Below are 72,089 nucleotides of genomic sequence, written 5' to 3'. Positions count from 1 at the left end.
CATAAACTCCATTATAATCTTCTTGTTTGATCTACATCAACATCAAACTATAGTCGCCAAATTCCAACTCCTTGAAATTTGACTATCTCAACAGAAACACAAAATCCGATACTTGTATGATCCTCAATGGTTCAGGGATACAGCTAGCAGTGGGTTCATATCTCCATGTGATTCAGAATAAAATTTATTCTTATTCGAGTTTACCCTAGTTAACCCAATTCTTTTCATCAACTCCTTGATCAAGAATGACAGAACTCATTTCTGATTGCACCCATCAGATCATGGTAAGAGCGTCTAGTATCATCGCCCCATGATCCTCTAGGTGTCACTTATAGTACCTGCAAGAACCTTTAGTCATGGTTATCATACAATACGGTCCCTTCAACACATATATCTCGATCGAATCTGCAACCATTGGTATATCGAGAGTTGCATATGAATTCGATAACGATGATATTTATCTTTGAGTACTAATAGTGGCATGGTATGTGCAACTAGGAAAACACCTTTCCCTAAAGCACATTTCTTGCTCTGGCCAGATACTCCTTGCACTATTAACTAATCAGATCACCTAAGATATCTTCACCCATAAGCGCACGGTGAATCCCCGACTACAATACATTTGATCCTACGTATTTCGAAACTGCACCCAACCTCGCCATGATGACCCTCGATAGACTCGATAAACGGATCAAAGTACATGATACTACGTATAGCCCCTACATTGTCCCGGGTCAAAAGACTAATGGTGTACAACCATAACTGCGGAATATTCCACTCGATAAGTGAGAACCACTTGGACAGTCCGAGGGAGGGTTGTTCAGTACATCATCACATGATCACCCATCTGTGTGAATGGACATCTCCATGCCCTTGTTAATGAAACATGGTGTTTACACCACAGATTCTAGTCTCAAGCTCGAACGACTTTTATCCTTGTTTTAGGAAAATGATTAGACTAGAACCTGTTTAGAATATACGACACCCTTTCTAATGAGTTTCGTGATCTTACGTCGCGACGCAGACCTCATGGTACCTATTGTATATTCAAGGACTTTATCTATGCAGCTTGTATTGGTATACAGATAAAGTATAATGTCATAATCGAATAAAATCGTAAAATATTATTAAAATAAAGATTATTTTACATTAGAGTCAATAAAGCCCGAGCCACAAGTTGGCTTGCCGGACATCTACTCTAACATGGGGGTGGGGGTTGGGGTGGGGGTTGGGGTGGGGGTGGGGATGATTCAAATTGATTGGCGAGTTGCTTCAACTAAATTGGAAAGCCAGTAAAACTCTTCTTGTATTTGTTGACGTACCATTTTCTAGCATGTTAGGAGTAACAAAAATTTTATAAAAAAAATTGTTTTGACGTTCAAAACACTCATTGGACATTGTATGATGTAAACCATTAATAAGATGTTTTAAAATAATTTATCTTTGTGTATATAACATCGGTTCCAAATATTCTGGATTTTAAGTGGAGATATCTCTTGTTATAAATCTTTACGAACGGGTCTTTCTCCTTGTTCAATCATCTAATCAAGTCAACGATCATAAACTGGATTTCTCGTATAAATTGCACTGGAGATCTAAACGAAAATGTTGAGGATCGATATAGAGTTTAGAGGGGGGTGAATAAACTCGTTCCTTTGTTGGACGTTTTTGCAAAGGGTGCTAGAATCCTGTTAGAGATTAAAGATTATCTTGTTCGAATGTATAACCATCCGATCACAATAATAAGTGCGGAAACAATCTGATGGTTTGTGGGTGAAAACAATAAAACAGTAGACAGTAGAACAGTGGTTGTTTCTGGAAGTTCGAAGATAAAATCTTCTACGTCTCCCCTTCTTCTGTTTCCAGAAGGTATCACTAAAAGACTGGTTATTACAGTACAACACTTGTACACACCCACTTCAGTAAGGCTTATCCTTTGCTTACTGAAACTCTTAGTATCACACAACACAAAGTAATTATTATAGCAAAGTTCTGGTAAAGACTCTTTTTCAGATTACAAACTCTTCTCAATAAGATATAATATAGTGTTTAGCTTGAAGAGACTATGAAACAGCAGCACAATATGATCTCAAAAGATCGGATATTTAGAATAATGTGTGTGCTGTTTTTCTGTATGTTGAGTTTGAAGATAAGTAATAGTTGATGATAGCTCAAACTCACGTTGGAATAATCGTTGCGTTGATAAAGATAATAACGTTGTTTTTCTATAAAGGATTTGACCATTATATATAGAAAGCTTTTGAGTCCAACGTCTATAATCAAAAACGGCTTCTGTGACTTTTGAGTAAAATTAGCTTTATCACCTAAAAAGGGTCATGCAGAAAGCTTCATAGTAATCAGTCTTGTTTCATACCAAAACTAGTAAGGAGCGTTAAATGTCTTTGTTCAGTATTAATGGTGTAATAAATGCTTAGTACTAGGTAAAGTAACGGTAACATTTAAGACTATAACGATCAAGTAAAAGACGTTAAGTTCTATTAAGTTATGCTTCTGCTTTTCTAAGTTCTGATTCTGCTCTTATAAGTCTAGTTCTGCTTCTGTCAATTTATAAGCCGAGTTCTGCTTCAGCTAATACGACATACTGGTTTTGACTCTTATCGCCACAATAAAATTAAGTCTAACAATTTCCCCTTTGTGGTGATGCCAAAACCTAGATGTTAGTTAATTATCAGCAATTATAACAACAAGCAGATATCAATCAATAGCAAAATAATCGATAAGTAAATAGTATTTAATCATCAGTGCCGATGTCTCTGAACATTGTTCCCTCATCCTGAGGATCTTGATTTCTGATGGAGGATTCTACATGATGTCCTCCATTTCTGCCTTCTTCATTCCTGCCTTCTGCTTCCCCCTTTTTGGCATCACTGGCCTGAATACGAGACAGTAAATCATCCATCCGGCCAGTAAGACAAATAATCCCATGATTCAGCATCTCCAGCACCGGTGCCTGATTCGAGACTCGTTCATTAAGATCAAGAATAGATTGAGATTGAGACTCAATCTTATCATCGATGGTTTCAAGCCTCGAATCCATAGCTTCAACTTTGGTGGAGATTGAGCGAATGGTTGGATCATGATCAGAGACATTCTTAATTATATCATCTTGTCCAATCAGGATGTTCCCCTGACTTGGGAGAACATTTTGTCGAAAGATACTGGTTTCTACTTGTAGCTTGACCAATGATTCTGCCGTACGAGTGGCCTCTTTGGAGATGCGGTCACGGAAGAATTTTGTGGCACTAACTTCACCAGCATGTTCGAAGGACAGCTGTTTAACAATCTCTGACATATAGTTCATATTTCTTTGGAGAAAGTCTATTTGAAACTCAAGATCAAATTGCTCTTCTAGGGATGGAGTTCCTTCGAGCATACGCTGTCTAATCTCTGCAAGATGAGCGATGTGAGCAGGAGAATTAGCAGGAGGAACAATCAAAGCAGTAGAGGCATATTTTGGTGGAGCAGTAGTTGGTTCAGCGGAATTTCCTTCAGCAGCGGTAGGTAGTTCAGGAGCTGCACTCTCTTCTGGTTGGGCAGCTTCAGAGGCTTCCAGTGTCTCAACACCTGGAATGGATTCAGATTGATTATTCAATAGAGCTTTCATTTATGCTTGATGTTCAACATAAAATATCTCAAGATTTGGCAGTGATTGGGATGGAGCAGCACGTCAGCAGGATGATGTGCTTTTGGTGCAGCAGCATAGAGGACAATTGATTGAATAACTTCATCAACTGATGCCAACTCATGAACAGAAACCAGAGATGAGGATTTGGTAGGCAATGTCGACGATGCAGGAGTACTGGAGACCTTAGCTTCTGAAGGAGCTGTGGTCCTTTTCTCAACTAGCTTATTCTTAAGAAAGTCTGGGACATCACCTACTCGGTATTGCAACGGTTCTCCAAAGGCCTGTTCGTGAGCAAGAAGTTTCTCATTCATCACTCCCAAACAATCAGTCAAAATTTGAATCACATTCTGATCCTGAGCAGTAGTAGGAATCATAGAGTCAAAATTAGAATTAAGAGTCTTTAAAGCAGATTCCAACTTCTGTCGTTTCAACTGCTCGAGGATATAGCTTCTTCTGTTCATTACCTCGATCACATTGTTGGTATTAGCAAAATGAAAGACCTTCTTTTCATTCTTCACCATTTTTGCGTAGGCACCTGGTTCTTTTAGATATGTGATTGGGTGGAAAACTCTAACCTTAAGCCAATAATCAAAGAAAGTCATGTCTTCATTGGCAGATTTTTCAATCTCTTCCACGTGAAGATCAATAGCAGTTATAACAGATGACTTGGCGCCATGAACTTCCGGTTCTTTAACGAGTTTTTCTTTTCCTTTATCTGATGATGATGCAGGCAGGACAGGTCTAAAGGCAGAAGACCCTGCATTATATTCTTTAATAACGACTCCAGAAGCGGTTCTGAGAGTCTGAAAAGAAGTAGAGGTAGAAGTAGTGGCTGCGGGTTTTGAAGAGGGGATAGATTCTGGTTTGGATGAGGTTGCTTCTGGAAACACTTGTCTCAGAGGGACATTGTCAATATTAGCAAGGGCTGTTGTCTTCTTGAGACGAATGGTAGTTCTGGATTTCTTTTTGCTGGGGGTGGCTTGGAGTAAGGCTTGGGTTGGAGCAGTAGACTCTTCCGAAATGTTTTTGTCTGAGTCAGTCAAAACAACTACTCTCTTCCTCTTGATTTTCTTTTGAGGAGCCAAAACCTCAGTCTGAGTGTCGCCGATCTCCTTTTTCAGGGCAACAAATTCAGCCACAGTTGGCTTAGGCCTTAAAGCAAGTACATTATCAGCATCGGCCATAGTAACAGATGAACCATTCTGTTCAGAAGTAAGTGGAAAACCAGCATCCTTCAAATACATGCTTATCTGAACAGCAAAACCAGTACCCTTCCTCACAATCATATCCTTCATGATTCTGAACAAAAATCGACTCCAGACCACTTTAATATCAGAAGTGATAGCTACCATCACTTGAACTTTTTCCTTGGTCAGCTTATCAAACATACCAGCTTTGACCGGAAGTACCTTTGCCATAATATCGACAAGCACTTGGTATTCCATCTTCAGAAGCTTCTTGAAGCGAGAGGGAGAGAGTTCCTCTCCAGAAGCTGAGAAGGAGATAAGGGCAGTGGACATCTCCTCCTTAGAAATAACTGAAAAATCAGAAGTACCTGAGAACGGGAGAAGGAAAGTCGATCCCGGTAGTGCAGCATCGATGGAGATGGATGCATCTCCCTGGGAGTAAATGATCTTCTCATCCTCAATGGTCGCTTTAGCATAGAAGTCCAAGCGGGTAGTCTTGTAGATGATTGCATGGACATCCAGAAATCTCCTAAGACCAGATTTTTCGATGGCTTTGAACATCTTAACAAGGTTCTCATCCTTGATGGTCAGAACTGATGCAAAGTTGACTTGATAAGCATTGAGAGTATAAGCTCTAGCCATTTCTGCATATAAGATGAATTCGAAGTAGATTCTGTAGTAGAGATGAATGCGAGAGAAAGTTGTACCTAGTATGCAATAGTCTGAAATCGTAAAAGTTGAAATGAGAGAGAGAAGGCGGTTAATAAAATGTACTGCCGTCAGTGAAAACATAAGGCCACGTGTCAATATGTTTGCGGTTGAGTTTTTGAAAAGTTAAAATATGAGTGTCATATAATCCAAAGATTTAAAATATTTTGAAAGAATGAAAAGGCGGGCTGTCCTCAACGGTTACTAAAAAAATCAGAAGATGATTTGTCATCTTATGATATATCTACTAGAAGTCATAAGGTACTGAAATATATCCATCATTTTTATAAAAACCAGTAGACATATTGTTTTATCGAAAAGACAAATCTCCTTCTGCTTATGACAGGGCACGGAAATATCAGACACAATAAAATTATTTCCCCTGAATAAATGCAAGAAAATAAAAGTAAGGGTAAGAAAACTTAGTCTGGATCAGTTAAGCTATTAGATAACTGATGACTCTTCGTTTTTCTCCTGTCTCTTCAATAGCTGACTATAAATGAGACTGTTTGTTATTTGAAAATAATACTTTGAACTTTTATGGATAAGGATTGTAAAAGCAGTACGCACGTCCCTCATCCTTCATGGACGCCTCATCGTTTTCAAAGATTTAAGAAGGCTGTTGAAGAATACGTCTTTTCAGAGGTTTTGTCCATTTGGACTACAGCTCATGACCTTCAATCGATCAACACTGGTGAATTTTCTGCTTCTGCTATGCAGAGATCACTTGCAAGGAAATTTAAGAGACTTGCTCAAGTCAATCATATATATGAGCTTGTCAAGGATGATGAGCTGATCGATACGATGCTGTGGAAGGAGTGGCACTTGCTTGAAAGTATTTCTAATACCGAAATCTTCAGGAATATTAGGAGTCAAGATTTGAATAATTGGTTGATTGTGTGGCAAGATGCCACTGCAGAACATATGGATCGTTTAACTGCTCTTTGATTCTATCATCAATAAAATTTCAGTTTCGATTTATTGTTGTTCCTTTACTTTTCTGCAAACAAACCGATGTTAATAAAAAATCACTAACTGATAACAATTGACTGAAATTATAATTAATAAGATGACAACAAAAATGATATAATCAAGTTAAGTCAATTAAACCAAGTATATTGCAAAAATAAGAAAACTTATTCTCAGGCAGAGGTTTTGTAAAGATGTATGCTGCTTGTTGATCGGTAGGAACATATTCCAGACGAATGTCCTTCTTCTGCACATGATCTCTAATAAAATGATGTCTGATTTCAATGTGCTTCGTTCTGGAATGAAGTACTGTATTGTGTGTAATTGCTATAGTACTGGTATTGTCACATAATATAGGTGATTCAAAGGCTTGAATTCCATAATCCTTAAGTTGTTGCATCCACAGTATTTGAGAGCAGCAGCTTCCAGCAGCAAGGTATTCAGCTTCTGCAGTAGACGTGGCTATGAAAGTCTGTTTTTTACTGAACCAGGAGATCAACCTATCACCAAGAAATTGACAAAAACCACTTGTGCTTTTTCTATCCAATTTGCAACCTGCATATTCAGCATCTGAATATCCAATAAGATTGAAAGAAAAATCATTGGGATATCATAGGCCGACATTTTGAGTACCCTTTAAGTATTTCAGAATACGTGTAGGAGTAATGTGATTTCTTAGGGTTAGATTGAAATCTTGTACTGATGTGATCTCGTTAAAATGGGTGAGCCGGGTACGGGGCTCCAACGGACCAAATCAATAATTTATAATGTTTGGGAATTTGAGTGAAGATAATGGCTTGGATCAACACCTGTAAACAAGAAAGTAACTCGTGAATGGGCGCCGGAGGGATGTCCGGCGTGGCCACTCCGATGCTTAAGTCAGCAGGCTTTTTAATGAACACAAGCAATATTTGAGAGGAAATATGTAAGTGCTTTTAGTTCAAAGATTTCAGAATCATTAAATGACTTTAATACCTGCTATTTATAGTGGAAGAATGGGTAGTTACCTTGATTACCACACCACCTACTAAGTCGGTTTATCATACTAGCTTCTGATGACTTCTCGGACACTCCAAACCCAAGTGGTTCTGACGGATTAGACTGTCTTTATCGATCACACTCGAGTGTGGTGCAATTCTCGAGGTGGCCTAGTTAGTTGGTTACCTGGGTACCTGTATGAGAAACCGGGTGGAGAAGAAGTGCCCGGGCAGTTGGCTTCTGATCTGGGCTATTCAATCGATAACCCGGGTCATCATTAACCCGGAAATGGGTCACCATTAACCCGAACCTTTACAGGGGTATCTCCACACATCCTAAAAATAGTCGGGCTAGAGCTTGACTCGGTGTCCCGATCATTCATGCATGTTTACTCCAAAACATATCCCAGAGTGAATAAGAGCCTTGGGTCTCTAAATATCCTGCAGAAGTGATGAGGTGTCAGGCTTCCATATCTCTCAGGTTTTGAACATTCATCGTTTAGTACTCTCGGGAAATCCAATGAATGTCATTATGCTGCATGCGTTAGCAGTGACACCGTCGAAAATTGTTCGTATTCCGAGGTAATAATGAGCCTGTTTCCTCGATACCCGTACACGTCTTTTCATCTGCCTGCTCAATTTCCTAGATTCCCTCTGATCGTTCGATTGGATTCGGATCGACGATGGAGACTGATTCCTTCCTATATATATATACAGTAACCTGCTTACCTATTCTCCAACATTCCATCAATTCAGTCCTCAAGAAGTGCAATGGCGGGTTCCAGTGGTTCAAAAGCTCCCGACATGGCAGCAGAGTTTATGCAAGCAGCTTTTGAGAAACGGAAATCTGAATTGGAAGATGAAGTCTTCCAAAAGATCCTCCATTACTGGGAGGAGCTGCAAGGACTTCAGCTTCTTCACGAGTGGGAGGAGGCTATCACTCCTGAACTGGTGGCCAAGCTTGCAAAGTATCGGGAACGCTTGCAGATTTCTGATACGGAGGACCTCTTTGAGGACGACTTTATCCTCCAACTATTGCTTCATAAAGAGAGGAGGACGCTGCAGAAGATTGCCGACTCCGCTAGCTTTATGAAGGCGTTCACTGGTAGCTCTGTAAAGAGTTTTGTGATTAAGTGGATAGCCTCTGTAGAAGAGGAATTTTTTAATGTAACGGGTAAAGAATTCCCGGAATAATAATAATAATAATAATAAATGCTTATCTAGTTACTCTTATTGTCCGTATTTCATTGACACCGCATGATATATGTACCATAAAATGAATCAGAATAAATATCCAGAACTGATAAGTGATCAACTGAAAAAACCGGGCCCTAAAATTCCCAGGGCTCAAAATGAAGTACCAGGGCCTTACTTTTCCCGGGATTAAGATAAGATGCCGGGGCCTCAGACCTCCCGGGCTTAAGATGAGATCCTGGGTAACCCACGGAGTGCCATGATAACGCGTGCCCTTTCTATCAACGTTCAGGAATGTTTCGTATTTCGAGGAGCCGATAAGTCTGACATTTTTAATTATTGCGTGTGTCCCGTCGTAAGCCTGGTACAATTTTCTAGGCAAATCGTGGTCGTCCACGCGTGCTTTTTAAATAAACGGCTGAGATCTTCCCCCACCGCCTATATATACTAAATAACAGGTTTTTCAAAAATTACTCTCAAATTTGAGATTGCAGCGAAGCTCTTGCGAATTCTCTTCTCGAGACTCTATTTGTGCGAAATCATTTCCGGCAACCTTCCACCGCATATATCATCGTAAGTTTTCTTCTTTTAAAATTTCTCACTCCACTTCTTCCACCTCAGGAGCGAATGCGCGAGGCTCTCCTAGCGCTGAGACTTCCGCACTTCATTCCGATTCTCCTCCCTCTCCCCCACGTCGCTCCATCACCCAACCTTCTAAAAAACCAGTGGCACTTCCAACCAAACCTCTCTTTTCTAAACCTTTATCTTCTGGCCACTCCCGGGCCCGAGCTCTTGCGAAGAACAAGGGTAAGGGTAAAGCCAAGGTCTCGAGTCCTCGGGCGGTCGAGATCCCGGGAACTCCCTGGTTCTCCTCTATGCGAAGCGCCTTACGCTTGGGGGCAGATGAGGAACTCCGAGCGCTGGGCAATATTCCTTCTTCCATTTCTATCTTGATACCTGGTCCCTCTGATAGGGCCGATAACCCTCCTCATAGGTACACAACTTTCATTCGGGACCAGGTTAGGAATGGTCTTCGGTTTCCCGTTCATCCCTTTTATATTGATGTTGCCAAATTTTTTGGTGTACCTGTCAATCAATTTCATCCCAATTCTTTCAGGATTATGGCCTCGGAGGAATCTGAAGATCTCATTCCCCTCACTCAGAGAAAACGAAAAGCTACTGCAGAACCCGAGCTGGTTATTCTTGAAGACCCTTCCGAGGGTGACCAAGGCGCCTTCCGATCTGCTCCACCTCCTCCTCTCTCCCCTCCCCCCCCCCCCCCCCCCCCCCCAAGTCTAATGAAGAACCTCGCCAAGAGCTCCCTCCAACCGACCAGTTTTCTTTGGCTAACATCTTCTTCGAAGGGGCTTCCGCTGTTGGTGTTAAGCGTTTCAAGAAGGTGCTCAGCCCTGCTGAGATAGCTATCCTGAAAAGCACTCCTTCTAGTGTGAGGTTTTTGGAGGGGTCCAACCGTCTTCTGTCTGTAAGCTTTATTCTTTTATTTCTTTTCCCTCTCTCTCCCTCCCCCTTTTTTCTTTTTTTTTAAGATTCCTTCTTGTCCAGGCTGCCCAGATGCTAGTCTCGGCCTTTGAAGATGTGGCAGCGGTGGCAACCAAGAAGGGTAAGCAAGCCCGGGCGGCTCAGGATATTCATGACCATCTCCAAGGAGAGATGGCCCGGGCTCAGAAGCTTCACGAGGAGACAACTGCCAGTCTCCAAGCTTCCTTGGAAGCAGCTAATCAAGAGCTGGCCGCGGCTCAACTTTCTCGTGATGAGAGCATAGCCCGGGAGGAAGCTTCTCAGAGGCAAACTGCGTTCCTGGCATCTCGGATTAGCTATCTCGAGGATGAAGCCAGTGCCCAGCAACATCGGGCCGAAGTTGCTGAAGATAAGCTCAGACTTCTTCAGCTGACCCATGAAGAATGGAGGACTATTTTCCTTCAATCGGCGGAATTCCAAGCGGCTGTTGAAGATAGGGCCTACAAATACTTTTCGATTGGATTTGAGAAATGCCAGGAGCAATTTGAGGAGATAAGTCTGATTCTGACAGATAAGGAGGGCTTTCCTGATATTGATAAGGCCATTGCTTCCCTTCCCAAAGATGATGCTATCGAGAAAGAGGCTGAGAAGACTCCCGGGGAATCCGGAGAACCATCAGGGCAGCAGACTTTAGAATAGGCCTGTAATTTACTCTGTATTTTTTCCTTTGTATTTCTTACCTTTGAACTTTGTAAGGAAATGTTGATTTCTTTCCGTCGCTGTGCTTTTTTCAATATGATTTTTGACAATTTTTCCGCAACCCGGGTAATGCGATAACTTATGAGTATTTCTTAGTAGGAGAAAACGGTAATTTCAATCGAATACCCGGGGTCCCGGTCCATACGTTAAATAAGTAGCTTAACTAATACTCCAGATGTAGAGATTTAAACCTGAACTCAAAAGGAGTATTTCTTGGATTCCACAAACCAGGGTGTAGTGCCCTGAGCTTTTAAGAACCAAGGTACGGAGCCTTGGGCCGGGGATCATGTCCCGGGACTTGGGAATGGTCGAGGTGTGGTGCCCCAAGCCAGGGTGTAGTGCCCTGGGCTTTTTAAGAACCAAGGTACGGAGCCTTGGGCCGGGGATCATGTCCCGGGACTTGGGAATGGTCGAGATGTGGTGCCCCGAGCCAGGGTGTAGTGCCCTGGGCTTTTTAAGAACCAAGGTACGGAGCCTTGGGCCGGGGATCATGTCCCGGGACTTGAGAATGGTCGAAGTGTGGTGCCCCGAGCCAGGGTGTAGTGCCCTGGGCTTTTTAAGAACCAAGGTACGGAGCCTTGGGCCGGGGATCATGTCCCGGGACTTGGGAATGGTCGAGGTGTGGTGCCCCGAGCCAGGGTGTAGTGCCCTGGGCTTTTTTAAGAACCAAGGTACGGAGCCTTGGGCCGGGGATCATGTCCCGGGACTTGGGAATGGTCGAGGTGTGGTGCCCCGAGCCAGGGTGTAGTGCCCTGGGCTTTTTAAGAACCGGGTCATAGCAGCTCCCAAGATATAATAACAAACGCAATACTCTGAGAAAATATATATATTTATTGATTTCTTCCATCAAACATTTACATCTATTATGCATAGTACTTCTTTAAGTTAAACACATTCCAAGGACTTTTGAGGGGACGTCCATGCGCATCTTCTAAATAAAAAGATCCCGAGTTGACTCTCCGAGTGATTTTGTAAGGTCCTTCCCATCGGGCTTCCAGCTTCCCAACTTCCCCAGCAGGGTTGACTTTTTTCATGACTAAATCCCCAACTTGGAAGTCTCGAATGCGGACCTTCTTGTTATATGATTTCATCACCCGATTTCTGTATGCCTCCATTCGAATAAATGCCATGTTCCTTTTTTCTTCTATTAAGTCCAATTCCATGGCCCTGCTCTGATCATTGTCCTTCGGGTAAGATTCTACCCGGGAAGAAGTTTGCCCGATCTCTACTGGAAGAACTGCTTCAGAACCATATACCAAACTGAAGGGAGTTTCTTGAGTAGGTGCCCGGGGAGTAGTTCTGTAAGCCCATATGACACTAGGTAACTCCTCCATCCCAATTCTTTCCTTTACCCTGAAGTCTTGCCTTTAATGCTTGCACAATGACTCTATTGACAACTTCTGTTTGACCATTGGCTTGGGGATATGCAACAAAGGTAAAAGATTGAGTGATTTTCATTTCCTGGCACCATGATGTACTTCCTTTGCCTTGAAATTGTCTTCCATTGTCCGAGATTATTCTCCTGGGCACTCCGAACCGGCACACAATGTTCTTCCACAAAAATTTCAATACTTCCTGCTCGGTGATCCTTGCTAAAGGCTCAGCTTCAACCCACTTGGAAAAGTAGTCAACAGCTACTAGTAAGAATTTTTTCTGAGCCCGGGCAACCGGAAAAGGACCCACGATGTCCATGCCCCATTGATCGAAAGGGCAGGATGCCCAAATAGGCTTCATGAGAGTGGCCGGGCTGTAGCTGAAATTCGAATGATGCTGACAGCCCTCACAAATCTGGACCAAACGAGCAGAATCTTGTTTTAAGGTGGGCCACCAGAATCCAGCAAGCATTGTTTTTCGAGTTAAAGAAATTCCTCCGAGGTGCTCGGCACAACACCCCTCATGAATCTCTCGAAGAACATAATCAACCTCTTTTTCATTTAAACACTTCAAAAGCGGTCCTTGGAATGATCTTCTGTACAAAATTTTATTTAAGAGAACAAACCTGGGAGCTTGTCTTTTGATCTTCTGAGCTCGGGCTTTATCCTCAGGGAGCTCATGGCTCGTAATGTACGCGATCAGCGGTGTCATCCAGCCAAAGCGTCTGCCTCACTGTTTTCTTCCCGAGGTACTTGTTCAATACTCCAATCTATGAAGCTTTCTGCTTGGGCTCGAATGAGCCGTAAATATTTAAGCATCATGTCATCCTTAGCCTCATAAATGCCTTTTATTTGTTGAGTGATGAGCTGTGAATCAGAATATAGAATAATACGAGAAGCTCCAACTTCCCGGGCAGCTCGAATACCTGCAAGAACAGCCTCATACTCAGCTTCATTGTTGGTTATCCGGGAATCAATTCTTAATGCTAATTTGACCTTTTCTCCCAGGGGAGACACTAACACCACCCCTACTCCGCACCCCACCAGGCTAGATGCCCCATCCACTGATACTTTCCATACCTCCTCCTCGCTGGGCTGGATCATTTCAGATAAGAAATCTAACAAAGCCTGCGCTTTAATGGCCACTCGGGGCTTGTACTCGATGTCATATTCACCCAACTCTACTGTCCATTTTATCATTCGCCCGGATACTTCAGAGTGAGTCATGATCCTACCCAGAGGACTATTGGTAAGAACAATAACCTGATGTGACAGAAAGTAAGGTCTTAGCTTCTGGGCGGTCATGACCAGGGCCAAAGCAATTTTCTCCATTTCGCTATACCGGAGCTCGGGCCCCCTCAGAGCATGGCTGACATAATAGACAGGTTTTTGATCATTTCCTTCCTCTTTTATTATAACAGAGCTGACGGCATACTCTGTAGCGGACAAGTAGACATATAATTTTTCTCCAGGTTCTGGTTTCACCAACACCGGGAGCCCGGCAAGATGAATTTTCAAGTCCTGGAAGGCCTGTTCACATTTCTCATCCCATCCGAATTGTTGGGCCTTCCTTAAGACTTGAAAAAAAGGATAACTCCAGTGTGCTGATCGGGAAATAAATCTGGAAAGGGCAATTCTCCCAGTTAGCTTTTGTACCTCCTTGACAGATCGGGGAGATGGCATGCTTAGCACAAATCTGACTTTCTCTTGATTCACCTCGATCCCTCGTTCTGTCACAATGAATCCCAAGAATTTGCCACTCTTCACGCCAAAAATACACTTGGCAGGATTAAGCTTGATTCCATAATGCATGAGAGTCGCAAAAGTTTCTTCTAGATCACTAATAAAGCTGGCACCCTCTCGGGATTTGGATAGAATATCATCCACATAGACTTCCACATTCCGTCCCAGCTGCTTCTCAAAGACTTTATCCATCAGACGCTGGTAAGTAGCCCCTGCATTCTTCAACCCGAAAGGCATTACAATATAACAAAATGTACCTCCCGAGGTGATGAAGCTGGCTTTGTCTTGATCCTTTTTAGCCAGAGGGATTTGATGGTACCCCTGGTATGCGTCCATGAAACTTAGCAATTCATAGCCCGAGATGAAATCCACCAGCTGATCAATCCTGGGCAGAGGATAATGATCTTTGGGGCACGCCTTGTTGAGATCGCGGAAGTCTACACACATGCGCCACCTCCCAGTGGATTTGGGTACCAAGACCACATTCGAAAGCCATGTGGGGAATTGAATTTCCCGAATGTGGCCAGCTTTCAGAAGCTCCTTAATTTGCGCATCAATTACTTTGTCCTTTTCAGGGCCAAAGTGCCTCTTTTTTTGTTTTACTGGGTGAGATCCCGGGAGGATGTTCAATTGATGTTCTGCTATCAAGGGAGAAATCCCTGTCAACTCCTGTTGGGACCAAGCAAACACACGAATATTAGTTTTTAAACAATGAATCAGACTGACCCGAGTGGGTATACTGAGATCTCGGGCCACCCGGATTTGCTGGCCTTGTCCGATTTCTATTACTTCTTGTTCTTCTTCTGCCACAAAATGCACCTCTCCTCTCCCCATCGTTCTTTCCCCGTCCACCCTTGCCTTCTTCCCTTCCTTCCTTGTTCTACTCTGATCCGTCCGGACTGCCTCCACATAGCATTTCCGAGAGGATGGTTGATCTCCTCGGACTTCTCCCACCCGAGCTCCTACTGGAAATTTTATCTTTTGGTGGTATGTGGATGCTACGGCTCTCAATTCGTTCATAGCGGGTCTCCCCAAAATGATATTATATGATGACGGGGAATCCACTATGGTGAATGAAGTCATCACCGTCCTCTTAAGATCCTGAGAACCCAAGGTTAATGGCAACATGATCTCCCCTTCCGAGTAAACCATATGGCCAGCAAAACCAAAGAGGGCAGTCTCCACAGCCTCTAGGTGGTAGCCCTGAAAATCCATCTGTACAAAGGCATCTTTAAAAATTACATTTACAGAGCTGCCTGAGTCCTCAAAGACCCGTAGAATATCATAATTCGCCGCTCGGGCTTGGATCACCAGGGCGTCGTTGTGGGGCAGATTCACCCCTCTCAAATCTTCCGGGCCAAAACTAATGATCGCCTCATTCCTTCTTGCTCCTTCTACCTCCAAACATTCCCTCCTGCTTCTCCCCTTCCTTGCCCGGTTAGAATCTCCATCAGTAGAGCCTCCTAATATCATTTTGATCATTCATGTGGCAGGGGGCGAATTCTTTTTTCTCTCGGGCTCAGGCTCCCTTCTTCTACTGGGCTCAATCCTCGGGATATTCCTCACACTTCCTCCTCGGGCGCTGGATCCTGGTGGCCGAGATGTCCAAGGTGGCACTCTCGGCCTCTGGCTATTGTTACTGGGTCCCGGGATGAAGGGTGAGGCATAATTCCCCTTTAGTGTCTTGCAGTTTTCAGTGTTATGGTGGCATACTTTGTGAAAAGAGCAAAATCCACTCTTTTCTGGCCGGGATAACTGATGATCCGGGGCCAAATCTCTGCTGCACTCCTGCACTTCCCTCTCCCGAGCAATTTTCAGAGGCACGTGGTGAGAAAAGTGCCCTGTATTGCCTCTTTTCTGTCCCCTCTCCTCGGGCTTAGACATCCGGTCTCCTTTTTCTTTTCTCACAGCGTTCCTCTTTTGTTTCTGGGCCTCCTCCATATTGATATATTTTTCTGCTCGCGACAATAGATCCTCGAAATCTCCCGGCACCTTCTTAGTCAGTGACTTGAAGAACTCACCCTCTCTCAAACCCTGGGTGAATGCAGTAGTCTTTGTTTCGGTGGCACAAGTAGGGACGTCTAGGGCCACTCTATTGAATCTTCTGATATAGGCCCTTAAACTCTCTTCTGGGTTCTGCTTAACTTCAAAAAGACTAAAAGCAGTCTTTTTGTACTTTTACTGCTGCTAAAATGGTGTAAAAACACCTTCTGGAAGTCTCCAAAGGAACTGATACTTTGGGAAGTCAAGCCTTCGAACCACCTCTGAGCTGAATCCACCAGTGTTGTTAGGAACACCTTGCACTTGATTCTATCAGTGTAACAGTGCAACATGGCCATATTTTCAAACCTGGCCAGGTGTTTCTCCGGGTCTGCATTGCCATCATAGTCTTTCACCTTCGCAGATTTGAAATTTCCAGGAAGAGGCTCCCGGACGATGATATCAGAAAACGGGCATCCTCTCGGGACTGCCCAGGCAACGCTCCGTCTTTCCAACTGTCCTTCCAATACCTTCATCTTCTGCCTTAATTCCATCAATTCCTCTGCCACGGTAGGAGATTTGGACCCAGCGCTGGATCCCTCGTCTTCTCCTACCATCTCGTTATCCCTCCTTCCCTGCCCCTGCTCCTGCTCCTGCTCAAATCCCTGATCACGTCCCTGCTTATCACCGGGTGGTGTGACAGGGTGAGAGACCTCCTTCCTGGCCATAGCTAGCACAACGGCATCGGCCATCATTTTCTTTAACTCTTCCGGGGTCAGGGTAATGAGGTTTGTTCCAATGTTATTAACATCAGCTTGTCTTGAAGTTTGCCCCCCATCACCCTGGGCGTGAGAATTACCCTGGTTGGTTCTTCTCGTACGAGCCATATCAACGTCTCGAACTCAGTGTGTTCCCACAGACGGCGCCAATGATGTGATCTCGTTAAAATGGGTGAGCCGGGTACGGGGCTCCAACGGACCAAATCAATAATTTATAATGTTTGAGAATTTGAGTGAAGATAATGGCTTGGATCAACACCTGTAAACAAGAAAGTAACTCGTGAATGGGCGCCGGGCCACTCCGATGCTTAAGTCAGCAGGCTTTTTAATGAACACAAGCAATATTTGAGAGGAAATATGTAAGTGCTTTTAGTTCAAAGATTTCAGAATCATTAAATGACTTTAATACCTGCTATTTATAGTGGAAGAATGGGTAGTTACCTTGATTACCACACCACCTACCAAGTCGGTTTATCATACTAGCTTCTGATGACTTCTCGGACACTCCAAACCCAAGTGGTTCTGACGGATTAGACTGTCTGTATCGATCACACTCGAGTGTGGTGCAATTCTCGAGGTGGCCTGGGTAGTTGGTTACCTGAGTACCTGTATGAGAAACCGGGTGGAGAAGAAGTGCCCGGGCAGCTGGCTTCTGATCCGGGCTATTCAACCGATAACCCGGGTCATCATTAACCCGGAAATGGGTCACCATTAACCCGGACCTTTACAGGGGTATCATGTACAAATACAAACAGCAAACATAATATAAGGTCTACTGGAAGTAAGATATAACAATGAACAAATTAGACCACGATACTAAGTTACTTCTACTAAAATTCCATTTTCATCCTTATCAAGTTTAGTAGATGAGCTCATTGGAGTGGAAGCAGCAGAGCATGCTTCCATGCCAAACTTTTTCAGTAGCTCTTTAGTGTACTTAGCCTGATTTATGAAGATTCTTGTATTGAGTTGCTTGATCTGCAGTCTTAGGAAGAATGTCAATTATCCCATCATGCTCATTTTGAATTGATCCTGCATAATCTTAGCAAAATTTTCACACAATTTGGGGTGAGTTGACCCAAAAATAATTTCATCAACATAAATATGTACTAATAGAATGTGCTTATTCTTAACTAAAGTGAATAGAGTCTTGTCTACTGTGCCGGTTGTAAAGCCATGATTGAAAAGAAATTGTGAGAGTGTGTCATACCATGCTAGAGGTGCATGTTTCAAACCATACAGGGCTTTGTGTAATTTTAAAAAATGATATAGTAAGAAATGATCAATAAATCCTGGAGGTTGTTCAACGTAGAACTCTTCTTGTAGTAGACCTTTTAGAAATGCATTTTTCACGTCCATTTGATAAACTTTGAAGTTCTTGAAAGCAGCAAAGGCTAAGAATATTCTGATAGCTTCAAGCCTTGCTACTGGTGCATAGATTTCATCATAGTCTATTCCTTCTTCTTGTCTGAAACCTTGAGCCATCAGTCTTGCTTTATTTCTAACAACAGTACCTTCTTCATTTAGTTTGTTTCTAAATACCCACCGAATTCCAATTACTGCTTGATGGGATGGTCTAGGTACAAGAAACCAAACTTCATTTATTTTAAATTGATTCATCTCTTCTTGCATAGCTTCAATCAAACTGGGATCCAGAAGAGCTTCTTCAATATTCTTTGGTTCATCCTGAGAGATAAAAGCAGCATGCATATATTCATTTATCATTTGCCTTCTGGTTCTTAATGGAGCTGCTGGATTACCAATAACCAAAAATGAAGGGTGAGATTTTCTCCACACAAAATGGTTTAAAGAAATTTCTTCCTGATTTGATGGATTCGGATCATGCTCAGCTAAAGCAGTAGCAGGTTCTGGAATGTCAGCTTCTGGTTCTGGTATGTCCTGTGTCTGAACAACTGGTTCTACCTGAGGAATGTGTGGTTCTGGAATTTGGGCATCTTTGACACTTGATACTGCATCATCTTCACTGTCCACTTCCAGATGAATTCTGTCTAATCTGTTACTTAGATTTGACATGTTAGAAATTCCAGGAACGCTGCTATCTTCATAAAAAACAACATGAATAGATTCTTCAACATTAAGAGTTCTATTATTGAAAATTCTAAATGCTTTGCTTATTGCTGAATATCCAAGAAAAATTCCAGCATCTGATTTTGAATCAAATGCATATAAATAATTTTTGCCATTATTTACACAAAGCATTTGCAACCAAACACATGAAAATATGATACATTAGGCTTACTCCCTTTCCATATCTCATATGGGGTCTGATTGTGCCTTTTGTTGATCATGGTTCTGTTCTGTGTGTAGAACGCTGTATTGATTGCTTCTGCCCAGAAGCGCTGAGAGATGTTTGCATCTTCTAGCATTGTTCTAACAGCTTCTTTAAGAGTTCTGTTTCTCCTCTCAGCTACTCGATTTTTTTGAGGCGTTCTGGCAACTGAATATTCATAATGAATACCATGTTCATCTAAATATAACTGAAGAATCTTGTTAGTAAACTCAGTGCCCCGATCACTTCTTATTTTAATGACAGAGATTGATTTTTCATTTTGAATCTTTTTCAGAAGCTTGATCAGGAGGCTACTGGTTTGATCTTTTCCAGTAAGAAATATTACTCAAGTAAATCTAGAAAAGTCATCAACAACAACAAGAGTATACTTCATTCCCCTAAGCTCATGATAGGGATTGGACCAAATAAGTCCATATGCAATAATTCCAAACACCTTGATGTTGATTTACTACATTTATTCTTGATGGTAGATCTTACTTGTTTGTCAAGTTGATATGCAGAACAAACATGTTTCTTAACGAAATTGATATCAGGTAAACCATCAACTATGTTCTGCTTCTTGAGATTATTGATTGACTTGAAGTTCAGGTGATTCAATCTCTTGTGCCATAGCCAATGTTTATCACTGAGAGAGGCAACTAAAAATGTAGGAACATTAACATGATCTATGTTCCAAGATACTTTGTAGGTATTGCCTTCTCTTTTTCCTGTTAAGATAGTAGACTCATCAGCGTCTTTAACTGTGCAGGTGTGCTTCTGAAAAGTTACTGAATAACCATTATCACACAGTTGACTAATGCTAATCAAATTGTAACAGAGATTTTCAACCAAGAGTACATCATTTATAGTAATATTACCATGGATAATCTTATCTTTACCCATGATTTTACCTTTTGAGTTGTCCCCAAAAGTTATCTTTGATCCAGTACAACTCATTATTTCTGAAAGTAGACTCTTTTGTCAAGGCAAATGTATGGAACATCCACTGTCTAGATATCATGTAGAGCTGCTGATCTTGGTTTTCCTCTCCTGTTCTTGCAAGCACAAGTTTTAGTAACTGGTACCCAATCTATTTGGGCCCAAGCCTTATCAGTTCTTTAGGAACCCACATTTTTACAATTTTAGGTGACTTTTTACTTCGGGTATCCACAGAGATGTGTGCAACATAAGGTCTGTTATTTCTAACAGAATGCATTTTAAGATGTTGTTCTTCCCTTCTGTTTTTGTCGTCTGGTCTGTATCTCTTCTGACCATTCTAGAATTATAGCACTGGTAATTTCTAACCTTCATATAGGGTTGTCCTCCTGAGTTGAATCCTCTACTGGATCCAAAACTCTGATGGACCATAATGCTTATTTATGTTCAACTGATCTTCAAACCTTCTGACTTGAACAGTTGGTACTACTGGTTCATATACCACACTTGATTTAACAAAATGAATGTATTTCCCTTTGCTTGTATCCAGTTCTGGCTTAGTACTTGTTTCAAAAGTGCTTTCATTATTACTGAATCTGAGACCACTTCTGTCTCCAGATTGATTTTGTAATTCTTTGCATCTTCTCTAGTGAAAAAGAAGACTTGTTCCATGCGTTCACCAGAACCGATAGCTTCTGATTCTCAGATTTTATCGTCTGGTAATTTGCATTCACTCTTTCATTCTCAGTTCTTAATTTACTCATCTCAACTTCTAGATCGCTACAGCTGTTTTCTTGCAAGCAAATAAACTTACTGATTTGATTTTTTAAGTTTTGATTTTCAGTTTTAACTTCCTCGAATGACTGAGAAAGTCTTGAGTACTCTTCCACCATGTCATGCAGTGCTTTAACTAAATCAGTTCGTCTAAATTCATTAGAGTCAAAGTCAAATACCTCTCCAGATATCGAGATTGATTCAGTGTCTGCCATGATACATTTGATCTCTTCTGCATCGGTATCACTGGAATGAATTTCTGAGTCAGGAGACTCAGAACTAGAATCCGTCCATTTTGATTTGCTTTCTTCAGCAATCATCGCTTCGCGGTCTCTTCTGGATTTCTTGTCATTCCTCTTCTATTCCTTTTTTTTCTGATCATCTTTCTTCGGCTTTGGGCAATCAGCAATGAAATGCCCAACTTTTCCACAGTTGAAACACGCCATGTCACCGGGTGGTGACTCTCTCTTAAAGTTTCGATTAGGACTCTGGTAAGCTCGATAATTCTTCTTCATGAATCTGAAAAATTTCTTCACAAATAAGGACATAGCATCATTGCTAATATGTTCAGTAGTCTTTTCAAATGTGCTTTCAATGGCAGTAGCAGGTGATGCACTTGGAGCAACTGCAGCAGTAGCAGTAAGAGCCTTGGTAGGTGGATTCGATAAGGACTCTTCTCCAGTTCTCACTTCCAGTTCAAACTCATAGGCTTTTAAGTCTGCAAACAAGTCGTGCAGTTCAAACTTGTTCAGATCTTTAGATACTCTCATAGCTATAGTTTTTACGTCTCATTCTCTGGGTAAAGCTCTCATTACTTTGAGTGTTATTTCTATGTTTCCATATTCTTTTCCCAGAACTTCTAGCTCATTTATCAAGCTGCTGAAACGTTCATCAAACTCGCTCAGAGTTTCTCCAGCTTTCATTTTGAGATTTTCAAATTTTTGCATTGCTACAGATAACTTGTTCTCCTCCGCCTGTTCATTTCCTTCACAGATTTGGATGAGCTTCTCCCAAATCTCTTTCGCAGTAGAACACATCTTGATCTTGCTGAAGGTGTTATTATCAAGTGTCTTGTAGAGATTGTCCTTCGCAACATTGTCAAGATTAGCTTTCTTTTTGTCATCACTTGTCCATTCTCCTCTGTGCTTCTCAACCATCTGTGGTGCCCCCTCAGTAATAGCAATAGCTGTATTTGGCTTTAAAATTTTCAGGGGACCATCTGTGATGACAAACCACATGTCTTCATCTTGAGCTGCAAGATGGGCTTGCATCCGGATCTTCCAGTCATCGAAATCTTCTTTTGAGAACATGGGTACTTTGCTGAAGTGTGCCATATCTGTTGTAAATTTTCGGAACAAGAGAAAATCTGCTCTGATACCACTTGTTGAGGTTCGATATAGAGTTTAGAGGGAGGTGAATAAACTCGTTCCTTTATTGGACATTTTTGCAAAGGGTGCTAGAATCCTGTTAGAGATTAAAGCTTATCTTGTTCGAATGTATTACCAGAAGATAACAAAATAAGTGCGGAAACGATCTGATGGTTTGTGGGTGAAAACAATAAAACAGTAGGCAGTAGAACAGTGGTTGTTTCTGAAAGTTCGAAGATAAACTCTTCTACGTCTCCCCTTCTTCTGTTTCCAGAAGATATCACTAAAAGACTTTGGTTATTACAGTACAACACTTGTACACACCCATTTCAGTAAGGCTTATCATTTGCCTACTGAAACTCTTAGTATCACACAACACAAAAGACTCTTTTCCAGATTACAAATTCTTCTCAATAAGATATAGTAAAGTGTTTATCTTGAAGAGACTATGAAACAGCAGCACAATATGATCTCAAAAGATCGGATATTTAGAATAAAGCGTGTGCTGCTTTTCTGTATGTTGAGCTTGAAGATAAGTAGTAGTTGATGATAGCTCAAACTCACGTTGGAATAATCGTTGCGTTGATAAAGATAATAACGTTGTTTTTCTATAAAGGATTTGACCGTTATATATAGAAAGCTTTTGAGTACAATGTCTATAATAAAAACGACTTCTGTGACTTCTGAGTAAAATCAGCTTTATCACCTAAAAAGGGTCCTGCAGAAAGCTTCAAAGTAATCAGTCTTGTTTCATACCAAAACTAGTAAAGAGCGTTAAATGTCTTTGTTCAGCATTAATGGTGTAATTAATGCTTAGTACTAGGTAAAGTAACGGTAACATTTAAGACTGTAATGATCAAGTAAAAGACGTTAACTTCTGTTAAGTTATGCTTCTGCTTTTCTAAATTCTAATTCTGCTCTTATAAGTCTAGTTCTGCTTCTGTCAATTTATAAGTCGAGTTCTGCTTTAGCTAATACAGCTTACTGGTTTTGACTCTCATCACCACAATAAAATTAAGTCTAACAGAAAGTGTTGATCGTCGGAATTTCAGAAATCCGGCGAGATGGCGACAATTGTGCGGCGGCGTCACGACGGTGATGTGGTGGAAGGTGTTTGACAGAATCCCTTGGAAAAAGTTGTCTACTTTTGTGAGGCGAGAAAGTATAAAAAAATGTTGACAAAAATTTGTGTATAAAATTTATTTGTATAATTCAACTATTAATTTCATATTTATAAAAGCATCTTCCTGATCTAATCAAGATTCTCTTTTTATAATGATATTGTTTTTTCATTATTCAAAAACTCTCATGTATGTATTTTCAATTCTTGAAAATACCATGCACAATTAAATTGTTATCAACTTTTGATAATAATACACACACACATATATTTATTTATTCCTTAAATTAAATATCTTTGTATAATTACAAATTAATTATTTATTAATTAATCTATTCTATACTCGTCTAGAATGTTTAATGAAAATTTTACACTAAGTAGTCATCACTACTAATTTATTATTTAATTAGTTTATTTTAAATTCACTATATAAATAATTGTGAACTCATTATAACTCCGATCAATTATCAGACAACGTCGATGTATCAAGGATACAAATCTCGTTTTGTTAATAAAAAATGAAAATTCCCAAAGACAAAATTTTTCATTGATCCATTTTTTGCAGCTAGTTTCATGAATTCATTCACTGAAACGGGTAGTTCCACTGTGCTCACTTAATTAGCAGTTAAGCTAAATTTCACAATGCAATCAATTTATAAATTCATTTATAAGCAATATGTTTGATCTTCATCTATTCGGGCTTACCTTAATTAGACTCATTCTTTTCGTCAACTATTTGATCAAAAACGTCAGAACTCAAGTCTTTTTACACCCTTTATATTATGGTAGGAGCGTCTAGTAGCATTGTCTCGTGATCCCATGGGTATCACTGATAGTGCCTGCATGAACCTTAAGTTATGGTTCGAATCTGCAACCATTGATATATCGATAGTTGCAAATAAATTCGAAAACAATGTGATGTATCTTTGAATATAAAAGTGACATGATATGGGCAACTGAGAAAACAATTTTTCAAAATGCATATGTATTATTGTGGCCAGAGATTACTTGCACTAATAACTCATCGGATCACATAGGATATTTTCATCCATCGGTGAGCTGTGAATCCCCAACTGCAATACATTAACTTCTACGTGTTTCTATACTACACTCAACCTCGTCATCTGATAACACATAATGGAGTTGGTAAAAAGATCAAAGTGCGTGCTACTACGTAAAGCATCCACGTTGTTCTGGGTCAAAAAACCAATTGTGTACAACCATAATCCCGGATTATTCTACTCAATAAGTGAAAACCACTTAAAAAGTACGAGGGAATATTGTTCAGTTCAAGAATTGTATAATTTCATCAAGAAATAAGCTAAACGATGAAAATGGAAGGCAGAGGGAAAAAAAGGAGAAATGGAATGCTTATAAATTTTATGTAAAGATACAACTTAAACTGCAAATTATAACTCGAGTGTGAAGGTGGTCGGAAAATGAATATTAGATAATTTTAACAGTAATGATTGTGGGGAAGTAGCTGCCATGAAATACTCTCGACACGAAGTCTTACTGATCTTGCTAATAGCTTGTTTTGAGTACGTCTTGCAAACAAGTGTAGTTGAACCTGAAGAGGAGATGCTAAGCTAAAACTTTCTCACTTGGACAGCAGCCCCCTGCCTCTTTCCAGATTCAAGCATTGCCTCCAAAACAGCAACATCTCGGGCACCTTCGAGAAAAGAAAGGCGCTGCTCAACTTGGTAACTCTGATCTTTCTGCCAACAAGGACAATAGAAACAACAGAAATGAGGCAATCGAGCCATAAAAGACCTTTGATTAGTCAACTCAAGATTGTTATGGGAACAATACCTTCAGGGTCGCAAGTGAAGCATCTGCCAAAAATGTTTTAAGCTCATCAGTCACACCACTGAACGGGTAAAACCAGCTTTTGTTTCCGCCATCTCCGGTAAATAGCGTGACCTGTGATAATAATATAACCCATAAAAAACTAGTTCTTTGACTCAGAATGATAAAGAGGAGATTACAGAAATAATAATTATTAACTGCGTAGCCATGCTTCCCATCTATGTCTCCGCGCTCAACTTGTATAGTTCCCTTCAAGCCCACAACTCGCCAGAGCACCTACATACAAGTGAACAATGCAAATGTTACAGCCTCAAATGAACACTCTCATGTATATGGTACAAATGGAGACGAAATAAATTTAGACATTCTGTCTGTGTAATTCATACCTTAGGAGATTTAGATGACACCACCAGCACAAATACACCAGAACTCCCATTCTCCAGCTGACTAAAGGGGATATGCAAATAAGAAGAATGCATATATAATATTTCAAATGCCCAATAATATAAAATTTCTTATAAATAGTTTCATTATCAAAATCTTACATTGTTGAGGAGATATGATCTGGGGGAGGCAAAGTCCCATCAATATGAGATGTAAGAGCTGACACCGAAGTTATCTCACACCCGACAAGCTTCTCGTATAGAAGACAAAGATCATCAAAACCAGATAGATGGCAGTATGAACATTATTAGTAATAGATCGACGATATAATTGCAACTTGAATGTGATATTCAGAAATATGCTTCTCTTTTCGAACTAGAGCAAGTTATGATCCAAGAATAATAGTTTGGTAAGATGGTTATACAATGAATTAAATCTGAAAAATGTTAGGATTGATAGGCTGCACCGCTGAAGTAGATTCCAATCCAATATCACAGAATTATCATTCAGATTCATCTAAAAGGTAACTAACCATTCTTAATCCAGCAATGAAATGAACACCCATATCTAGAATGAAACCCCCCTGCAGAACACGAAACACAGATCAGTAAAATATACAGATTTGGCTGATAGATTACAGAACAAAGAAAAATGACTCAAGAATATGCAAAAAGTTGTCCACAACAAATGAGAAATAGAATTCGCATTATTTTGAGACCTAAAACAAAATGTAGGAAACAATTCTTTCCATTTAGACTTTATCAGCACAGACAAGGCACTGAATACGTTTTCATGTTTACATAAAAAAGATAGAAATGAGCTTGAAAGAAATCCGTTTACATTGTTGCCTTGCGTGCAGGTAAATACTTATCAACAGTAAGAGTCATCATCTACCAGATAAACGCTCGAGGAATTAAAACATGAAGACACTCACGTTAAAGCCGCGTCTCCAAGAACTTGAAAAATATGGATTTGAGATATTCATTGAACCTTCAATAATGGTGTGGACATTTATTATGTCTCCAACTTCAGTAAGAAGTTTTCTGCCCTGTGAAATCCATATTCGGTTTTACTAAGCAACCACAACAATCATATCAAGTGAGTACATACTACAGGTACAAGATATACCTCAACAAAGGCAGGTTCAAAACGATAGTTTTCAGCAATTGCCCAGATTGGCGCAACATTGAAAGAGTTGTAGCAGGAAATTGCTGTTTCAAGCTCACTAACAGCTGAATACGTAACAGTAATCAGTACTCCAACAATAGTTTCTGGAAAATATCATTTATAACTAACACTCCAGCAGATACAGATACAGAAACACAACCACAGGGGGGAAGGGGGAGAGAGCGAGTAGTTTCTGAAGAACATCATTTATAACTAACACTCCAACAGATACAGAAACATAATCACGGAGGGGTGGAGAGCGAGAGTAGTTTCTGAATAACATCATTTATAACTAATATTCCCATAGATACAGAAACACAAAAAGAAAGGTGTGTCACAAAGATTCAAAGAAAGTTACCAGAAGCAACCTTGTAAACTGCAGTTCTAGAATTTAAACATAAGGGAACAGCACAAAGAGCAAATTCAGATGAGGAATTTAAACCAAAACCTGAAAGAATAAGATCCCACTGGAAGGTGAAAATAAAGGTTGTTGCACATGAATTCAACATTTTAAGTGCAACATAATAACTAATATTTTAAATGCGCTGTGCCGCTTTTGTTTTGCAGGGGATACGAAAATTCTGTTAGTTCGTAAATGCATCCATAAATGGAATGGATCAATCGATTAGCCCAAAAGTAGTATTGAGGTTAATCTGTCCTTTTGATTTACAGCATAATCAGAAGTCAGAACATCTGACAAAAATTAGAGTAAACATCCTTGTTGGTACTATTTATGTTTTCAATCCATTTTCATCAAAAACATATAAACATAAAAATAACCTCTACGATGAAGTGGGTTCACTATTGATAAAGCATTCAAAAAGATAATTGCTGAGAACATTATATTTTTAGCAACTTTGCTTGTGAGCCTCTGGAATAATCCAAGGAAGAAAATTAGCTTCCAGATTGACTTAAATGGGATAGCATAACAACCTGATGGATAAGATTTCCAAATTCCGATTGCTGAGAACATTATATTTTTCAATGTTCTCTCCTTTGACAACATAGGAAATAATGAAATTTATAGAGGGAAAAATTGATTACAATTTAAAATGTTAAAAACAGATGGATAAATATCAGTCCCAGGAAAAAAATGATTAGGTTCCTAAACCTTCAAACTTTCACATAAAAGAGAAGAGCATCTCACTTACAAGCTGCAGCCGGTTTCTCTTTAGAACCAGAATATGCAAAGCCCATGATATGCATAAAATGTAATATTGTTAGTTTACCATGTGACAAATGTACGTAATTTTCCAATATAGAAAATAATTGGTAGTCAGTCACCTTGCAAGACATGCTTTCCACCCTTCAGCAACCTCAGAGACATTTCCACCTGCATAGAATGATTCCCAAGTGACATTGTGATTACACACAACCGTCAAGATTAAAGTAGCATCTACTCCTAGATAGTGACATGAGCTTCACTGTACCCAGACAAATAAGAGAAACATGAGATTTTTTTTTAAAAATGAAACATAAGATCTTAGTGTAGTAAATGTTTGCACGAAGGGATGATATTTTTTTTAGTTTGGCAGCCAAAGTATTCATTGGCCTGATTTTAGAGTTTCCTATCCAGTTGCTAGATAGTTTATTATTGAAAACATACAACAGTATTCAGCAGTCCTTATCGTTAACAACAGGGAGAAAATTGCACAACTATTCAATGGATACATTTACAACTTCACATGCTATTTAATTTTAGAAAAAAAGTCCAACCTCCTCTTCTATACGATAAAAAAATGTTGTGTCTTTTATTTATACTAGAAAAGTGTATGTGTGTTGCGCGTGAGCAACTAAATTGTTTAAAATATATGTGCAAAATTTTGATAATATTTAAATGAATTAAAACATGGCTAGTAGCATTTATCAATTGAAACAAACCAGATCACAAAAAATAAAAAATCATGACCATAGACGGTATATGAATCGGAGAAGTTTCTTATCCATATGACACAGTTTTCAATATGCTCTTTGGTTTATTTTGACAACTCAACAACTCTTTGTCGTAGTTTGTTATAATATGCGTATAACAATTTTGGTATACTTAGCAAGTATATGATCGTCTTTAACATTTATTATGTAATTTACAACCCTCATTTGGGATCTGACATGCTCGTAGTTTGCTTCACTATCATGATATTTTTTCGGTTTTCTACCTTATTTTTATCCGGTAATCTTATTTTTCCGACTATTTGTTTTGTTATCGAATGATTTTTCAGTTTTTGACAATCGTCCACTATAACTCCTAAAAAAAATGCTTTTAGTCGTGATAGGTTTTCACTTGTGACTAAAAGTATGTATAACCTATATATTCTTCAACAACATAACCAATTAATGGTGTTGTAATTTCTTCAAACATCTTGATATCTGTGATATCATTTTTATATATTTAGTATTAATATTATCAACATATAGCATAAGGTTAATAAATTTTTAACAATTATTTCTCAATAACTGTAAGAAAAAATACTTGAAATTATCTTCAAATGACTATATCTTAGAACCGTGTCCTCGTTTAATTTGACGCAATTCAAGAAATCTTGTTCATCATTTTTTTAGAAGCTTTGGAACAATGATTGCGTGCATCATATCATGTGGATGATATAGTTTCAATCTCATTTGTTGTGTTTTGAACATAATATTATATTATTCATTAAAACAAAACAAATTTTCTTATATCGAGTTTACATTTTGTTTTATAATATTTTATATCTTGTGGAACGATATACAAAATTATTTATTGTATTTTAAAAATATTGAGAAAAGACACGAATAACATAACTAAGATATGCATATATCATATCGTTCAAATATATGTCAAAGTATTTGTATTATTCAATATCTCATCTAATAATACAACTGTTTAGATTTCATGAGCATTTTATAATAGTCAAAATTAATTTGATGAAATATTGTAGAATTCTATTTGAATAACTATTTGGCTAAGTGAATTTATTTGGCGATGAGTTTTCTGTGCTACCATCATATATCTTATGAATTAGCTGGTTAGCCACTTTGACTAAAATAAGAGACTAAAACAACATCTTAGCCACCTCGAAATATATCGAGATAATATTGGAGGAAATAAAGTGCAACTGGCTTAATGTCTCAATTTATTAAAATGCACAAAATTGATCTATTCGGTCCACAAAGCTTTAGAATTAGAATGAGAATCATGCACAGTTTGTTTTCATGTATTTCTTTTTCTGAATGAAGAATTTTTTCTTTTTGAAAAACGATTTTATTCTTTGAGAAGTATTGACATTTTATATGGCATCCATATGTCGCAAACCATGTAGTAGCAACATAATCACTATATAAAACTTAAAGGTTTACATATAATTCTTCAATTTCTTCTTCATTGTGATTCGTTGAAATTTAAATCCGAAGCATTCTTGATCTTAACATTTTTATTTAAATACGATTTATATATATATTTATATAATTCACATATATATATGTATATGTTTCATATTACTTAGTTAGACCTAATTTCAAATATATATAAAAAATTTGCTTGAATTATATCATACATAAATGAGGACATAGTAATATGCAACATTATTTTTTATTTAACATGTCTTTTTTTTCCATTCACTATGTTTGTCTTAACTTTTTGTTCAAAATTTGATGCATTTCGTAGACTATATATATGAAGAACCAAGAAATTATATAATTCACAGAAACTATTTATTAACCTCTTCGTAGAACAGAAAACCCAAAATTTATGGCTTTGATTGGTATACTCTCATATATATTTTCATATAACAACAAGGCACATCATAGAATATCAGAATAATTAATTACCGCTAACAATACTAACCAAAATGAATAAAAAAATCATAACACAAACAACCTCAATAAGAAAAAAATGATAACTCAAAGTTTAAAAATAATTTATTTAGTACAATAACAAAGAAATTGAAGTATATACGAGCAACAAAAGCATAAATCATTCTCAAATTAAATATTAACTCATATTATTCAGAATTTAAATAAATTTTCCAATATTTTTTTAAAATAAAGAGAAAGCGCCTTATTAACGTCATTGTTTCATAGATATTCTACTTCTTGTTTTTTAAAAAAACACACAAATGAAAAAATGGTGCCTCAAAATCATCATGAAAAAATCCTTTAATAAAACCATTAAGAAAAATAGCCGTAAAAATATAATACGAAGTCACACAATTTTTCTTAAACCAAAGAAAAATATTAGACCGTTGACAAAATATATCAGGCAACAACAAAGCATACATTAACTTGGAATATAATTAAAATTTATAATCATGCATAATCATTGAATTAGAACAAAATCGCATGCCAAAAATCTACTGGATATTATCTCTTTTAACAATTTATCGATGTTTGTCGTCCACCAGAGGATTCCTAGATACACCAATTTTTTTTAGTCCACCTATTATTTTCACAATAAATAATACTAAAAAAATAATATAAGCAAGCACATAGAACTCAAATTCAAATACCTTCTATCAATCTAAATAAAAAATTTGAGCAGAGAATATAACAATGTCGTAAAAATTTTGAATACTGATTTATAGACAGAAGTCTGTAAATACATTTGCCCCAATAAATAAAAAATATTATCTCTTGATATTCTGATACATAAGGTAAAAACGAAGAGACATTTCAGCATTTTTAATATTTTCTAAGTCACTTCAAACCAAGTAATCTAAGCAAACAGAAAACATGGATTATTTGTTTAAGAATTAACAAAATATCTCAAGAATAAAAAATTGAAAAATAACCATTTTTGAGGGATATGTGGTTTTGTTTTCTATTTTATTTCCGTAAATAAAAAAATCACATAAGCAATCCAAACACAACATGATCAATACAAATGACATATAACAAAAAACATGTTAACGCTAGGGTAAAAAACTCCTCTCATTGCAAGAACACAAAATGATCAAATGAAGCATATTATTTAGAAATATTTATTTAGCAGCATATACAAAAAATTGACTAAATAGCTTAAAAGGAGTGTTTGAAATGACTTACATACAAACATTTCTCTCAATCGTGTATCTCTATTGACACATAAAGAGTTTGAAAATATCTCTATTCTAAATGGGAAAAAGAAGTTTTATATGACCTTAATATTTATTAATAATTTATTTTCATTCAATCCGACTCATTTCCCTTCGTATTCCCATTATTACCTATCATTAATATGGTAGAGTTTTTTCATGAATTTGACTGCAATGTATTAAGTTTACGAATAAAAGTCATATATTTATAATAGTTAAATAAATTAGATGTCAGTAATATTATCAATTTTTTTTTAATGTATAACATTATGATAGGAATTTTCCATGAATTTGACGGAAATGCATAAAATTAAGTAATTAAATTAAATTTAAAAGTAAAATCAAAACAATAATTATTTTGATTGAGTTAAGTACACGATTAATGACCATATTAAACTAACATAGAAAATTACTTAAAGAACCTCATGAACATGATAAATTGTAAAACAAATGAAAGAGTAAAATAGTAAGCTCACAAATGAGTAATTAAATTAAATTTAAAAGTAAAATCAAAACAATAATTATTTTGATTGAGTTAAGTACATGATTAATGACCATATTAAACTAATATATAAAATTACTTAAAGAACCTCATGAACATGATAAATTGTAAAACAAATGAAAGGATAAAATAGTAAGCTAAAATGAAAGGGTAAAATAGTAAGCTCACAAATAAAAGTCATATATTTATAATAGTAATAATAATAATAGATAATAGATAAATTATTAAGTACTTGCATATTTTATACTGCATCTGCATACTCATCCGAATTCGTACAGGTGTTGCATTTCTACCTTTTAACTCGTCTGATTTTTACGTACCCATTTCAATTAGGACGCACTAATCTGAAATACTTATTTCAAACTATCTCTTTCAATTCAGATCAATACATCAGAGGGGTGCGATTGAATTTCTTCCGCTTGATTGCAAAATCGAACTCAACCTAATCTCTCGATGCTTAAACTTTCAAGAACACTGATTTGAGATCTAACAGTTGCAAAACCACCTTTGCACAAAATAGTTGAAAAAGCAGATCAGTAGTTTATTTCGACCCCTTTAAACTGCCTCACCGATCCTAACAAGTGGAATCAGAATGGGTTGCTCTTGAAAGAAGCATTCTTTAAAGTTTCATAACATCCAGCTCCCAGATCGACAATCATCATAGGGGTAGTTGTCGATTTGTTTGACTGTATTGGTAGTTTGATATGGCCAAATTGAAATTACAATTATAACCCCATTTCTCCTAAATTCTACTAACCCTGTTTTTCCTAATTTACACTAACAAAAATTTAGATAAAGAAAAAATTTACAAATATTATTATATTTTACAAAAAAAATATTTCAAATGAAATTAAAATTAAAATGTAATATATTATGCACACATGACACGCCAATTATCGCTAGCATTGAATACAGAAAAGGTGTGAAGGCTTAAAAAAGTATACCCTGAATATTGAAGGATTGACGCATTTAGTGTATTGCACTTATCACTAAAAAGTATTGTCTATAATGCATTCTATATGCCCTGAATATTGTACGGACTGATGCATTTAATGCATTACATTTATTACTAAATGTATGGTCTAAATATTCTATACGGCCCAAATATTTTATAAATTTTTTAATTTAGTGCATCACATTTAGTTCTAAATGTGTGGATTGATTGATGCACTTAGTGTATTGCATTTATCACTAAAATGTATAGTTTAATGCATTGTATGTCCCCCGAATATTTTGTATGGCTTGATGCATTTAGTGTATTGCACGTATTACAAGATGTATAGTCCAATGTATTGTAAATGCTCAGAATATTATAAGTTAGACCATAAAGCAAATGAGGTCTAACCAATATAAAATATAGTTATTTCGTCGAAAATATTTTTGGTTTCATTTTGCTTCAGTTATTAACTTATCAAAAGTTTATCATTTTTTTACGACTATTGTTAGAATGTAAAATTTTTTAATAGTTTGTTTTACATCTATGTTCATTGAGAAGTTAATATACATGATACTTTAATGATTGATCTTTTGTGATAATTGTTTATTTTTCTATTGATTCAATTACATTAAATATTGATAATCATTGCACAAACTACTTGTAATGAAATTAATTAGAAAATTTTATATAAATTAAATTTGCAAAGACCGTTGGCGGAATTTTCAAGTGGCGTGTCACTGCTTTACAGTTTCGTTGACAGTTTCGACGCGCAACAAACGAGGATTTTGGCAAAGGAACCTGTCACAAAGGCTTGGTGACATCTAGAACCTGCTTGAATACTCTAACATCCCCTTGCAGGCAAAAGAATGTTCTAGAGAAGTTGAGAAGGATGAAGGACTTGTAGGTTTTAGTTCGTGCAGAATGACTTATAACATTAAGGACAAGACTTGAATATTTTAGGTTCATGTGAAATGACCAAAAATATTACGGAAAATTTGGGTCTGGAAGCTTACGGGACAATCTACCAAAATGTGGAGACTTGGATGATCTAGACTATTCTATAACTTTTTAATATTTTGTAAAATGTAAATTTGTAGAAAAATCTAGAATACTCTATCGCGTGTAGAGTGGCATGAAATATTTTGGAGACTAAAATGATCTAGATAGTGTAACGAACTTGTATATATAGATGCATGACTTCATTTGTAACCCACTCAACAATTGGGCAATTCATTATTTACTTAAACAAGTGTTATACTTTCACTCTCTACAAGTTTTTCAAGTCACTGGTGTTTATTTATTCACTTAACCACCAAAGATCACCCTTTAACTATGTATTGCTAATACTTGTGGGAGCAAAGTCAAGGGTCAAAGGTCACATGTGTACTTAGAAGGGGTAAGTCAGTGATATGTGGGTCTAGATCTTGCGGGTCATCTAACAATGAGGAGGATAAAGATTAGACTGCTTGTGAATGGGTACCTAGTACTGTAATAAGAAAAAAAACTCGAGTCAATTAAAAGAGATCTGATGATGAGCAAGCGTTTTGCTCATGTACTAGAAATTCTATTTGTAAAACAATAAGGTGCAGACTTTTTGACATAAAAGGTAGTTGCAAAATGTTATGTAAATGTGATCTATCAAAATGTTGCAATAGAAAATAAAACTCCATAAAAAGTTTGACTGAATAAAAATTGTAAAGGTTTTTATAGAATGTCCAACTGAATGTAAAATATTATAAGATTGTTCCTAAAACATTTCTCGGTGACTTTTAATATAATGTCAAATTACATAAGAATAATTGATATTGCCACATATTAGTTTTTTCTTTGCTATGTTTGTTCTTATGTTTTAACTGTTACTTACTTTTTATACATAAATGAATTTATATATGCAGTCATTATAAAGTTATATTTATTATTTTGATGCGAGATAATAATGATATACAAATTCTTAGGAAAAACATTTTGCAACTAGAAAAAGAACTGCAACATGACACAATTGTTTATGAGGTATTTAAACTGTAAATTAACTTTAATTGAGAGAACTTTATATTATTTTGCTGATAATTTTAATTTAAATATTTATGACATTGAGTTATAACTAGTTAATAGATGTTAATTTTACACACTAAAATAGGTCATTCTAGTCCATAGGTTGCATACGATTATTATGTTTTGCGTCGATTTGCATTTAAACACGTGCACATTATAGTGTCTACTAACTTAGTTTAGACTAATCATAGGAGAAACGGCGGAATTGAAGCTCGAAGGGTTGATTTCCAGAAACGGCATAGGGCAATGTGCATCAGGGCAGTTAAATTAAACTACTATGGTGTGAACACTGATGAAAAATGTGGCCAAGGATAATCCATAGTGGTGATTTTCTGCACCACGACGGGACGAGGACAAAAGCTAAAATTCTCGAGCAGAATAGACGTGCCCTGGCTGAAAATTTTGCAGCCCTAGCGCGAGACGAGGAATTCCGAAGAAGTTTGACATCTGAAGGCGTGCTCTGGAACAAAATTTTGGAATTGGAGCGCGAAGGGATCGATTTCCAGAAGCGGGACAGAAATATTTGAATTAAATTAAATTTTCAGGCATCAGCAAAATAATACTAAGTTCCCCCAATTAAATTTAATTTCACAATTAATCACCTCATAAACAATTGTGCGCTAATGTGGTTCCTTTTCTAGTTGCAATTTATTTTCCTAAAAACTTGTATACCATGATTATCTCGTATCAAATTAAGAAATTAAACTTAATGACGACTGCATAACTAAATTTATATATGTATAAGAAGTAAAACAAACATGATAGCTCTTAAAACATAAGATCAAACATCGATGAAAAAAAATATGATGCAATATTGATTATTCTAATGTCAAATTTCTAATGCAATTTGACATTCTATTAAAAATCAGTGAGAAATGTAAATTTAGGAACAATCGTACAGTAACTTACGTCCATTTGGATCTTCTATAAAAACTTCCACAATTTGTACTTTGTCAAACTCTTAAGCAGTTTTATTTTCTATTACAACATTTTGATGGGTCACATTTACATAACTTGTTGCAACTGTCTTCTTTTGTCAAAACATCTGCACCTTCTTGTTTTACAAGTAAAATTTCTACCACATGAGCAAAACAATTGTTCATAATTTGATTTCTTTTATTGGCTCAACTCTCGAGTTTCTTTTTTATTATAATACTAGATACCCATTTACTAAAAGACTCATATTTACCCTCTTCAATGTTAAATGGTCAACAAAATCAAGAGCCCGCATGTCACTAACTTAGACCTTCTAAGTACAAGTGTGACTTTTGACCCTTAACTTCGCCCCTACGATAACTAGCAAAACACACTTAGAGGGTGATCTTGTGTGGTTAAGTTGATAAATAAGGACAAGTGACTTAAAGAATTTGTATAAAGAGAGAGTATTACACTTGGTTGAGTAAAGAATGAATTGTCCAATTGTTGAGTTGATGAGTTACAAATGAAGTCCTAACCTTATATTTACTAGTCTCGTGCAATATCTAAATCCTTCTAATCTCCACATGAACCTTGAATATTCAAATCTTGTCCACAATGTTCTAAGTCCCTTCCGCATGAACCTAGAACCTTCAATTTATTTCTCCTTCACATTTTTTTAGAACATTCATTTGCCTTCAAGGGAATGTTAGAGTATTAAAAAAAGTTCTGGATGACACCAGACCTCTGTGACAACTTCCTTTGCCAAAATCCTTACGTGTTGCGCGTCAAAACTGTCAGGTCGTGACACGCCGCTTGAAAATTCCACCGATTGTCTTTGCAAATTTAATTTCTACAAATTATTCTAATTAGTCGCATTACAAGTAGTTTGTGCGATGATTATCAATATTTGACAGTAATTGAATCCAGACCAAAATAAAACAATTATCACAAAAGATCAATCATGAAAGTATTATACATATCAATTCATCGATGAACATAGATGTAAGAAAAACTAATTCATGGTAAAATCAATAATTTTACGGTAATTTGACATACTATCAATAGTTATGGAGATACGGTAGTCTTGAAATGAATCATTGAGTAATTGAATACAAATTTGAAAATAGAGATTGAATGTAATGCCCGGTTACTTGTACAAATGATTAATGTATTTGTGTCGTTTGCTTTGCGCTTACCTGATTCATTATGATTTACATTAATGATGCCGCTAGTGCTCCTCGTATTATGCATGTGGACCTATGGACATCGATTGGGATATTGATTATTGAGATTGAATATGGTTTATATATTGTCCATGGTGTATTGAGAATGAATATGTGTCTAAATAGTGATAGTAAGATGTGTAGATAAAGTAGTGTGTCGGAAGTTGGTATTGAAATACAGGAAATGAGATGAAAAATATGGCAGTTCTTACGGGTTTTAGCATAATGATTTCGATATTGATCCAAATGGTGTGAGGCCACAACATTAGAAAGCTAAGATACAAGGCTACAACCTTTATGTTTTGAGATTTGTTCAAATCATTGTGGAAGACAAGCCAAAAGCGCCACGAAGTGTGTCGTGTGTATTGTCGTTCCTGCGCTGACACATTTTGGTAGAATGAGCATAACTCTTTACTCAGTTATTCAAATGACATGAGGCCAATTGGAAATGAAAGCCAAGACATAGAGCTTACAACTTTCATGCTGACCAATTTTCCAAATTATGAAAGGAAGATGTTCGTTTTTAGCAAATACTGACGAGACTGCGTGCAGGGAGCGCCCGAGCGGTCAAATTCAACCGCCCTAGCGCCCCTGTACCAAAATTTAGGTGTTTTAACATAATAGTCCGCGCTTGAGCAGTACCACTGGACAAAAGTGTGAGTTAAAAACATTATTTTTGTGATTTAAATGGATAAGGATCGAGGGTTTCAGTCATTTGCACCATTTCACCATAAAAAATCTGGGAGAAAACAAGGGTTTGCCAGGTTCTTTCCTCAAGTGATCCTCCATCTTTTCTTCTTCCTCAAATTGAAGCTAGAATTGAACTCTCCACCACAAAAGCATCCTAGGGTTAAAAATATTCACCTATTGAATGTTGGTTTTCATATGTAGAGGACCATATAGGATGACTTTCAACCATATGCTTAAGTATGAAGGTAGTGATTGAATTATTGATGTATTTTATAGCGTAGGACCAAGGAACTTTATTCTACCAGTGTTCTCACGCTTGGAAAGTAAGTTGGCATAGTTCTTGAAGTAATACATGAGTAATATTATGAGTTTCAAATGTTTCCTATCGATTATTGTTGTACTTTGTTACTACCATTGTTATGTATTATAGATGAAAGATCATGAATGTTCAAGAGATGTGCTATGTCATTAACATAAAAATGTTATGAAATGAATGCAACAGGTTATTATATGATATACGAGCTCGTTGACATTATGGGTGGTTTTAAGTCCACCAACTCTATTGGCCAATATATGTTCATGGATCATGGGGTTGTCACAGGGCACCCTGACGGTCATCACAGTAGTAGCTATATAATAAAGCAAGCACGGTAGTAAAGGTCAACAAATGGGGCTCCAGTACAAAAAAGAACTTGTTTACGTGTTATGAATGAATTCATGATATGATATTATTTAAGAATTCATTGTTGATCACGACTTTGATAAGTATGTTCCTTCTATGCATATTGATATGTATAAATGCCAACTTATTGAGTTTCATAAACACACGTAGCTCATGTATTACAGGATCAAGTAATGAAGGTGAGGATGCCGGTTCACCAATGGATGCTTGTGAAGTGTCTTACCCCGACAAGAACCTGGACATGCTATTGTCATGGCTTCCGCATATATGCATTATAGTTGATGTTACGTTAGGGTTTGAAATAAGTTATACGTTGTCTATGTCTATATGTATAACAATGAAGGTGTGTGTTCGTATATAGAATGAATTGAGAAAACCGTGGACGAAATATCTGTCTTGGGATCATGATGATATAAATGTGTGTATGTTTATATAAGTAAGTTGTGGAATATATGTTATACGAATTTAACTATTGCTTGGATTATTGGATCGTCCGAAATACAGGGACATCATGTCAAAAATTTTATAAACCATCAAATTAGTACCCATAGGTTGGATTGTTCCATGACATAAGTATATCTATCAAACTCTAGTTTAATTATGAGCGTAATTATCATTAGTCACGTCAAGCATAGAAGAAGGATGTCAGTTTATATGGTATCAGAGCCCACTTTTCTTCGACAGGGAAGACATTGCACTTGATCCATATATGGGAAACTCGGCAAATAAGTATCTTTGTACCCCATAGTTTGTGTTAAGTAAATTGCTTTTATGTGACCTACTTGTAGGCTAAGTGACAATGCCGCCCAAACGTAAAGTGCATGAGGGAGAGTCGTCTAAGGGCAAAAAGCACCGGCAACAAGGTAGTGTGCCACGACCCGTAGATGACTTTGCTCAACTACTCCAACAACAAGCAAAAGTCTATGGTGAGCAGATACAACAGCTATTGGAGATGCAACGGACTACTCAGCACAAGCCATAGTATCCAGACATGGGCCTGTTCAGACGGATGTATATGACCGATTTAGACGCTTGAATCCCCCGGAATTTATGGGGAGCACTGATCCAGCAGTAGCAGATGAATAGATTAAGTCCTTGGAATCCATCTTCTCCTACCTACACATGGAAGATGCCGACAAGGTAACTTGTGATATCTTTATGTTGACAACACTTGCGAGAATATGGTAGGAAAGTGTAAAAGTGGCATTACATGCGAGACCATTGACATGGGATACCTTTAAGTCCACGTTTTACAACAAATATTTTAGCAAAGATGTGCGCGCAAGGAAGGCCGGTGATTTCATGAATTTGAAGCAAGGGATAATGTCGATGATTGAGCATATACAACAGTTTGAAGCAGGAGTTCAATATGTACCACATGTTGCTCAAGATGACACAGTTAAGGGCGAACATTTCATGCGAGGACTTCGCTCTGAAATCAAAAGAGATGTAAGGATGTCAAAAGCTGCCAATTATGGGGAGATAGTGGATAAAGCACTTATGGCAGAGCAGGATGAACAGGAAATCGAAAAAGACGCAGCTGCCAAGGCAACAATATTTTCAAAAGAGCCAAAGAACAGGACGAGGCAAAAAGGTAGATAGTAAAGGTATTCGATAGAGGAGTCACGTGCCAAAGGTCCTACCCCGAGCAAGGATCAGAACAGACCACCTTGTCCTAAGTGTTGTAAACCTCATGTCGGTGATTGCATGCAAGGCACAAATGTTTGTTATCATTGCAAAAAGCCAGGGCATATTGCCAAAGACTGTCCAGTAGGTTCAAATAAAGTACAAGGACGCCTTTTCTCATTGACCAAAGAAGAAGTGGATGCGGATACATCAATAATCACCGGTATGTTCTTGATTTCTGGTATCACTGCTATTGTTTTACTAGATTCAGGAGCCACGCATTCTTTTATTTTGGAATTGTTCGTACGGAAATTGGGCATTACACCAAGCACAACAGAGACGAAGTTCGCCATAGCTTTACCTTCCGGGCAAGAATTACAGACAGATCAGATTGTTTGAGCATGTCCAATATACATCCAAGGCCATGAGATGTATGCGGATTTGATAGTTCTGAAAATGACAGATTTTGATGTAATATTGGGAATGGATTGGCTCTCTATGTATCAAACTACTATCGAGTGTGGTATGAAAATTTTCAAATTTGCACCAATAGGAGTTGAACCATTCACAGTAGCAAGTGCAGGTATATCTTTACCCCTTCCGATAATCTCTATTATGAAAACGTGTAAATTACTACACAAAGGGTGACAAAGATATTTAGCATTTGTTTTAATTACCGATCCTCCTGTTGTTGAGTTAAAAGATACAAATGTTATTTGTGAATTCCCAGAAGTAGTCCCCGAAAATATAACAGGCGTACCTCCAGATGGGGAAATAGAATTTGTGATTGATGTTGTGGCAGGAACCCATCCAATCTCTAAAGATCCTTACCGATTGGCTTCTACAGAGATGAAAGAATTGAAGGAACGGTTACAGGAATTACTTGATAAAGGGTTTATTCGACCGAGCTTCTCACCGTGGGAAGCACCAGTTTTGTTTGTGAAGAAAAAAGATGGCACCCTTCGTTTATGTATTGATTACAGGGAGTTAAACAAAGTGACAATCAAAAATAGATATCAACTTCCCAGAATTGACGATCTGTTTGATCAATTACAAGGGGCTGCTATCTTTTCGAAGATTGATTTACGATCGAGCTATCACCAATTAAAAGTAAAAACAGATGATATCTCAAAAACTGCCTTTCGAACCAGGTATGGGCATTGTGAATTCCTTGTAATGCCATTTGGACTAACGAATGCACCAGCTGCTTTTATGGATTTGATGAACAGAATTTTCAAACCATTTCTAGACAAGTTCGTGATTGTTTTTATAGACGATATCTTCATCTACTCACGAACTGTAGAAGAACATTGAGAGCATCTGAAATTGGTATTGCAAACTTTGAAAGACAAAAAATTGTATGCAAAATGGAAGAAATGCGAATTTCGGCTGGAGCAAGTAGCATTTTTGGGTCATATCATTTCTAAAGAAGGCGTTTCAGTTGATCCAAGTAAGATTGAAGCTGTTAATAACTGGCTACGACCAATTACTGTTGCCGAAGTACGTGTTTTTCTTGGTTAGCTGGTTATTAATGTCGTTTTATAGCAGGATTCTCGAAAATATCATTGCCCTTAACTACTTTGACAAAAAAAGACATGAAATTTGTATTGAGTGAATCATGTGATCGAAGCTTTCAGGAATTGAAAACTAAGTTAACGTCAGCACCGTTTCTTGCAATTCCAGAAGGACCGGGAGGATTTATAGTGTATAGTGATGCGTCAAAACATGGCTTCGGAGCAGTCTTAATGCAACACGGAAAAGTGATTGCTTATGCATCAAGACAATTAAAAGACATCAAGACAATTAAAAGAATATGAAAAGAACTATCTCACACATGATTTGGAACTGGCACCAGTTGTATTTGCGTTAAAAATATGGCGTCATTACTTGCATGGTGAGCGGTGTGAAATTTATACCGATCACAAGAGTTTGAAATATTTTTTCAAGCAAAAATAACTGAATATGCGGCAACGACGATGGTTGGAATTAGTGAAAGATTATGACTGTGTTATCAATTATCATCTAGGTAAAGCCAATGTTGTTTCAGATGCGTTAAGCCGAAAGTCCAGTTTTATTGCCACATTGAGAGTACAAGAACAAGTCTTACGGGATTTACAAAATTTGCAGATCAAAGTTATTCCAAAGGGAGCTGCAATTCAGCTATCATCCCTCATGGTTTGACCAACAATTGCAGACAGAATCAAGGTCGAACAAAGTGTAGATAGTGACTTACAACAACTGAGACAACGAGATGTGGAAAAAGGGATTTTGAACTTTGAATTGAATGGGAAAGGAATATGGATGTATCGAGGTCGACTATGTGTGCCAAAACAGGGAACTATTGGAACCGACATTCTTATTGATGCTCATGCTACACCCTACTCAATTCATCCAGGAGGAACAAAAATGTACAAGGACTTAAAACCATATTTTTGGTGGTCAGGTATGAAAAAGGATATTGCTCAATTTGTCGCACAATGCCTAACTTGTCAACAGGTCAAAACAGAACATCAAAGACCAGCAAGACTCTTGAAACCATTGTCTATTCCAGAATGAAAATGGGAACACATTACAATGGATTTCATTCTTGGTTTGCCAAGAACACAAATAGGATTTAATGACATATGGGTAATCGTTGATCGACTCAAGAAATCAGCTCACTTTCTTCCAGTTAAAACCACATACACGATGAGTCAATATGCTGAAGAATAAATCAAGGTGATACTGAGGCTCCATGGTATCCTAGTGTCCATTGTATCTGACAGAGATCCCACGTTCACATCTGTATTTTGGAAAAGTTTACATCATGCCATGGGAACTCGATTGTCATTTAGTACGGCGTACCATCCTCAAACTAATGGACAATCAGAACGAGTGAATCAGACATTAAAAGATATGTTGAAGGCATGTACGATTGACTTTCCAGGAAGTTGGGACAGTAAACTACCGTTGGCTGAGTTTACATATAACAACTGTTATCAGTCAACTATTGGAATGGCACTGTATACTGCATTATATGGTAGAAAATGTCGATCTCTAGTGCATTGGGACGAAGATGGAGAAAGAAAGTTTTTCGGCCTTGAATTGGTGCAACAGACAGCAGAATTGGTAACCAAGATTAGAAAAAGAATGCACACTGCCTAGAGTCCACAGAAAAGTTATGCTGATGTGCGACGTCGTCAATTGGAATTTCAGGTCGGTGATCATGTATTTTTAAAAGTATCACCGTTGAAGGGTATTTTGCGTTTTGGTAAGAAGGGAAAATTATGTCCAAGATATATTGGTCCATTTGAATCTTGGACAGAATTGGAGAAAAAGTGTACCGAGTTGCATTACCACCGAATCTTTCAAGTGTCCATAATGTCTTTCACATTTCAATGCTACGAAAGTATTTGACCAATCTGTCTCACGTTTTTCATTATGAACCATTGGAACTCGCATTCTCTTATGAAGAACGGACGGTCCAAATACTCGATAGGAAATCAAAGATATTGCGAGGCAAGGAAATACAATTGGTAAAAATATTATCGCGCAATCATGAAGTTGAAGAAGCAACTTGGGAACGAGAAGACGAAATTCAACATAAATATCCTGAAATATATGGTACGTCAAATTTAGAGGACAAAATTCATTGAAGAGAGGGAAAATTGTAATGACCGGTTACTTGTACAAATGATTAATGTGTTTGTGTCGTTTGCTATGCACTTACCTGATTCATTATGATTTACATGAATGATGCCGCTAATGCTCCTTGTATTATGCATATGGACCTATTGACATCGATTGGGATATTGATTATTGAGATTGAATATGGTTTCTATATTGTCCATGGTGTATTGAGAATGAATATGTATCTAAATAGTGATAGTAAGATGTGTAGATAAAGTAGTGTAATGAAAGTTGGTATTGACAAAAGCGAAGGCAACCTTGGTTTATTGTATCATCACCGGCAGGACAGTAGATGCGGGCCGAGTGATTATGACATCGATGTTGCAGGCTTTTCGGGGCACTTCCACTATTAGCATGCCCCACTCTTCTACCATTACGGATCTATGTCAGTTAGCAGGGGTTGTATGGGATGATAGTAAGCCAGTATTGCATACAAAAGGCGACATCTTACTGGTTGATAGACTCCCATGGGATCGGAGACAAAGACAGATTACTAGTGCTCCGGGAGAGGCTTCAGGGAGTGAAGTGCAGCCACCTCCGGTCCCACAGGCACGTGCAGGGATGGGACAGACCGCACACGAGCGTCTCGATGATATCGAGCGTATTACGAGACGACAGTGGCAGATGACATGAGAGCACATGGACTACGTGCACGATTTTAATCATGTGCTAGCACAGCAATTCTCTGTGGCCGTATTTCCACAGCCGCCGGCATTTTCCCATAGACTTATTGAGGATGATGAGGAGGACCCTCAGCTGTCAGGCGAGGACAGCGATTCCTGAAGCGCGCTGTATGAGATACGTGTTCCCATTTTTTTTTCTTGCTTTATTACTGTACATTGGGGACAATGCACGTACTTAAGTTTGGGGGGTCATTCACTCTGTTTTATCGTTCACTCAGTTTTACTTTTGAGTTTCAATTGTTACTACGTTTTTATTCTCTGAATTGCATGATTAGTTATTCCCTGCACAGTAGAGTTTAATTCCTTCTCGTTTAAAAAAAAGTAAAAAAAAAATCGTTTATTTATTTATTGCATGCTAGAATTGTTAGGAAGAGTCATGGATACGTCATTGTGTGGCCAATGATGAAAATGAAATCGTGGTGTTAATGCATATATGTATTCATGATAACTTGGGAGTCACAAATATCGTTGCACGGTCATGTTTGTTGATATTATCAATGCTTAGAGACAATTTACATGCTTGTGATGCTAAATAGACAATAGAGATTTGAATTTTAGTATTTTTCACATGACATTAATTGACACTTTTGCAAACACAGAAATGACATAGGCAATCTTTCTCAATGTCTTTGGGCCTGTTTTCATTGCTATTATCGTTCGTTAGCCCATTGAGCCTCGAGTAGATTGAGATGCTTGACTTTTCTCTGTGCACCTTTCATATATCATTTGATTGACGTTGCATGTGATTGGTTTGTATGAGTTGACCACTGGATTGACGGTAATCTAGAACTTGCTTGAACACTTTTTCGAGGCGAAATACGGATAATATGTGACATAGGAATGATTTAGGCAATCTTTGGAACCATTTAAGCCTTTGAGGCTACCGAATAAACATGAAACATCCTTAGTGTCCCATTTTGAGCCTATTTAAAAAATCAAATGGTGTGTGTCAATGACATACAATTAGCCCCCACTTGTATTTATTCTACATCCCACAACAACTACCTAATGAAGCTTATACACTTATTGTCCTACCTAATTTTGAGAGAAATAAGTTCATTGGTGTTGTAACGATTCAAGTACTCCTTGAAAAGAAAAGGAAAAAAAGTAAATGCGAAAAAAGGAGTTGAAAAAGTGACAAGAAGAAGAAAAATAATCAAAGCAATGAATCAAAAACCGGAGAAAAACAAAAATATGGGAAATGGAGGATATGAATGGGAAGAGAACAATGAAGTGATGGTGAATGAAATAAGAGTGAAGATGATGAAAATTCGATTATTTCTCTCAAATTTTGATTTTCATACCTTTTATTGTAGCCATGAGTCATAGCCTAACGTTACAAGCATACAAGACCTATTAACCTTGTCACATTTATCTAATATACTAGTGGACAAAAGCTGTTCAAGTCAAGCCTATGGATTACCTGTGAAACATGGTTAGCAAGTATGAACTTTAATCATTTGCATGTAAGCATCTCATTGTGTAACATCATCGTTTGATATACTTATGTTGGATACCTATTGAACCAAACAATTACCAATGAATTCCTTTGGGATCTGTGTAAGTGAATTTGTATATTTATGAAGTGTGATTTAAACTGAACTGAATATCCCTTGAGTTTATTATGCGAGTGGGTGTTGTAAATTTATTTGAGCATTTGATTGGGTAAATGAACATTGACATATCACACACGCACGTGACTCTCGAGTAATTACGAATCACATGAAAATAAATAAATCTGAGGCCACTGTCACTTTTTGCATATCCATGACTATAGTCGTTAGCGTTAATTTCTTGCTTGAGTCTGCATATTTATTTTTTCCTTTATTTTGCTCAGTACTAGCAAAAGTTCAAGTTTGGGGGATTTGATAAGTGCAAGAATTGCACTTAATTTATATGTTAATCCATTTGATCTATGTTGGTTTCGAACAGAATTACGCCTGTTTTTGTTGTTTTTATGTCGTGCAGGGGATAAACAACTAGTTGACGGTTTAGAGCAATCAGAGGTATTCTTGAGCGTGAAACTGCGATATACGAGAGCGCAGCGCCACAACAAGCGCTGCAGTGCTCATTTGTGCGTTGGACAAGCGCCTAGGCGCTGCCCAAGAAGTGCCGCGGCGCCTCATTGCAGAAGAACAAGCGTCACGGCGCCTACAGGAGCGAAGCACGGGCGCCATGCGCCACTTACTCAGCGCCGCGGCGCCAATGGCGGCGAAACAAGATTAAATGGGCTTCGACTCACGGCCTGACGCGGGGGGAATAAAAAAGAAAACAAGGGTTCAGATTGAGTGGAGCCGTTTTGGAGAGAAAAACAGATAGGAGAGGAGGCACGAACTTTAGACGAAGATCCAGAGTACGAAGAACGATGACGAATACGAAGAACGACGGATCTGGGGACGGAGACGACACTTCGGATTTGCCATATATTCTTTCGTTTTTATATTTTCGTGTATTTCGATGTCTAAATCTTTGAACATGCGTTGTTTTTATTTAGATTTCGTCATGAACTAATTTTCTAGTCTAGAGAATGACGTAGCTTTGTTGATACGATAATTTGACTCGGTTCTTTATATGATTGAATTCCTTCTCGTTTAATTGTGTTTCTTTGTATTGTTTTGACTGCAATTTACTGACCATAAATTGTGTGTTATCTGATTAATTCTACAACTCGGGAGAGAGACTAGAATTATAGATCATTAGAGACGCATCGTTGAATGTTTATATCGTTCGGAAGGCGTATAACTTTAGCGAGGGTTAGGCAAGAACATTGTTTGCATTTATCATGTAAATCTAGATTCTTATTATGAATGTTTGAATCGAGGTTTGAATGATACAGTTTATTCGTCACTTGGTAAAAGGGGAATAAAATAATTAAGTATTCATGGCCATTAAATAATTGGAATTCATGAATATAAATTTAACTGGGAATAATTGTCGTGGAAACTTAGTAAAATCATTTCTCTAGATATTTTCTCTCACTGTTATTTCTCAATTCGGTATTTAGTTTAATTATTTATTTGCAATCAAATTGTTTTTAGACAAATCAAACAACATTTGAGTTTTCTAGATAAAGTCGGGACTATTCTAATTACAAGCATTGATATACGTTTATATAAGCACTCCTCGTGGGATCGACACTTGTACTCAAAAATACATTTTACTATAACTTGACGTTGTGCGCTTGCGAGCAATCAAGAAAACACGCAACAACCATATAGGGTGACTTTCAACCATATGCTTAAGTATGAAGATGGTGATTGAATTATTGATGTATTTTACAGTGTAGGACCAAGGAACTTTATTCCACCAGTGTTCTTACGCTTGAAAAGTAAGTTGGCATGTTCTTGAAGTAATACATGAGTAATATTATGAGTTTGAAATGTTTCATATCGATTATTGTTATATATACTTTGTTACTACGTTTATTGATGAAAACATAGCACATATACCATTGTTATGTATTATAGATGAAAGATCATGAATGTTCAAGAGATGTGCTATGTCATTAACATAAAAATGTTATGAAATGAATGCAACAGGTTATTATATGATATACGAGCTCGTTGACATTATGGGTGGTTTTAAGTCCACCAACTCTATTGGCCAATATATGGATCGTGGGGTTGTCACAGGGCACCCTGACGGTCATCACAGTAGTAGCTATATAATAAAGCAAGCACGGTAGTAAAGGTCAACAAATGGGGCTCCAGTACAAAAAAGAACTTGTTACGTGTTATAATGAATTTATGATATGAAATTATTTAAGAATTCATTGTTGATCACGACTTTGATAAGTATGTTCCTTCTACGCATATTAATATGTATAAGTGCCAACTTATTGAGTTTTATAAACACGCGTAGCTCATGTATTACAGGATCAAGTAATGAAGGTGAATAGGATGCCGGTTCACCAATGGATGCTTGTAAAGTGTCTTACCCCGACAAGAACCTGGACATGCTATTGTCATGGCTTCAGCATATATGTATTATAGTTGATGTTACGTTAGGGTTTGAAATAAGTTATAAGATGTCTATGTCTATATGTATAACAATGAAGGTGTGTGTTCGTATATAGAATGTATTGAGAAAATCGTGGACGAAATATCTGTCTTGGGATCATGTCATAGTTGTGAAAAGCGCTCGCCTCGCTTCGCGCGAGCCGACCTGGCTGCGCTTCGGATTGTCCCGAAGCGCAGCAGGTGGATCAAGCGCACGCTTCAGTGTGCTTGGCCTGAGAAATTCTGAGCGATCCTATTGCGCTTCAGCCCAATTTTGTTTTTTAAATTTTTTCCAAGTCAAAGTTTAGCCCAAGTCCAGCTCCAAAGGTAAGCCCAGCCCATTTATATGAAAATCCCTATCGTTACGTTGTCTGCCTTTGCTGAAGTCCACTGTTGCATTTGTGCGTGAGTCTTCTCTGCCTCTACCTTGTCGCCGCCGCTCCGCCGCCACCCCTTCTCATTTGCTAACCAGTTGGTAAACCACTAAACCCTAATTTTAGGAATTTTTGTTTAAAATTACAAATTGTATTTTTTATTTTTAATAATATAATAGGTGGTTTGTTTTTATATTTCAGTATTTAAACATGTCAAACACAACAATTCCATCAAATCGAAAGGACATTGCTTGGAATTATGCAACACTTCCGGATCCTAAAAATCCAAATATTGTATGTTGTTCTTTTTGTGGTAAAATAACAAATGGTGAGATTTATCGGCACAAGCTACATTTAATTGGGGTCAATAGAAATGTGAAAGCTTGTCCGAAGTGTCCGGAGCATGTTAAAGAAGAAATTAAAGGGTTCATGCAAAAAAAGAGTGTTTTGAAGAATCAAATGGATGATATTCCACATTTAGATGATATTGTTGATTTGGAAGAAGATGAGGATGAGGATGATATTCAAACTAAAATGAAAGGGAAACGACCAATGTACTCCGGCCCCAAGGTGCAGGGTAAAAGGTGTAAACAAGCAGGGCCTATTGATCTTTATTTTGCGAAAGATGTTGAAGAAATTGTCAAACAGAGACGTGCTAAAAATAAAGGTCAATATGATGTAAATAAAAAGAAATTAAGAGAAAACGCGGTTCAGAAATTTGCTACGTGGATGTATGATGCCGGAATTTCTTTTAATGCTGTTAAATATGATTCTTTGCAACCTTTTATTGATGCTATTGGGACTTTTGGAGTGGGAATGAAACCTCCATCATATCAAGAAGTAAGAGTTAAGTATTTGAAGAAGGAGTTGGCAAATACGAAACTGCTTCTCAAATCACACGAAGAAGATCATGCTAGGTATGGTTGTACAATCATGGCAGATGGGTGGACGGATAAAAAAAGTATAACTCTTATAAATTTTTTGGTAAATGGTCTTAAAGGAAGCATATTTGTTGAATCGGTGGATGCTTCAAGTTATTCTCACACTGCTGATAAGATGTATGAGTTACTTTCTAAATTTGTGAATCGAATTGGAGAACAGAATGTGGTTCAGGTTGTAACATATAATGCAAGCTGCAATGTTAGAGCAGGTAATATTTTAAATTGCAAATTGAATTAAAAATCTGATTTTTCAATTTTTAAAGTAAATTTACTTCGTATTTTCAGGTCGTCTTTTGGAAAACAATTTTCCACACTTGTATTGGACTTCATGCGCAGCTCATTACTTAGATTTGATGCTTGAGGAAATATTCAAAATTCCTAACCTAAAAAAATTAGCATGAACGGGCATTGATGGTGAATGGTTATATTTACAATAGACCACAATTGTTGAGCATGATGAGGGAGTTTACTGGACAGAGAGACAGGGTAAGAACTGCAAAGACTCGTTTCGCAACTGGTTTTTTGACTTTAAAGCGGTTTCAAGTTCAACAAGCAAATCTGAGAAATATGTTTACATCTGAAAAGTGGACAAAAAGTCGATATTCTAGAGAGACGGCTGGAAAACGTGTTGCAGAAGTGATATTGATGCCTTTTTTTTGGAAAACTACAGTTTTTGCATTAAAAGTTGGCGGCCCATTGCTAAAAGTATTGCGGCTAGTAGACGGTGAAAAAAGGTCCCCAATGGATTACATCTATGAGGCAATGGACAGAGCCAAAGAAACTATCGCTGCATCATTTAATAATAATGAAGAGAAATATCTTGGTATTTTCGAAATCATCGACAAAAGATGGAACGTTCAACTCCATCATCCTTTGCATGCGGCTGGATATTTCTTAAATCCTAAGTTTTTTTACTCAAATCCTGACATAGAAAATGATGAAGAAGTGTTGGAGGGTCTGTACAAATGCATAGCTAGATTGGTGCGAGGTGATGATTTACAAGATAAGATTACAACTCAATTGGATCAATACAAAAAAGCAGAAGGACTTTTTGGTTTACCCATGGCTATTAGACAAAGAGCTTCAAAATCACCAGGTAAATAATATTTAGTGCAATACTAATTTATTTCCCAAACATTACTTATAGTATAGATACAAACTTTGAATGATAAGAAATTTAATCTTATATTTTTTTGTGTTTCAACTTTCAAGCTGATTGGTGGTCTTCTTATGGTGCATCAACACCTGAATTAAAAACATTTGCAATGAAGATTTTGTACCTCACATGCTCTTCTTCAGGTTGTGAACGTAATTGGAGTGTATTTGAACATGTAAGTTAGAAGTTTTTTTACATATTAAATTTTGGAGTATGAACCTAACTTCTTACTTTCTATTTTTTTGGCAGATACATTCTCAAAAAGAAATAGGTTGTCTCAACAACGATTGAATGATTTGGTATATATCAAATACAACAGAGCGTTGAGGCGAAGATATGCTATGCGAGATAAGATTGATCCTATTTCTTCAGAAATAGATGATAGTAACCAATGGTTGTTGGGAAAGTTGAATGATAGTGATAATGAGAATGATGATAACGATTTGGTCTTTGAAGATGATGATTTACGTTGGAGTGATGTAGCACAAGCGGTTGGGGTTGGTGAAAGTGCATATGACTTTCGATCTCGAAATGCATCTACTTCAAAAGGAGCGTCGTCATCTACTTCAGCAAAAAGAAAGCAATCTTCAGCTCGAACTAGTCTTGTGGATGAAGTGGATGAAGAAGAGATCAACATTGATGTTGAAACTGAAGAAGAAGAAGATACGGATGGATACAAATTAAGTGATAAGGCTGATGACATAGATTTGTAAGATAAAGATGACGATTATAATGACATTTGATATTTCATTTATCACATTTTGAAAAACTTTTTATTTTATTGACAATATTTTGTTTATTGTGGCGTGACGTAGATTTGGAAGATGAAGATGACGAATATAATGACATTTGATATTTCATCTATCACATTTTCAAAGACTCTTTATTTTATTTTGATTTTTTGATAATATTTTGTTTATTGCGCTTTTTTCCGTAAAGCGTGTGCTTTGCTTTGCGCTTGAAGCCCCAAGACACTTGAGCGCTTTTTTGCGCCTCGCGCTTTTGACAACTATGGATCATGTTGATATACATGTGTTTATGTTTATATAAGTAAGTTGTGGAATACATGTTATATTAATTTAACTATTGTTTGGATTATTGGATCGTCCGAAATATAGGGACATCATGTCAAAATTTTTATAAACCATCAAATTAGTGCCCATAGGTTGGATTATTCCATGATATAGGTATATATATCAAACTCTATTTTAATTATGAGTGTAATTATCATTAGTCACGTCAAGCATAGAAGAAGGGTGTTACATTGAAACTATCAGAAGTTCAATAAACATCAGATTTGATTAGTTAATAACTGGAACAAAATCAGAACACAAACCATTTTCAATTATATAACTATATTTTATATGGTTATACCTCATTTGCTTCATTGGCTAGCTTTTAATATTCGAGGCATACAAAATACATTGGACCTTACATTTTGTAACAAATACAATGCACTAAATAGGTGTATAGTATGCACTGGACACACATTCAATGATAAGTGCAAAACACTAAATCAATCAAGCCATACAATATCCGTGGCATATATAATGCATTAGTCTATACATTTTAGTGACAAGTGCAATATAATACTTGAATCAATCCATACAATACTCTAGGCATATAATATACATCCAACCACACATTTAGAGTTAGTGTGATGCACTTAATGAATCAATCCGCACGATATTCGGGCCATATAGAATATTTTAGGCAATACATTTAGTAATCAAGTATACTGCACTAAATGCATCACAATCCATACAATATTCGAGGCATAAACAATGGATTAGACAATACATTTTAGTGATAAGTGTGATACACTTAATGCATCAATCCATACAATATTCAGGGTTTATAGTATGCATTGGACCATGGATAAGTGCAATGCACTAAATTCATCAATCCGTACAATATTATGGGCATATACAATGCATTAGACGGTACATAATACACTCTGAATGCATCAATTCATTTGTGTTTCTTTGTTTCAAATTACAAGGTTCGCTGAAATGGTAAAGCTTTAGATTGCTTTATCTCTCATTTGAATCGTTCAGAGGTCAGCTCCTGATGTTCATGAGTTTAGTTTGATGATCTTGTGCAATCTTCAATCTCTGACAAACGAGATACCCTTCTTATATACTTGTTACACGAGTTTGGGTCTTTCTGCTCACTACTTTGACGTTGTCCTAAATCAGGAAAGTTTGGTGTTTGTATTCTCATGGAGTTTGAAAGGTGTCAATGTCAAGTCAACTGTCTGAGGGCACCCTTTGCCCTTGAGCAGTTTGACGTGTACCTATCGTACAAGTGTACCTCGTGTAAGGCCAAAATGCAATAACGTAATCCAACTACATGCAAATCTAAGAAAAATGGAAAATACCTAATTAAATTATTTTAATTGCATTCATTAAATGTGGTAGCCATGTTTACATGTTTAAAATAGGGTTTCCGTTAGAATGCATAAAACTATGTTTCAAGGGTTATTCGAGACACGATCGAGGAACGGAGACTAGGGACTGTTTATCATATGGTATATTTAATTTGAAAATTTCGAAAATGGTGTTTTTGAGATACTTTTACAGGTCGAGTCGTAATTTTAACCGGTAATCGAATTTTGGCGAAAATAAGGACTTTTTGGAGACTCGCTAATATTTTCGAAAACTTTCCTAAACGAAATATCTTTCCTACACTCTAATGGACCTAATGGGCCTATTATAATAAGGTTAGTGGGCCTAACTACCTAACTTAATACTTATATTGAAAAACTTGATTCCCAAGCCCTAAACCTACACAAAACTCAAGCACATCACTTATAGAATCCTAGGGTTTCTCTCCCTAGCCACACACGCACACACCACACGTCCCTAAGGCATTGTTCACGTCGGTTTTAAAGAGGAAAATCGCAGCAAGGTCTCCCCCGTCTATCCGGCAACGTTTCTTGGCGTCAAGACTCAGATATTCGTGCGTGAAACAGGCAAAGAAATGCCTTATTCCTTTTTTTCTCATCGTTCATACCATATTATGGGTGAATATACATGTTTGCATGAAAAATCTGATAACCCCTCTTATATTTTCGTTTTTGTGGCATATACATGGAAAACTTGCATTCTTTTGACATGAAACTCATTGTATTGATGATGCACAAGGGGCTGCCAGGTTAGGGTTGACATGGGCTTGATTTAGGGGCTGTTAAGGGGTCCTAGAAGGGTTAAGGGGTGGCTGGAGAAAGGACAAGGGCTGTAGGCGTGAGGCTCCGCCGCGCGATCGTGAGGGGCACGGGTTTGAGGGCTGCGCGTGCATGGCCTGTAGGGCTTGGTCTAGAGTGGAAATAAGAGTGGTTTTTGAGAGGATTTATGACGTTTATACTATTTTTGAAAAATACTAGTTTTAGTTTGGTTTGACGTTTACGATTTTATGAATTTTACTGCAGTTACTAAGTTTTGAGTAAAATATATGGTGAGTTATTTTAATGGTGCAAAAATTATATATATGTGTGTGTGTGTGTGGTTCGGCCGAGAGCTTTTGAAAAAAAAATTCTAGTATATTTTAAAGAAAAACGAGTTAGAGACGTTTCACCTCATGCATCTCACGCATTCATACATTTTACGATTTACAGTTATATTAGTATTGCATGTCTTGTTAACGTTGTTGTATGTACGGATCGGCAACTTCGGTGGGTTGGGCTTGCAGGTGGAGTCATGAGATCATCAAGAGGGCAGCGATGATCTAGGCCAGGAGAAGGAAAATTGAGGATAGAGTCTTACATGTTTTTGCACGTATGTCAGTCGTTCATGATATATAAATAATTTGGGAATGTAATGAGCTAGTTAATGTTCGACTGCTACGTACTTGTCATGTTTGAATGCTTGTATCACGCTACTCATATTAGTTTGTTAAAATAAAATGTATATCGCGTAAATTAGTATGTGCTCATAGGTAAGTACTTACTACTTAAACCGCTGTTTCTTAATACGATAATAACCTTTGTATATGCATTCATCATCTGGGAGGAACAACGAGCACTACGGCTGGAGTTTTAGGAACTTGAGAATATCAAGAGCATGCGGGGGTAGAGAGTTAAGGTGAACGCTACTGCTACTTCCGTCATGTTGGGCCATAGGAAAGGACAAAAACGATTTCTAGATCACTAAGAAGAGAAAACTTCGAATTAGATTTTAAATCAAGTGGTTGTTCATGAACAATTTCATGAATTCCTAAATAAAAATCCAGGGTGGTGCCTAACACAATAAGTGAATTTACATGAGACCATGCAACCATCCCTAGGCCGCTTCATCTTAGCTATGACCTACAAATCATGACATGTATAATCCTCCCAGTACAAAACTATATAAAGAGAGTGGAAGAAATATGCCACATCAGATGCCAATCTAATAATGAGCAAGAGAGAGATACCTGAGTTTGCCCAGCAAGGACCACAGCCACACCAATGATTGAGGCATCGTCAATTATCTCACTAAGCCCTGTATCTCCCCATTTACATTCCACATTTGGGAAAAACTTTTTAGCAATTTCAACAGCACCTCGGGCTGACTCCTGCATACACACATGTTCCCTATTGAATTTATTTGCTCTTAATGACCACAATAACTAACATTTATATTTTTCTCGCCAAGTTTAAAATTAGTCTTTCATCCTTGAAAGTGAAAATTGTCCCCATAAACATCTGAAAATATTCGCTATTGCTCTTAACAGTCATCACTTCCAGTTTTTGACATGCAAGTTGATAAATACACTATTTGCCAAACTATTTTTAAAGTTTTCAAAATCATGGCCTTCCTGTTTTAATTAAAAGGCCAGTTGTACAGGCACTCACAGTTGTAATTAGATTTTCTATAGCTCTAAAATTATAAAATTCACTGCCTTTTGGAACTTAATTTGGTCCCCAAAATGCTAAATCACTGGTAAAGCAAGTTATCTCAATGAACCCGATGTATAAGTTATCGATGTGATAAGATAAACGAACAAACTGACTGAGGATCACACGTGCATTTTTATGTTCAACCATATGGGGATAAAAAGCCATTGAAGATCGTGTAATCGGCTTTTCAAATCAAGGAAAGAGATGGAAAGATAATACTAGAATGTTCAAAATGGATCGACCTAATTCAAGTTTAGCCATTTTTGTACGAGGAAGACATTTTTCACCAATAAAATCGCAAGTTTTTCCTCAAACTTCTGAGTAATTTTTCTGGATTTAGAAATGAATCGAACTAATCAAGATTATCTATTCATATGCCGTTCAGAATCCAGATATATCATCTTTGTTATTCGCAGAAGTGGCACCAAACAACTAAAAAAATCCTAGGCAAATTCGATTAGCAACTATCGTACAACAGTTGGGTTTTGTCTTTAAAGTCAATTCAGGATCTAGCTTATGTTACCGTGGTATTTGTGTACCGATTAAAGACATTCTTGTTTGTAGAGGGGTCCTTTCATTATTGTTGTGTTATGATTAATGTTTACTTCCAAGAATGAAATCACCAAATATTGTAAAACACATGGATTTTCAACAAATCAATTGTCAAAGAAAATAAAAACTGTATCCCACAACTTCATTTGTCAGACATGTCGATCCTAGTAAATCCAGTAAAAAGAGAACGAACTTACGAACTGAATTTCCAGAGACCCAGATAAGAAACTCTAAGAGAACAGATCAACATTGAAAATAAAACAGAAAAGAGGATAAAACAGAGTTGCCTGCCTCGCTGCGACTCCAAATGGCTCGGAGTACGACGAGGTTGGAGATTTCCGCTAATCTGGGAATGTAAGTATTTCTCACAAAGATGCCAGCCCCAACGATCGCAACGTGCTGTGGCTGCTGCGCCATTTGTCGGTTCCGTATATCGAATGGAAGCGGGATGCGTCGCGAGTCTCGGCTGAAATCTTTCTTCTTCTTGATCGCAGCCACCTAATTTGCTCTGATATATGCGTTCACTCTGAAATATATAGTGCCAATGATGATCACGTTTGATTTAAAAACACAATTAACTATTAAGAATCAAGATTCGTGTATATTTTACATTTATATCGATTAAATTATAAGTAAGCCTCACGTGTAGCCTAAACCCAAGTTAGCCCGACGTGCGGAAATGAAATTTGACCATGCGTCGAAACTGAAAGGTCTAGCTCAGCACGTGCTTTTCTGTTTTTGTTGCAGGACGAATATAGGCTTACGGCGTCTTTCTAGCTCTTGCTTATGCATTCGAAACCTTCCCTTCAGTCTAATTGGTTTAATCCTCATTTCTGGCGGTCGTTGTGTAATCGTAAGCCGTCATTCCAGACAACAAGTGCTAGCTCCCCCGAGTGTGAGTAGTAAAGTTGGGAACTCTTTTAAAAACTATTCCATGTTATTAAAGTTTTATTTTATATAATTGAGTTCTTGAATGACGTCTACTATCGGGGTTGTCGGAATTGAATACCCCTTTTAGGGCTATCGACGATATACCGCTCCGTGGTCTACTCCAACCTATTTCTTATTGTTGTGGAGAAAAAAAAAACTATTTTGACATATATAATCAAATTAATATTTAGGAGTTATCAACTACAATTTAGTTTCGATTATATAAAAATTAGAACAAAATCAGATTTTATCAGTCACATAAGATTTTAAATTGTACAAAAACATGAATTATTTATAATCTAAACAAATCATTAATTTTGGTTTAGTCTGATTTTGATTATTAGTTTTAAGTTTTGAATTTATAGTGAATTAGTAGATAAAAAATTATAATTTTGAAAAAATTAGCAATTGACAATTGATATAATTTGAATGAAGATATTATTTGATCGTGGATTAAAATGATCATAAGTAAAATAAGATAAATTATAATATTTTACAGGTTACATAATTTTATAGTTTATTCAAAACCTAAACTTTTAGAATAGTCTTATGTTATTTTAGCTAAGATATGCAATAAATAAATTCTTAATGTAAGTGGATTGTAATACAAACTAAAAATTAAATAAAATATTATATATATATGAAAAATCAGACTAAATTAGTAAATTTTATCTGAAATTTTTTTTTACATTATTGTAATCGGTGATTCATCCAAAACTTACATGAAACCAATTTTTCGATTTAATTGATTTTAAACCAATCCAAATCATGATCGAATAAAAATACTTGGTTTCTGAACATCCACTCACATTAACATCCAATGAACCCCAATCCCACAAATCGTAACTAATTTTTTTAAAAAAAATTGGCTTGAAGTTCATAGTGCTTTCCTAGATTCAGGTATTGCATCTAACATATCTAAATCTCCAGAAAATTCAAGAAGAAGAAAGCCTAGTTTCACCTCGTAAGCTTCTATCTGAAACTGAATTCTGCACAAACTGAATTTCTGGTAAATTTTATTATTTGGATGATATCTCTCAACTGGATTATTTAAATGACAATCCGTCAATGTTTCTGATTAGAAAACTCAATTTTGAACAAGTCGTATTTGACGTCAGTTGGGCAAATTCGGGTGTTATCAAGGTCTAACTGATCGCTGAATTACCGAACTGATTGCACGAAAACATCAATCAGTTGGATATGACATTTTGGTCATATCTCGCAGCTCCATTATTGAAATGAAGCAATTCAGTATGCGTAGGAAAGATAAGACAATGATCTACAAATCATCTTCAGAAGTCAAAGTCTGAATCGAAGCTTAAGATGCTGATAAATGACGATGAAGCTACTGGTTCTGCACAAACTGAAATCAGCTAGGCTGATTTCAGTTTATCAACTGAACTGAACTGAACCAGTTGCTACTAACCAGCTGAAACTAAACCGGACCAGCTGAAGACCAGTTGAACTGAACCAGCTGAAACTGAACCAGACAAGCTGAAGACCAGTTGAACCAGACCAACTGAAACTGAACCAGACCAGCTCAAGACCAGTTGAACTGAACAACCAGTTGAGTTGACTAGAGTTTACCAGTCGGGAAAAAGTCTAGCAAGACGAATTTGACATTTGCAATCTCAGAAACAGTACAGAAACTTTCCAAACGATCATATTCTTGTGTCTAACGTATATATCATTGTTGGGGCCTATAAATTGAACATCTAGAAGTTCAAACAAGAGCTTTTGAAGGGGATTCAAAGCATTGGTAGCATGAAGAAATCTGCTAGTTAAGAGCACAAGCCCTCGTGTGAGGATACTTTTGGGATGTACACTGTAAAAGAAAAATTCATCACACATAATCACTCACACATATACAAGAGAGTTGAACTTCAAAGATTAGTTGAGTGAGTCTTGCACAAAGACAATAAACTTGTGTATGTAGTCTTTGCATATGAGACATTAAACAATATGCTGATTGTGAGGTGTTGCCTACAATCTTGAGTGCTAGGAGTTCAGTTAGGCAGTAGCGTAAGTCCTAGCTGAATGGGTTTGTACAAGTGTTTGTATCGATCAAAGTCTTTTAGTTGATATCATATCTTTGTGATAGAAGGGATGACGTAGGAGTGATTGAAATCTCCGAACATCCATAAAATCTTGTGTGTTCTTATTTCAGTTTTTGTTCTATCTATCAGTCAGTTTATTTCCGCACTTTATTTTTAACTGATTGATATCGACTGACAAGATTTCGAGTTTCAGTTTGTCACTAAACTGAATCAACATTCGAAAACATTGTGAAAATCCTAAGTGTTTATTCAACCCCCCATTCTAAACACTCTTTCACCAGTTAATCGATCCTATCAAGTGGTATCAGAGCGGTTGAATCTTGTCCCAGAATATTCTTATCCACAAAACTGATCATTATGTCTTCATTCAATAAAATACCAATATTTTCCAAAGAAGATTTCGATGACTGGAAAATCAGAATGCAGGCTCATTTAGCTGCACAAGATGACGACATGTGGTATGTCATTACTGAAGGTCCCATGAAAATCTTAAAAGCAAATACAGCCGTTACAATAACTGATGGGGCACCTCATTGCGTTAAGAAGTCCATAGAGGAATGGACAACTGAAGATAAGAGGAAAGCCAACCTTGACAATGTGGCTAAGGACATCTTATATAAAACGTTGGATAAAGTCACTTTCGGCAAAATCAAAATGTGCAAAACTGCTAAAGAGATATAGGAGAAACTGATTCATCTTTGTGGAGGAAACGAACAAACCAATGAGAACAAGCTATCAGTTGCTGTTCATAAATTTTATAATATCAAGAAGAAGGTTGGAGAATCGATGCATGAACATTATGAGAGAGTCAGTGGTATTATAAACGAGCTGAATGCATTTGAAAAGGTGTATTCTAACAAATAAATAGCACTGAAGGTGGTCAGAGGTCTTCCCAAATAGTGGGACGTCAAGACCATGGCTATGCGTGATTCAAAGGACCTTAACAAGATTGAAATTCATGATTTGTTTGCTAATCTAAAGGCATATGAGTTTGAACTACAAACCAGATAAGGGGAGCCTTCTACATCAAATGTCACAACTGCTTTAATTGCTGTCAAGCTGGAACCAACTAGTTCAGTTGACAAATCTACTGATCAGTTGAGCGATGATGTAATATCATTGTTTGTCAAGAAGTTTGGGAGGTTTATCAGGAGAAATCAAGGAAACTTCCGGAAACATTACAAGAAAAATAACTCCAAAGAAGAACCTTATGCTTGCTACAATTGTGGCAAGACTGGCCATTTCATTACTGACTGTCCCAAGCCAAAGAAGGATAGTCGAGGATCCACTGAAAAATAAAAAAAGCCTTATGAGCACAGAAGAAGAACCAAGGATGACAAGAAATCTTTCAGAAAGAAACATGAGGTGCTTCTAGCTGAGGAAAGTAAATCAAAGTGGGCAAAAACTGACCGTGCGGAGTCAGAATTTGAAAGCCCAATCAGTTCAAGTGATGATGAAGAAGAAGTCATGTGCTTAATGGCAGATGATGCTGAACTAAATTCAACAAGTATTTGACTTCATGTCTACTGATTTCACTCGTGAGAAACTCATTACCACATTGCATGACATGGTAAATGAGTATCACAAACTTGCTCGATATTTGAGAAAGTTAGAGCTGAGCAAAATGATCCCAATGATGATAAAACTGAAACTGATAAGTCAGTTGAAATGTTGAGTCTAAAAAAGAAGATTGCATAGCAAAAAGCTGAAATGATTGAGAACCAAGCTTTGATATATCAGTTAAAAACTGAAATTTCAAAACACACTGAACTGATTCAAGCTTGGAACAAATCTTCAGTTACATTGACTGAAATGCAGAATTCACAAAAATCAGTTGATGATAAAACTGGTTTAGGCTTTAATAATCATGTTGAAAATTCTTTAAGTGATACACAACCAAAGTTGAATGAAAACAAAGGAAAGTACATTACCTTTGTAAAATCAACTATGGTAAATGAATTCTCAAAATCAAGTAAACCAACTGTTCAATCGACTGAAAGTAAGAACAGAGCCAAACGGTATGGAATTGAATATAGCTCTGAGAATTCAACTGATTCGGGAAAATGGTCAGCAGTTGGTTCAGTTTAACTGGTCTGATTCAACTGGTCTTCAGCTGGTCTGGTTCAGTTTCAGCTGGTCTAGTTCAACTGGTCTTCAGCTGGTCTTGTTCAGTTTCAGCTGGTTTAGTTCAACTGGTCTTCAGTTGGTCTGATAAAACTTGTAAAAGATACAGAAATCTGAACAGAAACCAATTAACAATGTCATGAGAAAATACAGCAAGAAAAACTAAAACAGTAAAGCAAACCAAGACCTGTACGAAGTACAGTTTCCTTAAAAAAAATTTGTCCCCTCCGCATGTGCTTCGAAGATCAGGACGGACAACTGTTTTTCAGGATAGAACGACAAAATTATGCAGCAACTTAGCGCAAAGTAACTATACTGTCGAACTGAAAATGTACATTCACTTATCACCAAAAACATAAAGGAGGCCAAGAACGGAAGAATTATAAAAACAAAGATTTATTCAATAATCTCACAAATCATTCAAGAACGGAAGAATTATAAAACAAAGATTCGAAAGAGAAAATTACATTTCGTGATAGAATTGTACTTGATGAGAAATTTCGTCAAATATTTTGAAATCGCTGATTTTATTTTATTATATACTTTATGTAAGGTCTAGAAAATTCGAGTTACGTAATCCTGACTGAATGCAATCTAGGGTTTTACTAAAATATGTGTTTAATTATTTTAAAGTCTTAAATGCATGATTATTGCAAGGATATGTGCTTCATTTCATGGTTTACTAAGATTTCATGCATTTTGGATTTTAGTAGTATTTCGCGCTCGAACGAGAAATGAAGATCGGAGACAGTTAAGGAAAAATATTTTTATTAAATAATTATTTTTAATTATTTAATATATGGTGTAAATAAGTGAGATTTTCGAAAATGGGCCTAGTGGAGTATTTTTATTCTTCGAGACATATTTTAAACCAGTACGTAAATTTTAGCAAGTCGGGGGATTTTTTGAGGGTGCCGACAATACTTTCAAAAAATTACCTAAACGAAATATTTTTCGAGAGAGTTTTTGGCCTTAATGGCTGTATTTAATGCATAATGGGCCCAAAATTCTTCTAGACTTCATTATTTTAATTAAGAACTCATCATACATTAATCTTTTTATTAAAACCTACCAACTAAACCCTAAACCTAATCACTCACCTCTCGGCCGCCCCCTCCATCACTCTCCAGCAGCTTTTTTCGAAATTATACCTGCAGCCACCTTTGAATTCTCTCGAGGTTTTTCAAAAAAAATTTTCCTCGTCTCTCCGGTGCACGTTCTACGCGTTGGTATCAAGGTTTTCGAGCGTAAAAACGCAAAGACATGCCTATATCTCGTTTTTCTCATCATTCACATCAATATATGTTGGTTTGTATGTTTTTGCATGAGAAAATCATAGTCGTATCATGTTGTGTACATTTTAATCGATTTTTTTATGTAACTCACGTTTTTTATATGTTCTAAGGGGCTGTCGGGCTTTGTCTTGTGAGAGAAGATTTGCAGCAAGTTTTGGAGGTTCTTAGATGCCAAGATCAGATCGGGATCGAGTCTAGTAAGGGGGCCGATTGGTTGGGTCGTGTAGTGCACTTATTGGCTTGTTCGGATGATGGCTCGTGAGTAGTGGTGCAATAGCTGTTCCAGGCTGTGGACTAGACTCTGGTGGGTCCAGGACATGGCTTAGGATGGCTCGAGCACAGCTGGTTGCGGACTAGGAGTAGATCGAAGGGGTTAGTCATGGTAGAGTTCGGTTTTGGTGGGGTTCGGTCAAGCTTGCACGTTCGCACGCGCATGGGGCTGTGGCATGGGGTTAGGTCGTTCTAGGAGAGTCCCGTTACGTCCTAGGGTGGTTTGGTTCGAGCCTAATCCTATCTAGTTGAACGTGGGGTAGATCAATTGTTGTTTGGGATTTTGATGCGCGCCGCTGACACCTGATCTTCGGGGCTGGCAGCGCTGCATCACTGATGTTGGGCACCAAGCGCCACAATGTTAGCACCTAGACGCAAGCCCAGTGTGGGTGGGGTAGTGGTTTTAGCACTTATGACTCATTTGGGTGTTGATATGTCGATATAACTGAGGTTATTGACAGTTAGATTAGGTCATACAGAGTTTAATTAGGAGTCTTCGAACTATGGTTTAAGTTTGATTGAGTTCGGGTTATAACCGAGTGTTGGGTCCATGTTTTAAAACGAATTATAGAAATTAATGAATGGGCTCGATGTTAAGTCTAGGAATTTGTTATAATTATGTTTTGAGGTGTTTTAAGGAGTTTGGTTGGCTTCGGGTCGAAAATTTGAGGTTCATGGGTAAAAAATGGTCAATTAGGATTTTCAGGGGCAAAATGGTCATTTTGCACCTGATAACAAATTGACATGTTTTAAATGTATATGATATTATGAACATGAATGTTTATGATAATATGAAAATACGTTGTATGCTTGATTTTAAGGAAATTTATGTATGTGCATGATTTTATAAGTGATGAATATGATGTTATGTTTTGAAGGATGGGAGTTGGTTGTGACTAATACAAACACTGAAGACGAACACGAACACTAACATGTAAGGCCAATGCTCAGCGAATGGGTAATATTGTCGATGATGGCCCCGCCGCCGGGTACCGCGATTATAAGTAGATGGATCCATCGACTAGAGCTGATACGAAATTCACAACTAATAAACGGAATTCAAATAAAGAACATTGAACACGTATATGTTGATATGATGTGATATGGACACGTTTATGCTTTGACATGTCATGTTTATACTTAAGTTTTTGAGATCATGAAATGTATTTTAATTGCAGTACTTTTCACAGTTGCATGTTGTATATGTACTTGCTATCACGGTTCAGGTGTATTGAGTCTTTAGACTCACTAGATGTCAATGATACAAGTGAGCATATTGATATGGAGACTGGAGGCGCCGAAGACTGAGTAGGAGGGGCTGGATGTGCGCACGCTAACCCGAGGACCATATTTTCCACACATTATGTTTATGAGTTAGGAGTAAACATGAATATTTTTATACACTTTCGTTTTTATATATTGATGGATGACAAGACTTTGCATGTCGCATATTTGAATTATTTCACACGATAGTTTAGGGTTTGATATTGAGATATTCTTTTTAACTGCAGTATTTTTACCAGTAGGTGAATACTTTTATTTTAAAATGTGTGATTGACAGCTTTATTGCATGCATGTGCTTGAGTATATTTTCCAAATGAGCTATTAAAAAAAAATTCTAGTAGTATTTTGATAGTAGACATTTCACTTTATCAATAATCGCCAATTTTGGATGCTATAATCATTTTGCCATTGTAAACTATATCAAAACAAGATAGAGAAAACGGAAAGAATAAAAAAATTAATTACATAAATGAACTGATTTTTATTATTGCAATCAATATTTTGATTATGTAATCTCAAACAATCTATGGCAATTTGCGGCAAATATATAATGTGTTGAGGTTTTTGTTATTCAATATCAAACATTTTTATATTAAAATATTTTTAAAATATAAATATATTACGTTCATAATCAATTTTGGAGCGAGAATAACACATCACAATTTATATCTAATTCTATATGCATGGGGTTAATTTTCAAATATATAAAAGTTGTAGCTTTAAAAAATATTTAATACAGAAGTTGTAGTTTAAAAAAACACTTAAATAAATTAAGCTTTTTTAAATGATTTTTTTTAAAAAGAAATTGTTTTCTCGTTTGGATAAATACTAAACAGTGTTTTTATTTTAATTTTTTAAAAGAACTAAAAGTAAAATAAAAAATCCATAAATTACAACTTTAAAAAAAATAGTTTTTGTAACCAAACACTATATTTTCAAGAAATGAGTGCTTTTTAAAAAAAAAAATGCTTTTAACTCGTGAGCTTCTTTAATCAAACAAATATCTAATTTTTTAAATGTTTTTATTAAAAAAAACAAAATCAGTTTTAGTGAGCGAATAAATGTTTGATTTGTTTTAAATTTTAAAAAGAATTAAAAGTGAAAACCCAAAAATCTGAAAAAAATATTTTTAAAACATTTATAATCAAACACTATATTTTTTATTTTATTTTTTAGGAAAAGAGGTTATTTAAAAAATAATAATTTCAACTTATAAGTTTCAGGTCAATTAAAAAAATAGGAGTAAGACACAAAGTATTTAAAAAATAAGGACTCTGAATTTTATTTTTAAGAAAGAAGGAGTCGACTCTTGATTATTACATTAAGTGGAATTAAACTCTAGCTTAATTAATTCTCTTCTTCAATTTCTTCTCGGTCGACACACATCCTCCCCAATTAAAATTTTTGAGCCTCCTTCTTCCCCAAATAAAACCATTAAAATAACCATCTACCTCTTCAACCTGCTTCCGCATTACATTAAATCCAACTTGACCACATCATGTCTGTCTACTCCCAACATATTCTTGCTCATTCATCAGATTTTTAGATCTAAATCTACTCCAACATCCTCTGTACTTGAAGAAAAAGTCTTGTCTCAGTTCATGCCCAAGTAAGTTTTCTCAATTTTTCTTGAATCCCATGTCATTATTTTTTTTTTTCTTCATTTAGCCCGATCAAAGATTCAATTGAACTGATTTTAAAAACGCTTTCTTCGAATAAGCTGAGTTCTAATTTTCGTGATCTGTCGACCCAAAACCAAGTTAGTCGACCCAAAACCAATTTAGTCGACTCAGAATTTACTCACCCAGAGTCGACCAAAATTAAGTTGGTCGACCAAGTATTATGAGTCCAGCCAAGAAGAAATTCTTTTGTCGACCAACATAATCCAAGAAGAATTTCTTTTTGGCGGACCTGATGTGGCAACACATTTTTTTATTACTTTTTGCTGATTCTAATTATCTTATTCTCTTAATTTTTGGTGAATGTTGTAGGATATACCTACAATTATCGTTGTTAATTTCGATGGTAAATGGGAAGTGAATGAAGAGATGGTATATAAATGGAATCCAGGGTCCAATGCAAAGTTTGTTGTTATTCCAATAGATGATTATATTTGTTATTTCGAAAATTTAAAAAATGAATTATATAAAGCTGAGAAAGTAGAAGATACTGCCAACTTGAGGTTGAGTTATCTTCTAGAATTTCCGTGCAACATTCAACCGATTTATATAGAGAATGATCATGATTTGAAAGCATATTTGTATTTTGGTTGTCCGAAAAGTAGGTCGGTGCTTCAAGTTGAAATTGAACATATTGTTGATGCTTCTTTTGATGTTGTCGATAATATGCACGGAGTTGGTATTTATGAATACAATAGTAATTTTAACGAACATAGATCTTTTGATGATTATTTTGACTTGAATATTGTTTCTTTGGATCGTAATAATAGCAATGAGTTTTTCGACGAAGCACATAATGTGGATGACATCCATGTAGATCGTAGTAACACGGCTGAGTTATATGATGAAGCACGTGATGTGAATGTCATCCATGACATGATGTGAATGTCATCCATGACATTGAGGTCGAGGCAAATGTGGTTGCAAGTAATGAGGCAAATGTGGTTGCAGATGTGGATATTGATAATGACACATTTTTCATTCACAGATGGTTCGAACTTGTTTGTTGATCAAGAATTTTCAAACAGGGAAGCGGTGAAAAAGGAGTTAAGTAGAACTAGTTTGGAAGCTTGCTTTGAATTTGTGATTGTAAAAAGTAGCCAAAAAGTGTACGCCGTAAAATGTACAATGTCTAATTGTAAGTGGAGAATCTGGACCTCAAAGATTAAGAATGATTCACATGCATTCTCCGTTCAAACATATTGCAATACACACACTTCACACTTGTGGTTTGTCAGGGAGAGGCAAGAGAATCCGTAGAGCAAGTTCGGCTGTTGTTTGTTATATGTTGGTGGATAATTTCCTAGTTCATCCGGTGCCAATTGTACCGAAAGCGGTGATGGCGATGATGCACAATAGTATGAATGCTGATATATCATATTACAAGGCTTGGAGAGGTAAATAACTAGCAGAAAATATTTTGAAAGGTGATCTTACGAAGAGTTTTAATCTAATTGCCTTGTTATTTGCACATGGTTGAGAAGATGAATCGAGGAAGTATAACAGACATATGTGTGGACGAGGAAAATGGAATCAATTATATGTCTCTTGCCTTTGGTGCATGCGTCAGGGAATATCGAAGAATGTAGAAATTTGTACCAATTGATGGTATGTGGTTGAAGGGCAAGTATGATGGTATTTTACTCGTGGCATCGGCACAAGATGGAAATTATCACCAATATCCTTTGGCATGGGGAATCGTCGATGTCGAGTGTACTTCTTCATGGAGTTGGTTTTAACGAAGTTATTAGAAGTAGTACCAGACGAGGATTAACTGGTGATAATTTCAAGCAGACATCAGGGAATCATTAATATGGTTTCTAGTGTCTATAGAAATGCGCATCATGGTCATTGTATGTGGCATTTATCCCAAAACTTGAAAACTACGTGCAAAAAGAAGGGTGCAACCGAAATATTTCTGCACATTGCAAAAATTTATAAGCATGTCGAGTTTGATATTGCATACAATGATTTTAGGAATAGATATCCTGAGGCCACGCAGTTTTTGGACAAGAGAGATTCACTTGATCGATGGACTCGAGCATATTGTCCAAAGACACGTTACAATATAATGACGACAAACGGGGTTGAGTCGATCAATGCTAGACTACTTGAAGAGAGGAATCTTCCAATCATTGCACTTTTAGATTCCTTGCAGAAACTGGCTTCATCCTGGTTTGCCCTATATCGCCACGCAACAATTGCAGCTAACATTAATCTGACCCCTACCATCGAAGGGATTCTTCATAGCAGGTTCACTGATGCTCAGTGAATGCAAGTTATTGAATTAAGATGTCTTGAGTTTGATGTTAGGATCCGTCGAAATTCGGCCATAGTGGACCTGGAATCAAAAAGATGCACATGCCGAGTTTTTGATATTGATAGAATCCCATGTGCTCATGCCATTGCAGCCAGTTGGGTAGCCAAGATTGATTTATATTATTTGTGTTCAGAGTACTAAGATGACATTGTGCATGGCTTACTCATAGACCCCCCCTCTAAACTCTTCCTCGATCCCCAAAAATTGGTATCAGAGCAGGTTATTCTTGTCCCTGAAAATACATACAGATGGCACACTTCGGCAAGGTTCCCATGTTCTCGAAAGAAGATTTTGATTATTGGAAGATCCGTATGCAAGCTCACCTTGCAACGCAGGATGATGATATGTGGTATGTCATCACAGACGGACCATTAAAGATCTTAAAGCCAAATACAGCTATTGCTGTTACTGAAGGTGCACCTCAAATGGTTGAAAAACCACGAAACGAATGGACTGGCGAAGATAAGAAGAAATCCAATCTTGATAATGTCGCTAAGGACATTCTTTACAAAACTCTTGATAAGAACACATTCAGCAAAATCAAGATGTGTTCTACTGCTAAAGAGATATGGAAAAAGCTCATTCAGATATGTGAAGGAAATGAGCAAACAAAAGAAAATAAACTGTCTGTAGCAATGCAGAAGTTTGAAAATTTAAAAATGAAGGCTGGTGAAACTCTAAATGAGTTTGATGAACGTTTTAGTAGCCTAGTCAATGAGCTAGCAGCTCTGGGTAAAGAGCACGGCAATCGAGAAATAGCGCTCAAAGTAATGAGAGCATTACCCAGAGAATGGGACGTAAAAACAATGGCTATGAGAGTCTCTAAAGATCTAAACAAGTTGGAATTACATGACTTGTTTGCTGACTTAGAAGCCTATGAGTTCGAACTAGAAGTAAGAGGTGGAGAAGAGTCCTCAACAAATCTGCCAACCAAGGCCCTTGCTGCTACTACTGCTATTACTTCTACTGCTACTGCTGCAGTCATTCCACAAGCAGTACCTGTTACCCTTACTGAAAGTACTTCTGAAAAGACTGCTGAAAAAATTAGCAATGAAGCTATGTCCTTATTTGTGAAAAAGTTCTCTAGATTCATGAGAAAGAATCACCGAGCCTACCAAAACCCTAATCGCAACTTCAAGAAAGATTCACCATCTGGTGATATGTCATGCTTCAACTGTGGAAAGATTGGTCACTTTATTGCTGACTGTCCAAAGCCCAAGAAAGATGACCAGAAGAAGAAAGAGTACAAAAGAAATGACAAAAAGTTCAGAAAAGACCGCAAAGCAATGATTGCTGAAGAAAGCAAATCTAAATGGGCGGATTCCAGCTCTGAGTCATCTGACTCAGAAAGTCATTCTAGTGAAAGTGATGCAGAAGAGATTAAATGTCTTATGGAAGATGTTGAATCAAACTCAACATCTGAAGAGGTATTCGACTTCGACTCTGACGAATTTACACGAACTGATTTAATTAAGGCATTACATGACATGGTAAGTGAGTACTCAAGACTTTCTCAATCATTCGAGGAAGTTAAGATTGAAAATCTAAACTTAAGAAATCAAGTCAGTAAGTTCACTTTCTTGCAAGAGAATAGCTGCGATGATTTGAAAGTGGAGATGAGTAAGTTGAAAATCGAGAATGAGAAAGTAAAAGCAGATTACCAGACAATGAAATCTGAAAATCAGAAGCTGTCTGTTCTGGTAAATGCTTGGAATAAGTCTTCTATTTCATTGGAAAAGATGCAAGAATTGCAGAAGCAATCTGGAGATAGAAGTGGTCCCGGATTCGACAATGATGAAAGCACTTCTGAGATCAGTACTCAGCCAGAACTGGATACCAGCAAAACAAAATACATTCGATTTGTTAAATCCAGTGTGGCATATGAACCGGAAGTACCGACTGTTCAAGTTGAAAGAAATATAAATCAGATGAACAGAAGAAAGAATTATGGTCTTGGTTATATTGAACCTAAGGGAAGAGTTGACCAAAGTTCTGGATCCAGTAGAGTATTCAACTCAGGAAGACAACCCCCCATGAAGGTTAAAAACTATCAGTACTATAATTCTAGACCTGTTCAGAAGAGATACATGCAATAGGAACAGAAGAGAAGAACAACATTCTGAGATGCATAGAAATAATAGACCCTCTACTGCACACACCTCCTTGGATACCCGAAGTACAAAATCACCAAAAATTGTACAAATGTGGGTTCCTAAGGGACTAATAAGGTTGGACCCAAGTAGATTGGGTACCAAATACTAAAATTTGTGTTTGCAGGAACAGGAAAAGAAAGCTAAAGTAAGCAGCTCCACATGGTATCTGGACAGTGGATGTTCCAGACACATGACTGGACAGAAAAATCTACTTTCAGATGTAATGAGTTGTACTGGACCAAAAATAACGTTTGGGGATAACTCAAAAGGTAAAACCGTGGGTAAGGGTAAGATTATCCATGGTAACATAACTATCAATGACGTACTACTGGTTGAGAATCTCTGTTATAATTTAATCAGCATTAGTCAACTGTGTGATAATGGTTATTTTGTAATTTTTCAGAAGCACACATGCATAGTTAAAGATTCTGTTGAGTATACTGTATTAACTGGAAAGAGAGAGGGCAACACCTATAGAGTTTCTTGGAAATTAGATCATGTTAATGCTCCTACATGTTTAGTTGCCTCTCTTAGTGAGAAACATTGGCTCTGGCACAAGAGATTGAATCATCTGAATTTCAAATCTATCAACAATCTCAAAAAGCATAATATAGTCGACGGCTTACCTGATATTAATTTTGTTAAGAATCATGTTTGTTCTGCTTGTCAGCTTGGGAAACAGATAAGATCCAGCTTCAAGAACAAAGGCAGCAAATCGACTTCAAGATGTTTGGAATTGCTGCACATGGATTTATTTGGTCCAATCCCTATCAAGAGCTTAGGGGGAATGAAATATACCCTTGTTGTTATTGATGATTTTTCTAGATTTACTTGGGTAATATTTCTTGCTGGAAAAGATCAAACTAGTAGCCTCCTGATCAAGCTTCTGAAAAAGATACAAAATAAAAAATCCTCTTCTATAATTAAAATCAGAAGTGATAGGGGTACTGAGTTCACTAACAGAATTCTTGAGTTGTACTTAGATGAACAGGGGATTCATCATGAATATTAAGCTGTCAGAACGCCTCAACAAAACGGAGTAGCTGAGAGGAGAAACAGAACCCTCAAGGAAGCTGCTAGAGCAATGCTAGCAGATGCAGACATTTCTCAACGCTTCTGGGCAGAAGCAATCAACACTGCATGCTATACGCAAAACAAAACAATGATCAACAAAAGATATAACCAGACTCCTTATGAGATATGGAAAGGGAGTAAGCCTAATATATCTTATTTTCATGTTTTCGGCTGCAAATGCTTTGTGCTCAATAATGGCAAAAACTATTTAACTGCATTTGATTCAAAATCAGATGCTAGACTTTTCCTTGGTTACTCTGCTGTGAGCAAAGCCTTCAGAATCTTCAATAATAGAACTCTTACTGTTGAAGAATCGATTCATGTTGTCTTTG

The 72,089-nt window shown here is 37.0% G+C and overlaps 2 protein-coding genes across 5 annotated transcripts; one reads left to right on the top strand and one right to left on the bottom strand.

Annotated features, from left to right (window-relative positions):
* Nucleotides 1-24,629: 24,629 nt before the first annotated feature.
* LOC142545471 (dehydrogenase FPY6) lies at nt 24,630-57,231 on the bottom strand. Of its 2 annotated transcripts, none has more exons than XM_075652688.1 (13): nt 57,215-57,231; nt 56,863-57,097; nt 55,554-55,694; nt 27,926-27,974; nt 27,793-27,810; nt 26,603-26,706; nt 26,409-26,522; nt 26,007-26,057; nt 25,636-25,724; nt 25,477-25,537; nt 25,289-25,366; nt 25,094-25,204; nt 24,630-24,999 (listed from the first exon to the last, which is right to left on the bottom strand). In XM_075652688.1, the coding sequence occupies exons 2-13, from the start codon at nt 56,986-56,988 to the stop codon at nt 24,871-24,873; spliced, it is 1,071 nt and encodes a 356-aa protein (XP_075508803.1). In that variant the 5' UTR covers nt 56,989-57,097; nt 57,215-57,231; the 3' UTR covers nt 24,630-24,870. The 2 variants fall into 2 exon arrangements, with proteins under 2 accessions (XP_075508803.1, XP_075508793.1); XM_075652678.1 differs by lacking the exon at nt 57,215-57,231 and adding an exon at nt 57,182-57,200.
* On the top strand, nt 48,800-51,498 carry LOC142545457 (uncharacterized). 3 transcript variants are annotated; one of them, XR_012820279.1, is made up of 4 exons: nt 48,800-50,193; nt 50,270-51,080; nt 51,197-51,315; nt 51,406-51,498. XR_012820279.1 is itself a non-coding variant. In XM_075652659.1 (2 exons), exons 1-2 carry the CDS (start codon nt 49,254-49,256, stop codon nt 50,383-50,385), a joined length of 1,056 nt encoding a protein of 351 aa, XP_075508774.1. In that variant the 5' UTR covers nt 48,800-49,253; the 3' UTR covers nt 50,386-51,342. The 3 variants fall into 3 exon arrangements, 1 of the variants encoding a protein (XP_075508774.1); XR_012820277.1 differs by lacking the exon at nt 51,406-51,498 and having other exon boundaries at nt 51,197-51,342; XM_075652659.1 differs by lacking the exon at nt 51,406-51,498 and having other exon boundaries at nt 50,270-51,342.
* Nucleotides 57,232-72,089: the final 14,858 nt, after the last annotated feature.

The sequence above is a fragment of the Primulina tabacum genome, chromosome 1, assembly GCF_025594145.1.
Source record: "Primulina tabacum isolate GXHZ01 chromosome 1, ASM2559414v2, whole genome shotgun sequence".
NCBI lineage: Eukaryota > Viridiplantae > Streptophyta > Magnoliopsida > Lamiales > Gesneriaceae > Primulina > Primulina tabacum.
This window is presented reverse-complemented; position numbering and strand designations above follow the sequence as displayed.

Coding starts and splice junctions, on each gene's coding strand:
- LOC142545457 (XM_075652659.1), top strand. CDS start 49,254: ATGTCAAACACAACAATTCCATCAAATCGAAAGGACATTGCTTGGAAT. Junction 50,194..50,269: donor AAGCTGCAATGTTAGAGCAG/GTAATATTTTAA, acceptor TCGTATTTTCAG/GTCGTCTTTTGGAAAACAAT.
- LOC142545471 (XM_075652688.1), bottom strand. CDS start 56,988: ATGGCGCAGCAGCCACAGCACGTTGCGATCGTTGGGGCTGGCATCTTT. Junction 26,058..26,408: donor CTTGGAGACGCGGCTTTAAC/GTGAGTGTCTTC, acceptor CGTGTTCTGCAG/GGGGGTTTCATTCTAGATAT. Junction 25,725..26,006: donor TCATTGCTGGATTAAGAATG/GTTAGTTACCTT, acceptor CTATACGAGAAG/CTTGTCGGGTGTGAGATAAC.